Here is a 59,593-nt window from a genome sequence, read left to right on the forward strand (position 1 = left end):
TACTGTAATAATCCCAGGGGAAATTAAACACAATCAGAAATTGTGTTTTGGGCAGGCGTCTATTGTTTTTTTTCAGCAGGGATAGTTTATGAATTATTCTGCAATATTATTTAAAAATACTCACTGCGTGGCCATATTGCCAACGTAGGTGTAATATGATGAAAAGCCCTGAAAATGAACAATTGACTGAATGCAGGTTTTTCAACATGACTGTAGGAGTGTTTGTAGCAAAAGCTTTTTAAAATGTATCATTTCATAACATAATGGCTGAATTCAAATAACATCCTACCATACAACTCTTACTAGTAATACCATGTAAAATATGACCTAAATAGTAAGCATGCTGAGTTCAGGGCTCAAGCCCTACCGCATACTACTATTATTATTATAAAAGATGTATCTGCTAGATTTGAGGCCCAGAGGTTAAAGGCTGCTTCTTCTGGGAACAGAAATAGGTTTGAGAGAGATATGATTTCTGATGACCGACCAAATGTTTGATTTTGGACGCATGAAATCATAAAGTTTACCTGCAGATAGTGGACAGGTTTGATTGAACTGCTGGTTAAAATAATTAATAACTCTCGGTCAGTTTGAGTTGCGCCTCATTACTGAACTGTGATTACATGCGTGACACGTGTAATGTTTGGAATAGCACATGCTATTTATTTCAGTAGTTCTCTGTGTGAATAATAACAGTATTATACAGAGAACTACTACACTATACTAGTTCTCAGAGTAATAACAGGCTGAGATGACGCCGCAGTAACAGGAAGCAGAACGCTAGTGTTCCGTTCTGAACGGTGTCGTTGCTGTGGGCGGGCCCGTGTATCTTTCCGATCAGTGATTGGTCAGAATGCAGGGGCGTCTCCTAGCATTCCACCCTCATTGGTCATCCCGCTCTGAACCGGGATCTCTTATTGGCTACTGTATCTGTCACTCAGCGGATTCATGCGCAGTGCTGAAGGGAGGAGTAAACAGCAGTGAGTCACAGCTAACAGGCTAGTGTTCGCTATAGGTGAGTACACATATTATCGGCGATAAACTCACATTTCCAGCGGATTTTGTCCATAATATCTCCATGATCCGTTACATATTTAATGCTAGCTGTGATTGTGTTAACCTCACGGTTCGTGTGTGCGTCGAGTGTGTTTAGTCCTGCGCGTTGAGCTAGCTGAGGCCTGCTGCAGCTCGTGCCTGCGCGGGAAAGTCTCATATAAGTGCACGTGCACATGTGCGAATGCAGAAATAAACGCACAGCAGCTCATAAAAACTCACATCGCGGCAGAATAGCGATAGAGTTGAGTGCTTGTGTGAAGTTTTTAGCTGAAAATGCATGATGAGGCCCAGTGTTGAGGTTCTAAGGCTGTGGAGCATTTAACGTTACATGTGCCTGGCCTTCAGTCGTGTGTCATGTAACCCCTGTACCTCTCTAAACTCATGCTTTAATCAGGATATTCTCATATTCTGTTGCATACTGTGTTAGTGCATCCCTGGTGAGAGCCATTTCTCTTATGGCCTGCATGTCCATGGCCGATAATAAATGATCTGATGATGATCAGTAACTGTTACTGCTGTTAAACCAGCATGTAGCAGTTTGGGACTTCATGAAACCCGCTTTTAAATACAGTTATGAGTGTTTATAGTTGTTTCCAATGAGAACCCTGTTAATTTTGTTAGATTTGTTAGCCTTTAGCTGTAGCCTTGGTGCCATGTGCCATCAGCATTCCCATTTACAGAAGATCCCTTACATGAGATTGAAAAGTGTTTGGTTTTATGTTTCTTTGTAAAAACCTGATTATTTAAGTGGAAACAATTCATAGTTATCCTAGAAAGATGGTGTCTGACATGAGTTTTCACTGAAAGTGGAGTGAATTAAGACTTGTATGGTGTATGAATGCAGAGAAACCTTTAATTGTCATACAATATCACGATGAAAATAAACCTGAACATAGACTCCCTATGTAAAGTTATTTGGTAATGTTAGTCTTTGCACATTATCCCAGATTTGAACATTGTAACCATTGTTGGGGAGTAACATGTAACAAAGTTACATAAGTTACTAAATAAGTGAAGTGACATACTACCAAATATGGTGACCCATACTCGGAATTCGTGCTCTGCATTTAACCCATCCAACGTACACACACAGCAGTGAACACACACACACACAGCAGTGAACACACACACACACAGCAGTGAACACACACACACAGCAGTGAACACACACACAGCAGTGAACACACACACAGCAGTGAACACACACACACACACACACACACAGCAGTGAACACACACACACACACAGCAGTGAACACGCACACAGCAGTGAACACACACACACACACACACACACACAGCAGTGAACACACACACAGCAGTGAACACACACACACACACACACAGCAGTGAACACACACACGGAGCAGTGGGCAGCATTTATGCTGCAGCGTCCGGGGAGCAGTTGGGGGTTCGGTGTCTTGCTCAAGGGCACCTCAGTCGTGGTATTGAGGGTGGAGAGAGCGCTGGACATTCACTCCCCCCACCTACAATCCCTGCCGGCCCGAGACTCGAACCCGCAACCTTTGGATTACGAGTCCGACTCTCTAACCATTAGTTGTTTCAGGAGTTTAGGACACGAGCTTATTCGATAACTGTTTATTTCCTATTTGGGTTTGTGTAGATGCTTTATTTTTTAAGATGAACTTTAAGTTTTGATTTTAAAAACCATTTCATAGCTATTAAACAATTTCTTATGATTTTAAATGTGTATTTAAGCTCAGAACGAACTCAAAGTGAAAAGAGGTGCTAAAGTCTGATTTTGTGGAGGCTGTGCTTTAAAATGATTAACATCTTAATTCAAGTGATGGATTTTGAAAGCGTGACTGTTATCAGTGTTGAGCACTACTATAAGGTTACCCCGGCCTGCTTTACATGCTTGAAAATGATTAACAGTTGAAAACTTTTTAGAAATTTAGAAAAGTAAACGGTTGCATTACTTTATTAAAGTAAATGAAATACATTACTTAATTTTAAATAGAGTAATTTGTAATCTGTTGATTGATCTGTAACACTGATTGTAATGAAGGTAACGAGATCTTTCACGCCTGCAGTGAGCACTCTGTGGTTAGCATGACTCAGATCAGAGTTTGTGGCTTTATCTCCTCAGATAATGGACATGAGTACCAGCGAGTGCTTTGGATGTGGCCGCTCCGGACACTGGATCAAGAATTGTCCTAATGCTGGTCGAGGCCGGGGCCGGGGCCGGGGACGAGGAAAGGGTAGGGCTTCTGCAGTTATTTGAACAGCGCTGCTTCGAGACGGATGCAGTCTAACTGAGGCGGTCTTTCTCTCTGTAGATCTGTTCTGTTACAGGTGTGGAGAGCAGGGCCACATTGCCAGAGATTGCGAACAGACTGAGGATGGTAAGATGCTCTGCCTCATTGCACTTCGGTTAGTAAGAACTAGGGCTGTAACGATCAGTGTTGGGTAAGTTACTAATAAAAAAGTATTCCACTACTAATTACTAATTCTTTAAAATTGTAATTTGATTACTGATTACTGCATTTAAAAAGTAATCAGATTACTAATTACTTTACTTTCAAGTTTACTTTTCAAGTTATCAAGCCTAAAAAACACACCACAAAGAGAAACTCATAGTTCTTTCATTAATTTCATATTGACTGAAAAAATACATAATTAGGCCTATTATTTGTATACACTGATTCACTCCCAATATCAACAAACTTTTTTTTTTTTTTTTTTTTGGGTTTTGTAAAATAAAAATGCTTTCTGCATTCTTAGTCTCCGTGAATATCTCCCTGAAACGATTCACTAGAATGGACGAAAATGACATGAGAAATACAGTATATCTAAAGAAATCTTAAATCATGTCGAAAACAGATATTCTCTGATAAAATAATCCGTATGAAACCAATGCGAGGTCCAGTCTTTCCCGTCTGAGCTCAGCTATAATGTGATCATGCCCATGCACATCGTGCGCTATAAGATAATCATCCACCCGAAACCAAGCTTGAGACGCGTGAACATGCTCACGTCACCTCTATAGAAAGATTCAAGTTCATCCCGGCTACTTTTCGTTTTTGGAAGAAGACACGCTGTGAGGAATAAGCCTTGAATTGTGATGCCGACGCGGTTTAATCCAGCGGTTGATCTCATTCTGATGAGTCATTTATATTTTTTACTTTATTAGCGTTACTGTGACATAAACGTGTACACATTCACTCCTTGAACTTTTCCCAAACTAAGATATGTCGAGTGCAACATCTGAAACATTTGAAATCAACCTTTCATTGCATCTAAATGTTGTAGGACTTGTCTGCGTTTTAGCTTGTATTCTCCGGTGACTTATTAAAGGGCATACTGACGGGAAAAACGTGTTTTGGGCCATTATGCTTTGGCACAGTATCTGTCAAACAAACTAAAACTGAAAGCACAGTATGCTTAATCTCTTCAAGTCTGTTTTCGCTGCATGTTTCAAAGCGAAGTGCACACTTGGTTCAGACGATCAGCTCGTGATCCGGTGTTTTCCGCGTCTCGGAACAGCTCCGTTCACACTGAATGAATGCAGTCAACGCGTTTATTTCATGTGCTGTGAGTTTAGCGTGTGTTTGGGAACCCAAAAGCCATCAGTTATGCTTTATTTTCATGGCAGATGATTACAGCATTTCACTAGATTTGTAGCGAGACGTGTTTTTGAGAGCATGTTTTCACCGAAGCTGGAGTTTTCCTTCAAAATAAAAGCTTAAAGTGCTGCATGAATTACTGACAGCTAGCGGTTTAAATGCAGTCCAAATTCAAAATATCTTTCAATTGTAGAAATGTGGAAAAAAGTATAGTAATTTCCCTACTGTAGTGTAAAGCAAAAATAATATACTTATGAAATATTCATCTTCATTTATTTTGCAGTGCAGTTGTTTTACAATATGTCTATTATTGTCATAGGAATAATATAAAATTATGATTCTATTCTAATTGGTCTGGCTTCCTAAAGCACCAGTGTGAATATAATTTAGACAGACAGTATACAAATAAAAATAGAGTTGATACAAGTGACTTTTTTAAATACAAGTTTTCTTAGTTAAGCACATGGGTTGGAGCTCTTCATTTTGAATTGCATTAGACAGAATAATTTAACTTCAAAATGTACAAAATTTAAGTTTTTTTTCCCCAAATTTTTTTTTTAAATATCGTGATATTATTGTATCATGAGATTTTGGTATTTGTTACATTCCTAGTAAGAACTTGAAGATCTTTTGTGCAGTTGGTACTCTCTAAATTATTTTATTAATGTTTTTTTTTTTTCTGCTTCAAATATAGCATGCTACAATTGCCACAGGAGTGGCCATATTTCCAGAGACTGTAAAGAACCCAAAAAGGAGAGAGAGCAGTGTTGCTATAACTGCGGCAAAGCCGGTCACGTGGCACGTGATTGTGACCACGCTAACGAGCAGAAGTGCTACTCCTGCGGGGGGTTCGGACACATCCAGAAACTGTGTGACAAGGTCAAGTGTTACCGGTAAGTCCCATCGGAGCTTGATGCTTTAAAGAAATTGTTCACCCAAAAATAAAAATATTTAATAATAATGTCCAGATAGGCATGTGAGGTTCTTTTGTGTGTTGTATCCAGACTCAATGTGTGAGTGCTACAGATGTTATTATAGACTTGAACTTTTGTGTTTAACAGAAAAAAATTGAGTGATAGCTGCATCATTAAAAGATCGCGAGTCATTCACATTATCACAGAAATACTGTGATTAAAAGTTTATAGTTTGGATATAAACCTTAATGCTTATGGTAGCAGTCATAATAGAGCAAATTTATGATTGAGTCATTGAATCATTCATTCAAACCTATTTTTCATAATTTTAATATAAAAAATTGTTTTTTATATATTATATATACAGTGTTTATAAATTATACAAATACTAATAATGACACTGTAATTATACATTTAAGTACTGAGTAATATTAGTTAACTACATGCACTTACTATAGTGTTAGGGTTTGGCTTAGGGTCACTTGCATGCAGTTATGCATAATTAATTGTTATTATAATGGTAAGTACATGTAACGTGTAACAAAGGCACCTTAAAATAAAGTGTTATCTAAATGACTGCTACCATTACAGAGCAGAATGCTGGAGGAAGGCTTTGAATTCAGCCGGAAATTAAACTGCGTGTTGGTTTGCAGGTGTGGCGAGATCGGTCATGTGGCAGTGCAGTGCAGCAAGGCCACTGAGGTGAACTGCTACAACTGCGGCAAGACCGGCCACCTGGCCAGAGAATGCACCATTGAAGCGTCTGCGTAACTTCTTTCCTCTGTTGCCCCTCCTTTCCTGATTGATGGTTGTTTCTCTTCTCTGAATCCTCTTCATTGGCCAAAGGCTGGCAAACAGAGGCCTTTCCCAGGCCAGTGAGCAGCTTTGAGTTTTGTTTTTCCTTTATGAAGATAAGGGGTAAAAAAAAATCATATTGCGTTTAAAATGAAATGTTTATTTAGGTAGAGGTGTAATGTATGACGCTTTGTTAAGGGACCCCTTTCCATGCCACTGGTGAAAAGATCCATTACTGGGACATCCCGCGCCACAGGGAACCTCTGGGCTCACGGAAGTGAACCTTAGATCAAATGTAAGAGAGAAGTCAGGTGAAGGCTCAATTCTGGTGTTTTGTTTTCTTTTGTTTTGTGGTTAAATGGAGAAAAGTGAAAGCAGGCTTAAGAGACCATTTTCATCACAGGAAGTCCATTATGATCTGGTGCCCACTAGCAGCTCACAGCAAAGTGTGCATGTCTCCTAAGGAAATGTTATAATGGTATATTTGAATTAATTTGACTTTCAGAAATCATACAATTTTTTTTTTTTCTTTTTTTTCTGAAAAGTCATGTTTGTGGGTTCAGCAAACACTGTTTGTTAATGCTGAACATTACAGTCATTTTAGTCCTTTCTACCTTAAATTATCCAGTATAATAGAGAGACGTGAAATTAGCAACAATTTGCAAAAAAGAATGTTTTCACAGAAATCAGATATTTTTGTACAATATCACTTGGACTACTGTAAGAATATCATTGCTTGTACTCAGTTTTTAAGTCGGAAGGAAATTGCAACTTAAGTCCTAGAACATAGATATGTAATTTTAAGCTGTCAATAAAGTTGGAGGAGGATGAGGAATCTGCCTGCGTTCATGATTTTTATTACCTAGAAAAAATGAAATGGTTGACTTCCACTCCATGTGAGTATTTGGCATTAATTGGGGCTGAAATTTGGAAAGAAACTTTTTTTTTTATTTATATATATATATATATATAAAGCAACTGTTCATTATTCAGTGACACGAGCAGCTACATCAGACACAATTGGCCTGTTCAGTAGTTAACATGCACTGAAAAGTTTAGTACACATTTAAACAGGACGGAAGAAAAGAGACTTTTGCTTCTAAGTTCATCAGGTTAAAAATACTTTTAGCAGTTTAGGTGTTGTTGTAGACAAACCATCTATTCAAATTATGAGCAAAACATATCTAATTGCATAGCAAATTTATGCCATTTCATCTTCTGTCATTCAGCAATTAGAAATGAATTTCAGCTGTGTAATTTCCAGTCACTGCAGTTTTCCTTTGCAAAGAAAACGTTTTATGACAAATTAATGTTAAATGACTAGAATAAAAAAAATTATAATTACATTCATAAAATATTTAAAGTATTTTAAATATTAAATAATGAATGTTGTAATAAGTGAAAATGCAGGCAGGGCAAGGACTTCCAGCAGAAAATAAAATACTTCTGATCTGTGCTTTGGATTGTTTCTGTGCCATTATTGCAGAGCGATAGTAAGATAAAGAGGGTATGGGTGACTGCGTAAGCACTCCTGCGGGACAAGTTTTGAATCGCTAGATACTGGAGGAAGAAATGTATAGTACTAAGCATGAATACCTAAAAAAATAAGTTAAAATTTACTCGGATGTATGTAATGTCTTTAATATGCAGAGTCCTATTTGTGTTATTTATTGAGCAGATAGTAAATGTTTACAGGGCTGGAAATAGCCTTTGCCACTGCGAGACAATCTACGGGACAGGACAGGATCTGGACGAAATATAAAAACTTTTTTGTAGTAGTAAAACTACTGAATTAAAAAAGTTCTTGAGTGCAGAGATATTTAGCTACTAGATGCCAGAAGTACTCTGTAGAGTCAGGAGAGAGAAAAGCAGAAAGAAGGGGTCAAAACTACAGCAGTACCTAGGTTCCTCACAGGCACGTTCAGCTGCGTGTGAGTTCAGAGACACGGCAGAGCAAACGCTATGCAAGCAGCTGGTGGAAGTGAGTGGCCAGTTCACATTTTTGCTGGAACTGGACCTCAGCTCTAAATATGAGGTCTTGAAACTTCTGCATAAAATCCCGGTTTGGGCTGTACAGAGTCATCACAATGAAACACTCACTGCAGGACAAAAAGATAATGGCCTGTGGCAAACTTGTGACCGCAGCGTTTATGTTCATGTTACTGAGCCAACACAGCCACCTGGCAAATAAGCAAGCATGCCTGGTAGCTGCAGCAGTATGCCATTCCTGTGGGAAAACAGAACATTTAGCAAACGTCTAACATTCATCTTCACAGAAACCGGTGCATCAAACCAAATTCTTTGTTGCATGCAAATTAAAGCACATGATGGACATTTTAAAGCAGCAGTACGTTACAAGTCGTCTAGTGTTTATTATCAACTGCAAAGCATTGGCTTTGTGAACTGGCAGGTTTAATCTGGCCTCAAGGAAATATAAAACCTTGTATCGTCAGCGTAAAAAAGTGAAAACCAGCTCCATGTTTCTTAATGATATCTTTAAAACTGTAGCATGTACAAGGTGAACAGCAACAACCCTAGTGCTGAGCCTTGCGGCACTCCATGCTGATCTTGTGATTGATGACAGCTCTTTGTTTATTACTACAAAGTGATAACTACAATTATAAATACAGTCAGATAAATACAATGTTGTGGTCTATAGTATCAAAAGCAGTACTGAGCACATGGTAGCATTGAACACTTCCTCCAGGTGAAAGAATGTACTTCTCATTTCTTATTTGTGCATCCTCTTTTCCTTTCCTGGCTTCCTTCCCTGTGTCTCAGCTCCCCTCCCTCGGGATATGAGGAAAGGATGCAAGGAAACAAAACGAGGACAGAGGAATCGAAGGAAAGATGATTTGTACATTGCATTATTCTTGATCACTCAAGAATCACTTCAAAGCATCATCAGCTGCACTCAGGGGATCTAAGGGGGTGCTGTTAAAGGTTGGTTAAGACATTTGTAAAAAATAATAATAAAGCAAGATTACACGAAATGTATGGTTTATTGAAACTGCAAAGGTAAAACATAAATTCAGATTATTATGAGGAGAATGTATATGTGCATCAGGCAACCACATGAGTCCTCTGCACAGTCTGACTGTTGCACCCTAGAATTAAACTGCTGGTCTCATCTGGACAGAGGAGAACGCCACACTATGTCCCTTTTTTAATACTGTAAAGCTGCTTTGACACAATCTGCAAAAAAGCGCTATATAAATAACGGTGACATGACTTGTTTTGATAAGAAAGACTTCTGCATACACCAGTGCATCTTCGCTCATAGCTTCTCTGGAAGCTTCCTCACTCCTCGCCTCCTCGTGGTGCTACTAGAGATTTGAGGTGTCTTCAAGATGGCTAACTTTGATTGTTTCTGGGTCACAGGCTGGAGTACGGAGGAGTGAGGAAACAATGAGGCATCACTTTGATTCAGACTCTCGCTCCCGACTCCCTTTACCTGACTCCCTTACCCTTTAACAGACAAACCAGAAATTGTCGCCGTTTCTCACTTGTCTATCTCAGCTCATTGCTTCAGAGAAAGGTTGGTAAAGACAAAAAGGTGGTGCAAAGAACTAGAATCTAACTTTCACATCAGACATGAAATATCCATTGTGGGACTGTAAAATTGTGCAGGGTGACCACTGTCTAGTGGAATTATTGTCACTACATGCAAGATCTGTCAATTTAGCTCAAGAAAGGCACCAAGGGATTGAATGAACTAATCTTCAGGAGATAAGGCTATCCACACAATTGTCTTTTGCTAACTTTTGGTGATTTCCAATATGTGCTTTCCAATATAAAGGCAACATTATTGCCCAGAAGTTAATGGGGCAGTAGATTAATTTACAGTGTTGAAACAAAGTATCCAGTTTGCAGTTCGGGAATAGAAACCTTGGAAATCAAAATTTCTGGGCAACACCACATATTACCAGATGGCTACACCTTTTGAACTCCTGCATAGCTGTAAGATTCGTACTGTAATGTACTGCCTGTCAGCATAGACACAAAGACCTGTTCCAATGTCAAAGACAACGTGACATCTGTGAAAGGTGTTGGAAAAAAGCGAACCAAGCTTACAGCGTCAGGTTCGAGAGCATTAACAGCAAACAGGTCCTATTTGGAGCTTCTAAAAACAGCTTATTTAAAAGACTTTGTGTTCTAGATTAAAGAGTAAATTCTTGATTTGAAACAAGCTGATTGTTGTTCTTTTAGTTGTTTAAATACTAGTCTAAATCCTATGAACATACTCCTCAAGAAACATTCTTTAGTGCAAGAAGTGAACATAGGATGAACCATAGGCTACTTAATGTTTAGAATGTGTTAATGTATCAAAGCATTGTGTTATAGTGTTCTAAGAATGTGTTTCAATGTTTATTCTCTGAAGAAAAGGGGAAATGTATTATCTCTTAAGGGTTTATTTATCCACTAGATGGCAGAAATAGGAAAGTCTAAATGGAAAGAAGAGAGAAGAGATATGCCTGCTTCTTGAGTGTTTTCCAGATGAAATAGTGTGTGTGTGCCAGAGTGGACCTGTTTACACTTGGCTACTTTGTACATTTTCACTGATCGGATATTTATCCGATCATAAAATATCAGGGGCCGTATTTATCAAGCTTCTCAAATTGCCATTGTAGTCTTAAGTGCTGAGAATTCATGAAATTTACTCCTACTTCCAAATTTAAGTATAAAAGCAAGTTATCAAAGAATCCCTCTTACTCTCCCAGTTATTTAAGACAGGTCGAGAGGTCTCTCAAGAGATTAGGAGTTGCCAGCAGGGGCTTGTGATGGCGCTGAGGAGACAGAGACAACCGCAAGTCTTTCAGGAGAGGAAGAATGTTCTTGAGATGTTTGACGATGAGCAGTTAATCAAACGGTTACATTTCCTCAGTTATTCAAAATGAGCAAAGAACATTTACATTAACAAAGAACATAACTGACTTCAGTCTAGCGCGAGTATTTTATGATCTTTAAAAAACACTCCCGTTATAATCAGTGAAGCTACCTACACCGTATGATGATCATACCACGGCAAGTTTCTGAAGCAGCTCTCTGTGCTGCATCATTAAAGATAGGCGCCTATATTTTTGATGGATAATAATAATCATCATCATCTTGCTGTCATCAAAGGCATCAGCAACAGGCGTTATCTCTAACTATCGTCGATACACTATACTATCATCTATCAGCACAACCCTAAACTGAGTTGAACTTCAGAAACCCTCCACCTCCAGGTGATTCATGTATGCTATGGGGGTTATTCATGTTATATGTGCAGCAGCAATGAAATAGTCCCACAACAAAATAGGTAACAAATTTCTATCTGGATACTTTAGATCAGCCGTGGGCCCTGTGCCTCACCTGGTTGCCTGTTAATGGCAACATTAACTTAAGTTGCCCCGTGTCTCATCAGCCTAAGAATCTTTTTAAGATCTGCCGATCCTACAACCTGACATTACTTCATTTGAAAAACTTAGGTGATTTTCATTGTATTGGGCATTTAATGTGAACAGGATGGCAACAGGATTGGATTCAATAGTTTGATGGGGTTCTGCCAGTCTCTCATCTTCACTCATCTTCAAGTTAACCTATGTGTGAATGTTTGCATGTCTCTAGTTCTCATGACCAGGTGTGGTTTAACCCATTTGGGGTGCTGTACTAGGTTTGCTGGAGCTCAAAGCTGGGGGTGATTGCCTTTATTGTCTTTAGATGTTTGGTTAAGTGGTCACTTCTGAGGCTGTGTGTAAGGACTGCCCAATAACTGAGTACAAAATACAATGTATGCCTGCCTTAGTCAGACTTTTGATGACTGCAGCGCCACACTGCGTGTTCTCGATAAAGAACCCTGTTGAAGATACCCAAGAGTCTCCTGCTCTTCGCTTCAGAGTTTCCAACAAACAATTAAGACTTAAGAAGCAAGTATCACTATGTTGTAATTCATGTGAAATCTTCCAGTAGCCAGTGTACAATGCTAAAATTTAGGATGATATTATAGTTTGTACTGGTTCAAAATGCAACTGTTTTCTTAACGGTAGCATTTTGAACCAGCTGAAGCTTGTTTAAGGTGGATGTAGGACCATAACTCCACTGGTGGAGATCTGACATCCTCAGCTCCTCCATATCATGAACATCAAGCTGATGGGGTCATTTTTAGAGCAAAACATTTTTTTTTTAATTTACACTAAGTGCAAATAGCCTGCCTTGTTGACAAAGGCTATTTACACTAACTCCACCCACCAATGCGTGATTGGGTTAGTCAAGACTAAAAAAAGACATTCATTTTGCATCAATTTCATTGGTTTAGATGGTAAGGTGCATGCTTTTTGACGCGATCGACCCGAATTCAATCCTGCCTTTTGCCAAACTTTTTTTCTTCCTTTTTAAATCTCATATCGCATCGGAAAGGCATTTATTTACAATAAAAATTAAGGAAATAATCAAAAAGTTGAAAATAAAAGTATCGGGTTGGGTAAGGGTAGGTGTAGGGAGGGCTTTATTGTCCCAATAAGATGGCATTCATTTAATAATTTTAATTAAAACTATAATTTACACTCAGTATGTTATTATTGTGTACTGTTTTATAATGTACTACAATACTGAGGTGCAGATAGTTGCCACTATTTGCAATATGTAGTATAAATAGCAGAAAACATTGCTATTTTAACATACTGTAAATAGAATCAGTAATCACTTGGTGTAAATAGCATCTGTTGCAATTTACACTTAGCGCAAATAGCCGCTGCCTAATCATTATAGCCAGAAATATAAGAAGAAAAATTGTACTGGATACTGATGTAGAACATGTAAAACATTTCTATCTGCCATTTTCTGATTGGGCCCCTGGTGTTCAGCTCCTGCTGTAGGCCATCGAACTTTACATTAGACTTGCACTGGAGGCACTCAAGGGCCCAAGTCTATGCACTAAGTGTCCCTATTTTGGTAAGATAATTAACATTTTGCAGATTCTGAAAGGTGTATGTAAAGTTTTGACTTCAACTATATATATATAGTGCCCTCCACTAATATTGGCACCCTTGGTAAGTATGAGCAAAGGCGGCTGTGAAAATAAATCTGCATTGTTTATCCTTTTTATCTATCATTCAAAAACTTCACAAAATTCCAACCTATCACTGAAGTAAAACAATCGAAAGTCTCATTGTGAATATAATGCTTTCTCCAGTTCATGTTGGCCACAATTATTGGCACCCAAATTATTGCAATGTCCTTTTCCCAGGATAACAGTGCTGAGTTTTCTCCTATAATGCCTAAAGAGTTCAGAGAACACCTGATAAGATATCAAAGACCATTCCTTCATACAGAGTCTCTCCAGATCCTTCAGATTCACAGCTCCATGTTGGGGCTTCTCTTCAGTTCACCTCACTCATTTTCTGTAGGGTTCAGGTCAGAGGGCAGGGACAGCCATGGTAAAAGATTAATTTTGTGCTCAGTGACCCATTTTTGTGTTTATTTTGAAAGTGAAAGAAAGTGAAAGTGAAGTGACATACTGCCAAGTATGGTGACCCATACTCGGAATTCGTGCTCTGCATTTAACCCATCCAACGTGCACACACACACACACACACACAGCAGTGAACACACACACACCGTGAACACACACCCGGAGCAGTGGGCAGCCGTTTATGCTGCAGCGCCCGGGGAGCAGTTGGGGGTTCGGTGCCTTGCTCAAGGGCACCTCAGTCGTGGTATTGAGGGTGGAGAGAGCGCTGGACATTCACTCCCCCCACCTACAATCCCTGCCGGCCGGAGACTCGAACCCGCAACCTTTGGATTACGAGTCCGACTCTCTAACCATTAGGCCACGACTTCCCTTGATGTGATGTGATTGTTGATGTGATGCGACTTGATGTGATTTGATTGTTGTCCTGGTGGAAGATCCAAACACGGTCCATTATAAGATTTCTAACAGAGGCAGTCAGGTTTTGATTTTTTATCTGCTGGCATTTGATAGAATCCATGATGCCATGCATCTGAACAAGATGTTCAGGACCTCTGGCTGAAAAACAGTCCCACTACATTAAAGATCCAGCAGTATATTTAACCTTGGACATGGGGTACTTTTTATCCCTGTTTTGCTGCCAAAAAGCTCCTTTTCAGTTTCATCTTCATCTGCACATCAGAACAAGATATTCTTAGGTTTTCCTCCTTGTGATGGATTATTAAGGGAATTTGGCCTTTGTGTTCCTCATATTTATAATCCTGTGGAACAGGAAACCATGGCTGGATAATTTCATGCTCCTAGTCACCCCGGTGTGCTAAAAAAATGTAAATATAAATGGGAATATACTTCAGAGATATTTTACTCGTGAGAATTTCTAGGGGTGCCAGTAAATGTGGCCAACATTCATTGGAGAAAAACATTTATTTCATCATGAGATTTTCTCCCCACTTCCAATGTTTTACTTCAATGATAGGTTAAAATTTTGTGAATTGTTTGAGTGAAAGATCAAAAGGATAATGCAGATTTATTTTCACAGCCACCTTTGCGCATATTTATCAAGGGTGCCAGTATTAGTGGAGGGCAATGTATATATGTATGATTTAATTCAAAGGGTCCAGTCCAATGTTGCTTTGGATAAACTGGTGCAAAATTAATATGGATTACCTGATCCAATATAGCAAAACTGGGATTTCCAAATCCAGATCATTCTTATCCAGATTTAACTTTTTTTAATAACTGGGCCCTGGTGAGGAGCACCATGTCCCAAAGACAGCCTCACTAGCCTTGAGTTTGAAATTAATAATAATTATTCACTTGAAACCTTTTGTCTGGCTTAGAGGTTGTTTTCATTTTTTTTTAACACAATATAATAAATATAATCCACTTTACAGAGCAAAATATATACTAAACTGGCAAGATTTACAATTTCCCAATATCGCAGTCCAAGTTACATACTATATCAAATGAAAGCGTATTATATACTAGAAGGGATCAGTACACGTTGAGTTTTTCATGGTACTTTAATCTTAATGTTGTGTTGCTTGTTCAGGACGTCCAGTATCTGAGGGAGGATGTCCATGTTGAGTAAAGGCTTGTCCATGTCATCGGTTCCTGCGCTCAGTGACCCGATACTGCACCTCATCCTCGCTCTGTGTTTGGGTTTGAGTGATTGAAGAGATTCTGCTTCAAATCCTGTGTGTCTCTCATCAATTCCCAGAATAAACATAGAGTTTCTTGCCAGTTGCATGCACCACAGCAGCAAACCAATGAGAAAGCAAAGCATGACGCATAAAATGGCATTATAAATCCACCCAAAGCAGTGATCAGAGATGCAGGACGTGAAATCAGCATCAGTGAGCTCATGGATGGACCTTTGGGCTAGTTCTGCAGGACTGGCACACACCGGCATCACAGAGATGGCTTTATTCCTCTGTAGCCATAGTCTTAAGTACTGGATGCTGCAGTCACAGTGGAAGGGGTTCCCAGATAAATTGACCAGCTGCAGGTGGTGGAGCCGGTCTAAATGCCCAGGAGTCACAGTGGTCAGGAGGTTATTCTGTAGCAGGAGGTCGGTGATTTCTACAGGAAGATGAGGGACGGTTCTCAGGCCCTGCGAGCTGCAGTTCACCCTCAGACCTCGGGACGTTAAAGCCTTGCACTTACAGGACTGGGAACTGACGTGTGCAAAGATCGAGCACAAGAGAAGGGTCAGTCCTGAACCGAAGAGCATCCTGTGTGTGAAGAAACCACAAATACTTTAGCACATATCTTCAGAAGCAGGGAGTTATTGACATCATAACATGCAATACCGTCAGTCAATTGTCTTGGAGTACATACTCTGATAGCACACGTACAGTGCCCTCCATAAGTATTGGAACAATAAAGACAAAATTGCTCTGTTGGCTGTGGAGTCAAGACATTTGCAAATATGATTAAAATATGAATATGAGACAAAACAGAATGTCACATTTTATTATTAGCCGTTTCAACACATACATGTTTTACCAAATAAAAAGAACAGCACTTTTAGAGTTCATCCCACTCATTGATGTGAGCATAAGTATTGGGACAGTTGAACATAAGGCAGATATAAAAGATTAAAAGCTATTATTTAGTTGCAGATCCCTTGCACACAATCACAGCAGTGAGTCTGTGACCCATAGACATCACCAGACTCTTGCTCTCATCCTTTGAAATACTTTTCCCAGCCTTTAATGCAGCCAATCCCAATTGTTGCTTGTTTTGGGGAGTTTCTGCCTTTACTCTCCTCTCCAGCTGGTGAAATTCATGTTCAATCAGATTTAAATCTGGAGATTGACTTGGGCAATCTAAGACTTTCCATTTCTTTGCCCTTATAAATTCCTTGACTGAACTGGCAGGGTGTTTTGGGTCATTGTCCTGATGCAATATGAAGCACTTCCCAATGAATCTGGTGGCATTTTCTTGAATATTGGTAGGCAAGATGGTTTTATACCCTTCCAAATTCATTCTGCTACTGTCATCAGTAAAGATGAGAGGGCCTGTTCCAGAGACAGCCATGCATGCCCATGCCATGACACCACCTCCACCATACTTTACAGATGAGGCTGTATGCTGCTTTACAGATGAGGCTGTATGCTTGGGATCATTTGCAGTTCTCTTTTTTCTCCACATTTTTGCTTTCCCATCACTTAGGTTCATCTTTGTCTCATCGGTCCATAAACACAGTTCCAAAACTCTTCTGGCTCACCTTTGTGCTTTTTTGCAAACTCTAATCTTGCCTTTCTATTTTTGGTGCTGGTCAGAGGTTTGCATCTTGCTGTGTAGCATCTGTAATTCTGTGTCAAAGTCTCCTGAGGACAGTAGATTGTCAGAGCATCACCCCAGCTTTCTGGAAGTTGTTGGTGATTTTACAGACACGAGCACAATGAACACTTTTAGGGTTAATTTTCACAGCTTTTAGGATTTGTCTGTCATCAACTACTGTTGTTTTCTCAGTCGATCAGGTAGTTGTTGGTTGCTGGTGTCGCTGGTGGTTTCCAAACTCTTGATTTCTCCATGCCCTTTGTTTTTGCTAGAGCTCTAATTGCCTTCCTCTTTTCTTTTAGCATCCAAATTGCTTGCTTTTCTCTTAAAGTCAGCTCCCTCATTTTCATCCTTTGTGTGTGTCATCATCAAATGCAAGATTCAGAATACAGAAGTAATGGATATAACTGATACAACACATTCCCTGCTTTTAATATCTGAAGAATGAATGCAACAGGACACAGCTGATCACTTAGAAAGACCTGTGAGGCAACTGCTCCAATACTTATGCTCACATCAGATAGAGGGATGAAACTCTAAAAGTGCTGAACTTCTTAGCTGGTAAAACGTCTATGTGTTGAATCACCCAATAATAAAATGTGACATTCTGTAGTTTTGTCTCATATTCATCTTTTAATCATTGTCAATGTCTTGACTCCACAGCCAACAGAGCAATTTTGTCTTTACTGTTCCAATACTTTTAGAGGGCACTGTACACCACGTCTATTTGACATCTGCATTTAAAGCTGCAAGACATATTTTTTAGAGCAGTGGTCACTAACCTTTTTAAGCCCAAAATCCCTGACCTCGGCCTTTATGAAAGACAAGATCTACACTGTAAAAAGTGACCGTGAATTTAACAGTAAAAAACTGTAAAAATGCTACAGTAAACGGCAAGTTTCCCTACTATACGTATATGGTAAAAAACTGTATTGGACATTTACATTTCAAATTTGATGTTTTTTTGTTGTTGTTGTTGAAATCACTATGTTTCTTAGTTTTTTCTTATCAGTTTTGTACATTAGGGTTGTATGTGACATCTAATGTTGTTAAATTAATGTTTATTGCATTATTTCAGTTTCATGTGTGTTACCATGATGGTGTTTAGTGTTTGTGTGAATGACACTGTGCACCTTCTATATATGTTAATATTTAAAAGCTGCTTCTGATTGGCATTGGTTCATTATGTGACTTTCTCATCACCACCTGCTTTTGGTGGTTTTCAGTGTATTGCAAAGGTACAAAACACTTCCCTTTCGATATTCCATTCGTACTGCATCTGTAAGACGCTTGTATGGGAAAAACTCCTTTTTTCCTCTTCAACTGAAGCCTTTTCAATCACGCAGTGAAACTGCACGTCCATTGGTTCGTGCAGTGCTATAAAATTGAACCAATGGCTCGGTGGCGGCGCTGAGCGAGCCTATGGCTATGCAGCCAGCCATAGCCCGGCAAAATGAGCGGGGCCTCTGGCTATATGAGTGGCCGCTTCGCCGCAGCAGCTCAGATTTCTTCTCTTCAGCAACGAAGATTCTTCCTCGCTGACTCTTCGCTCACGCTGAGATTCGCTGTTGAAACGCCTCAGCTGCTGGATTGGACCTCTTTTCAGCACGCAGCTCGCAGTTCCCGGTCTATCCCCTGCCGCCATCTGACGACTATCTAAAAGAGCCTCATAAAAGAGCAAATACTAAAAGAGCCGTGGCGTTATTTCAAATGCCGCGCCGTCATTGTAAGACGTGCAGGATTTCCGTGCATGCTGATGATGGTCACGCTGAGTGTGTGTCATGCTTGGGGAAATCCCACGCTGACGCTGCACTCAGTGGGACTGACTGCTCTCATTGCGAGAGTTTCAGTCTCGCCTCTCTGCGCTCGCGGATAGCTTTCTTTTCAGAAAGTGTCTCCAGCCCTCCCGTCCTCTTCCTCCCAGGGACCTGCGAGGAAGAAACAGTGGGGCAGACTAAATCGTGGCGCGCCCCCTACTCGTCTCGCATCCGACCTTCTGCTTCCTCCGCCCTCACCTCCGTTGATGACGCTGAAGAGAAGGGATACGAGCACCTGCCCCCTCTGGATGAGTCCGTGGCCGCGCATCTCTACCTGCCCACGGCTATCGGATGGAAGGAAAGGACGAATCATCCGTCCAAGCCGTGCAGAGCCACGTCTGCACTCGCTGGACGTGCCTACTCAGCGGCTGGACAAGCGGCTTCGGCGCTGCTCTCCATGGCTGTGCTCCAGGTCTTCCAGGCCAAGATGCTCGCCAGCGAGGAGGTCAGTCTCGATGCGGCTTCACTCAGGGACCTGAGACGCGCGACGGACCTGGCCCTGCGCGCCACCAAAGCCACTGCCCAGGCCATCGGGCGGTCGATGTCCAGCCTGGTAGTGTTGGAGCCTGCTCGAGTAGACACCTTTGGCTCACGTTGACCGCTGTGATAGCGGACAAAATAAAACACATACATTTTCAAAAAGAGAGCAAATATCCTCTTCTGCCTACCATAAGCGTCCTGGCCAGTCTTTAGAGCCTATTCAACCTCTTGCTACGCGGGTATGATAAGACGAGGTTATTCACTCCAATTTGCTCGAAGACCACCACGCTTCAGGCTGTGGTCGCCACCAGGACGCAAGGTGCGCAGCGGTCCCGCTCAAGTCCTGCACGCCGAGGTGATGAATCTGCTGGTAAAGGCAGCCATAGAAATTTTTCCTCCAGTCTAGAGCGAGTCAGGCTTCTACAAACGCTACTTCCTTGTTCCCAAAAAAGACGGTGGCCTGCGACCTCGTCGCCTCCGAAGACCACTCTCACTGCCCAATCTATTTCACAAAGAGCATGGATGCCCTGGCCCACGAGTGGCTAAGCCTCCCACTCTATGCATTCCCTGAAATCGCTCTGCTACCGCAGGTACTCAGACGAGTCAGGGAACAGCGGCACAGGCTTCTTCTAATTGCCCCCCTCTGGAGGAACCAGCTGTGGGTGTCGAAGTTATTCCAGCTGCTCGAAGAAGCCCCGTGGCCCATTCCCTTGAGACAGCACATTCTCTCTCAAGCGAACGGCATGCTGTGGCATCCACAGCCCGAGTTATGGGCCCTGCCTGTGAGCCTGCTCTACCAGACGCCTCTATGCTCTGAAATGGTCTATTTTCTCGGCTTGGTGTCAAGACCGTGACTTAGATCCGGTTACCTCTGATGTATCAGTGGTTCTTTCGTTTCTGCAGGAGATGCTGGATAAACAGTGTTCCTCATCCACCATCAAAGTTTACGCAGCAGCCATAGCGGCTTTCCATGCCCCTATTGCTGGCCGATCGGTGGGCAGGAATAGTGCGGTGGTCCAGTTTATACGAGGCGCCAGGAGAATTAACCCCCCGCGTCCTCATACAGTTCCACCTTGGGACTTACCAACCGTACTAAGGGCCTTGAAAGGACCCCCGTTTGAACCATTGCAATCCACCAGCCTCAGATCACTCTCGTTTAAAACCGTCCTGCTCATAGCGCTGGTGTCAGTTAAGCGAGTAGGAGACCTACAGTCCCTTTCCATCAACCCTGCTTGCCTGGAATTCGGGCCTAACGACTCCAAGGTCGTCCTGAAACCAAGGATGGGCTATGTACCTAAGGTGCTCTCCACTCCGTTCAGAGCCCAGGTCATAGTGCTTTCCGCGCTTTCCCCTTCGACGGATGACCAGGAATTGTCCCCGCTCTGCCCCGTCAGGGTCCTGAGGGTATACATCCAGTGTTCTGCCTCATACAGGAGATCAGAACAGCTTTTTGTCAGCTTCGGTAACCGCGTTAAAGGTCGCCCTGTTACGAAGCAAAGAATTCCCAGGTGGTTAGTGGATGCTATCACCCTAGCATACTCCTCCTTGGGCTTGCAGTGCCCCATTGGATTCAGAGCCCATTTCACCAGAGGCATTGCCTCTTCCTGGGCATGGTCCAGCGGGGTGTTCATTTCGGAAATTTGTGAGGCAGCCGGCTGGTCCTCGCCATCCACATTTGTAAGGTTTTACAACCTGGACGTCCCTGCTTTGCAGGCCAGAGTCCTTTCTGCTTACTTCACCGCCTCCGGCTAGTTAAGCAGTCTTATGGGTTCACTTGACCATCATTGTTCAAGTCCCTCCTTCACTTGGACGGTCCATATTATATAGACACCAAGTATCAACTATATGGGACGACACCCAGGCCACAGATGACGCTGATGGCTCAGCCTGTGCTTGGTGTATTTTATTACCTCCCCTGGGTCTTACTCCCACATGAGTCATGGTTTTGAGTCGTTCCCTGTCTTACGACGCAGTACGAGTGGAATATCGAAAGGGAACGTACTCGGTAACTATCGTAACCTCGGTTCCCTAGGATATGGGAACGAGTACTGCGTTCCTGGACGTACTATGAGCTGCACGCCTCAGTCGCTTCATTCGAAGAAATCTGAGATGCGGCGGCATAGCCAGAGGCCGACCCATTTTGGCTGCATAGCCATAGGCTCGCTCAGCGCTGCCGCCGAGCCATTGGTTCGATTTTACTGGCTAAACCGACTGTCTGCTAGCCGCCTCACGTCACAGAAGTCAGTTAATTCTCAGTCTCTATAATGTGATATCTAGGTGAAGGAGTATCTATGTGCTGTGTCTGTTCCCCGAACTAGAAAATACAGAAAACATCCAAACCAAATTAAGAGTAACAATTTAATTGATGTTCAACAAATAAAAAAATGTTTACAATACAGAGAAACAATTGATAAAGCTTGGCTTACTGAATATCAGGTCCCTTTCTACAAAAGCACTTTTTGTAAACGATTTGATCATAACAATCATAACCTAGATTTGCTCTGTTTGACAGAAACATGGCTAAAACCAGATGAATACATTACTTTAAATGAGTCCACCCCCCAAGATTACTGCTATAAAAATGAGCCACATCCAAAGGTAAAGGGGAAGGTGTTGCTACAATTTATAGCAATATTCTCAGTATTTCTCGGAGGGCAGGCTTTAAGTATAACTTGTTTGAAGTTATGGTGCTGCGTATAACATTATCTAGAGAAACACGTGTTAGTGATAAATCCCCTGTGATGTTTGTACTGGCTACTGTATACAGGCCACCAGGGCACCACACAGACTTTATTAAAGAATTTGCTGATTTTCTATCTGAGTTAGTACTGGCTGCAGATAAAGTCTTAATTGTTGGCGATTTTAATATCCATGTCGATAATAAAAAGCTGCATTAGGATCAGCATTCATAGACATTCTGAGCTCTATTGGGGTTAGACAACACGTTTCAGGACCTACTCATTGTCTAAATCATACTCTAGATTTAATACTGTCACATGGAACTGATGTTAGTGGTGTTGAAATTCTGCAGCAAAGCGATGATATCTCAGATCATTATCTAATCTTGTGTAAACTCCATATAGCTAAAACTGTAAATTCTACTCCTTGTTACAAGTATGGTAGAACCATCACATCACAAAAGACTGCTTTGCAAGTAATCTTCCTGATTTATCTCAATTCCTCACCATATCCAACAGAGCAGAAAAACTTGATGATGTAACAGAAACTATGGACTCTCTCTTTTCTAGCACTTTAGATACAGTTGCTCCTTTACGCTTAAGGAAGATCAAAGAAAACAGTCTGATTCCGTGGTATAATGAGCACACTCGCACCTTAAAGAGAGCAGCCCGGAAAATGGACAGCAGATGGAGGAAAACAAAACCTATATGAGGTATTTCGTATAGCCTGGCGGGAAAATACCCTATCCTACAGAAAAGCATTAAAAACTGCTAGATCTGATTACTTTTCATCTCTTCTAGAAGAAAACAAACATAACCCCCGGTATTTATTCAATATAGTCACTAAATTAAGGGAAAATAAAGCATCAACAGGTGTTGGCATTTCCCAAGAGCACAGCAGTAATGACTTTATGAACTACTTTACTTCCAAGATCGATTCTATCAGAGATAAAATTGTAATCATGCAGCCGTCAGCTACAGTATTGCATCAGATAGTGCACTATATATCCCCTGAGGAACAATTCCACTCATTCTCTACTATAGGAGAGGAAGAATTGTATAAACTTGTTAAATCATCTAAACCAACAACATGTATGTTAGACCCTATTCCATCTAAACTACTAAAAGAGCTGCTTCCAGAAGTCATAGATCCTCTTTTGGCTATTATTAATTCATCACTGTCATTAGGATATGTCCCCAAAACCTTCAAATTGACACACTCTGTCAGTTTAAATCTAGATTAAAGACACATTTCTTTAATCTTTCTTACCCATAACACACTAATACACTTCTATTATTCAAATCCATTAAAGGATTGTTAGGCTGCATTAATTAGATCAACCGGAACCGGGAACACTCCCCATAACACATGATGTACTCGTTACATCGTAAGAAGAATGGCATCTACGCTAATATTAGTCTGTTTCTTTCTTATTCTGTTTCTCAGTCCGTGTCCGGATCAGATGGTGGATCGGCACCAGGAGATGATGTCTGCGGAGGCCGGACACCTGGATGAGCCCCGGGGACATAACCCCAGTGAAGACCTTGACTAAAAATAAAACAAAATAACTAAAAATAAAATAAAATACCTAACTACATAATACTATTATTGTTAGAAATTGCAACAATATAAAAATAGAAATATAATACATTTAAAATTTTAATTAAACAATAATTAAACAATAATATCCTGGCCAGAGGAGAACTGCCCCCCGACTGAGCCTGGTTTCTCCCAAGGGTTTTTTCTCCATTCTGTCTCAGAGGGAGTTTTGGTTCCTTGCCGCTGTCGCCTCTGGCTTGCTCAGTTGGGGACACTTCATTTCTAGTGATTATCGTTAATTTGATTTCACATATACTATTTAAACTAAACTGAGCTAGACAATGACATCTCTGAATTCAATAATGAAATGCCTTTAACTGAAAATTTAGTGTTTAATCTTATTTTTATACATAAGTATCAAATTGGAGGACAGTGTGTCAGTAAAGTGCTTTGATACAATCTGTATTGTTAAAAGCACTATATAAATAAAGGTGACTTGACTTGACTATTGGCTTTATGCCAAATATTGCGCAAACTAACCTGGAAACCCGGAAAACAAACGCGAGGATGTCTCATCACATCCTCTTATTAGATAAAGTGTTAACAGCAGTGTGAACTGATGGCAATATATGGACCTTTAAAGTAATCAGTGAACCTATCTAGTATTCATTTTATTTGATGTTAGTGAGAAGAAGAAAAATAAACTCTTAGATATCAATGTGCATATGCGATGATATCTGTTATGCACATCTTTGGTAGCTCCTTATCTTTAGTAAAACAGCTCTATATTTAAGAGCACATACTACAGACCTGAAGGTGAAGCGATGTGATCTGTTTTACAGAATACACAAGTTTGTTATGCATTAGGTCAGGGGTGTCCAATCCTGCTTCTGGAAGGCCTCTGTCCAGCAGAGTTTAGCTCTAGCCCTAATTAAACACACCTGGACCAAGTGCAAGGAATAGTGAAGGAGGTAGGAGGTGATTTCAAGCACATCACTAGAAACTTCCAGGCAGGTGTGTTGGAGCTAAACTCCAGGAAAGTGGCCCTTGAGGAGCAGGATTGGACAGCCCTGTGTGAGGAGATTAAAACTTGTACCAAACTAATGCAAATTTAAACTCTTTTGATCTAATCAGTCAAACAGGTTTGCAAAAAGTCTGAAATTGTTTATGATTCAGTTTGACACTTTCAGTCAGTTCACTCATGCACTGAATCCTTTACAGAGTTTTTTCACACAGTAGCGGATATAAGACAAAACAAAAGAGCTGGATGAGGTGGAAATATTATTTACCCACAATCCATTGTAGGAAACAACACTTATATTCTTTGTCAAGGACAGCTCTTTGAACAGCTTGTGAATAACTTTACATTAAAATAAAATGATTAAAATAGCATGTCTGTGCAAAGTTATTTCCACTATTATATTTACAGAACTCCTGATATAAACATGAAATGACAATGCTGTAACTTTATCACGATGTGAACAAGATTACCAGAAGGTCAACTATTTATATTAAATCATAACCAGAAGTTCATCCAGCTAGAACAGTAGTCCCACACCTAAAAGGGCAACTAATAACAGAACTATAGCAGTACTTTATCCTTCATAACAGTTCATTAATGTGAACAGTTCTTTTTTTGCTATCCAGAGCTTAACTGGTATTGACCTCAATTTCTTAATTGAAAAATAAAGAACAACAATAAAACTATACACTGATGTCATATTTGTTTGTGTTTAATTAACTGTCCAACAGGGACATGAAAGAGGTCAAACATCTCTAAAGGATAAATTATAAACAGCTCTGAAGAGCACTGTGGCTGCCATAATAATAATAATAATAAAACATATTTGCTGCTTTATATAAAGGAATGAGCTTTTTGATATGTCTGTACATATGTGACCCCAAAATTGGATATTTAAGTCTCTCTTAAAATGTTTGAATAAGACTTGTGTGTGTGTAATGGATGTAAGACTTACCTTTTAGTATGTGATTGACAGCAGCTGAAGAAATGTAATAATCATGCTGGCTTTAAGCCGAGACGTACATCCACTGTAGTTTTTTCTTGCAAATGTTTCTGTACATCAAAACATTCATTGCTGGAGCTTTAAACTGTGAACGTCTGGAACTGTTTTTCCTGTATTTTTGACAGGTTGTATTGAGCAGTGAGAGCTCTAGGAGCATCGTGGGTCATGTGATCATCACAGGGCTGGCCTGTGTGAGCAGAGGATAAGACTATCTGCCAACAGCACATTACAAAAGCCCTGCTTACAGACAGAGCTGCGTGCTTATATCTGCAGTTGAGACGAGTCTGAAAATATTGAAAACAAAATAACTTGCTATACATGAATAAGCAATGTTTATCCTGCAGTACATGCCACCAAAACAAAAGACTCACATTTGAAACCCTGGAGCACAAAAGCAGTCATCAGTAGCACAGGTTTATTTGTAGCAGTAGGCAAAAATACATTGGCATAAAAGAACAATTTATTATTTTGACCCATACAATTTCATTTGGATATTAGCTAAAGATTATGTTCCACAAAGATATTTAGTAAATTTCCTACTGTAAATATATCAAAACTTCATTTCTGATTAGTAATATGCATTGCTAAGAACTTCATTTGAACAACTTTAAAGGAGATTTTCTCAATTTTTAGATTTTTTTGCACCCTCAGATTCCAGATTTTCAAATAGTTGTATCTCAGACAAATATTGTCCTATCCTAACAAACCATACATCAATTTGACCCGTCTGACTGGTTTTGTGGTCCAGGGTCACATATTTAATTAAAAGCTGCAATTCCTCTTTAAATGTCAATATATCGAAATCCAAAATAATTTAAATGATAGACTGCTGAATGCTTTGGAAAGCTGGGGCTTTAATTAGCTTGGACTGTCTAATTAAAAACAAACGAACCGATCAGTCAACTATACGTATCATATAATTGTTTTATTTTATGTTCTGAATGTCGTCACAGTTTGAGTTTTACATTGACTGTACACTGACATAGATAACCATCACATAAAATTAAATCTCAAAAGACAAGCATTCTCAGTTCTACAACAAAATAAACCAATGGCCTTCATCATGACCTATTTCTGAGAGTGGTGGATTGGGACAGTGTGATAGCAGCCTGTGAGGAGAGAAACGTCCAGACAGAGGATCTCACCAGTCTGTTTCAGTAATGCACAGTAAAACAGACGGGAACACACTTCTCATTTAAAGATAGACCTCATATTATGCAGTCAGGATACTGTACACGCTATATACACAATGGTGCCTAACTTGGTCCCCTAATATAGTTATTACTGCTCAAATGTGTCTTTACAAGCCCTCTTTACATGGGCTAATAGTGGATCGTTTATGCCATCTTTTACATGGATGAGATGCAATATCTGCAGTTACACACAACACAGTACAGGTCGAGCACATGAAATGATGAAAAACATAAAACGAGAATAAGAAATATACAGAATAATAAGAAATAAAAGAGTTAAGGCTGAGTGTTGATCAGCTCACGGTGGACAAAAAAAGAACGATGCATTTGAACCTTCAGTCCTTCATCTGTCAATCAAAATATCAGAATATCTCCTCGTGCTATTCATATTTTATGCAGAACAAAAATCTTTGGAAACGGTTACTTTGTAAGTAATATAAATGCAAGATCTTTTTACATTTTTGTCTTCTTAAAGTCAACATGAAACACAACAAATCCATTTTACATCATTGTGAGCAAAACGGGATATTAAACATGAAAAAAAAAGTAAGGGAGGATTTTTTTTATCCATCAAGAAATGATCAGATTGTAAAAATGGCAGGTGATTGAAGGAGCGGGGTTGAGAAATAAAAGGGTGCAATGATTTCACGCAAATGTTTCAAATAGAAAGAATACGAAGACGACTCTTTTTTCTTTGAATTTAACACGAGGAACGTAAACAGGGTTATTTTAGTCTTTAGTCTGTTCGTGTTGACTTCAGTACATCAGAATGAATATTGCACTCAATATATATGTCATATGTTGAAAAGAAAACCTAATGCTTTGGTTTGGGGTCATGAAAATGTGCTCAGAAGCAAACGTTACAAAATTGTGATCCTGAAAAACAAATCGAAAAATATCAGCTTATATATCTGATCAGATTGCATCTTTACAACAATCACTTTCTTTTGCCTCACTTCACAGACTAAAAGTTCATTTCTAGAGATCCATTTCTCTAAACATACAGATGCTTGCATAATATAGCAGAATATTCCCCTGAAACAATCTCCTGGTTGTCTAAAAGTAAAAAAAGAAGAGTACTTTTTACATGATTGCACTTCATTGCCATGGTAACACTGGTTTATTTTCAATAATAAATAAACACCCAAGAACAACATCAATAATAAATCACAGTTAAAGCCTAGCTGATCACTTTGACATCTCAGTCAACGTAAAAACACTTGTTTGATGAGAATCTCTACGCCGCTATGATGAAGTAATAGTAAAGATGCTTTAGCCATGACCTCGTCATCATGACACACATATTGCACTTAAAAACAAACAAGAACAATCCAGAAAATATAGAAAAATTATTCCATCACTGGCCCTCAGAAGTCCTCCAATGAAAACAAAATCAGAAAAAGTTCTTTAAAAAAAATGACTCCAGCATGCAAACATATTTGAGCATCTGCTCAAAACCCTTAACTGTAAGTCTGTGAGATTCATATGATGCTGTATATGAGCAGTTCAAAGTGCCACGAGACTGCATTTGTGCTTCAAAATCACTTTATAATAGATCACAATGGAAGGTTTCTATGAGCATACTTCTTTAAATATGACTTCCACTCAAACTGACCAAAGTGGTGAATGCATCTTTTACAGTATTCTATAACATCGCTTTTTGCCTACAATGGTTTCAGTTACACTACTGTACTACTGTACTACACACGAAACATGGGTGCAATGGTCATTGGCACGTTCATTAATGATCGTTAAGACAACGCAGAGCTGTCATCTACAACAAATACAGCGTTAGAACATCTACTCAGTCATTCTGCTAGTTTGAATGAATGCCAGTCTCAAAAACACAATGTTTGAATACAAGAATACCCACTATTTTGTTTGTTTTTATAACCTCTGCAAGGAAAATCTAACAAACCCGTCAAAGAAATCAAGAAACCTGTCAGGAAAATAAATATCATATTTTGCATAAAGGCAAGAAAAACCCATATTTAGGACCATTAAGATTTTTGCTGATATTAAGCACAATTAAACACAATTCTCAATAAATAAATAAATAAATACAAAACTGTGATTTCTATTATAACCATACTACTGTAATGTGAAAAAAACTATGCATTATTAAAATGTAAAAATATTTGTGCAGCATGGTAACTGGCTTTAATGTATGCTAATATTAACTGAAATATTGTTTTATGTTTTCCAAGAACAGACTAAAACTATTTGATAATAATAACTAAAAGTAATAGTAATTTTATTATTATTATAATAACTTTAAAATGCATTACAGAAAAAAATATGTAACAATGCAATATATCTTAATGGTCCTTGGTATTCTTTATGCAAAATATAAATTCTTATTCTAATCTTGTGACATTCGCCCGTAGGCAGAATGCAATAAGTGTGGAGGAATAAAAACACAATAAAACACAGATGCTGTTTCTGCACTGTCGGGGTTGGCTGGTGTCTGTTTGAAGCTCACACCAGCGTGCCGATAGCGCAGGGTCTGTGTTTGCTGATCATGTGCTGTTCTCTGAAAGCTGCTATAGGGGTGTGGTGATAGGGCGGATGGTCTGCCCAAGACGAAGCGCTTGACCCGAATGCTTTGAAAGAGTGACCCAAGGACGGAGTCTGGAGCGCTGTGTCTGTCAGGAAACAGATGCTCCTGGAAGAAAGGGTCTCTCTGGAGCAGAGGAGGACTGCTAAAGATGGAGCCCTGCGAGGAGAGACGTGGACCACACATTAATGAACTAATAAAGCGTCCAAACACTTTAAGTGAACTAGATTTGAAGTGAAACTGTGCAGTAGTGAAGTAACTATAGACATGTATTTTGATAATCAGTTCCTCCATAGACATTATATCAATCACTTCAATGCCCTTTTAGCAGCTGACTGTACCAAAACCAAGGCACTTCTGGTCCAAAAACAGTTAAAAAGCCTTTATTCACATTCTGGCCATCTCAATAAACATTAAAACTATTTATTATATGGTTTAACACAAGGCTGAAGGCCGACATCAGCATGCAGTTTTAGGCATTTTTAATAAAAATATGGTGCCCGGTTGCACATCCCTTTAGCATGTTTACAATGAACAGCAGCACAGACGGACTGTTTTGGCATAAAAGGTATCATACATGCACTTCTGTGGTGCAGTTTTAATGAATGAAAAAACACTCCGGATAATTATGTGAGTGCGTGGATCCAATTCAGTGAAAAGACCTCAAGACTCAAATCTGGCTCTTTTCAGCAGGAATGGCTTCCCTGTTTGGGAAATCATGTCTCATGATATAAAATCTGCAAATAAACCACAGAAGCACATCCCATTGCTTAACAAACCTCTTAAGGCAGGTCTATTTGAAAAGTTTAGGTCTATCCGTTGCTACTTGCATTCTGCTTCCAAATATTTGGACAGGAATTTTTACTTTCATAACCCTTACCCTTGCACTATCTTCAGATATTTCTAATTCAAAAGGGCTGCAAAGACAACTCATACTAAAATGGGCAGACACAAATGTTAAACTTTGGACAGGTATCTGTATTTCACACATTTCACACATGCACACAGTTAAGAAGAACAAATCTATAACATGCAAAGCTTGATCAAACACATTGCTCTTTGGAGTGAGCAGTAAAAGTGGCACATCTTCAGCTGTTTTGTCTCTTTATTTTTGACAGACAATCATCAAAAAAATGTGTTTGACTCCCAATGTTAGATATTTTAACGGACAAGGTCTAAGCAGCAATCCACTCTGAATGAATACTCAAATCTTCCATCAAAATGAATATAAAAAAGCATGAAATGTAATGCGTGCACAAAAACCAGACTGAAATCCACATTTGACTCAGGACACCAGGCATTTGATTAAAGAAGAGCAACTTGGTTAAAGTAAAAAAAAAAAAGTTTCACTCTGCCTGTATGTGTGTGTTTCATCACAGATACAACTGAAAGCTACTTTAAAAAAGAACCGAAATAACAGACTTGCATGAACATTAAGAAGCTATCATCATTGAAAAAAACATGCATGCTTAAAAACTGGCTCCAGGTCTTTCTGAGCACCAGCACAGTTTCAGTAGGCGAGCAGTTCATGCAAGTGAGCAGGCAGGCAGGGTAGGCATCGATAAATATGTTACAAGAAAAACAACAACAATGGACCGTTTTAACCCAGGAAGCACAGAAGGTCAAATCAAATAATTACCACCCACTGCCTACTTACTTCCATACTGCTGTCTAGAGATCCTTGCCTATGCTTGCCTGCCCAAGACATGCACTGGCCAACACATTCAGTGGCATAGATCACACCTGTAACATCCCTCTACTCTAATCTGATGAAAACACAAAGCAAGCTGAGACTATCTGAACTTTCTGGGTCATTATCAACAGTAAGTGACGGCCAGTTTGCTGTGTATACTCCATCTGTGCACACTGCTGCCTGTCATGAGCCATTTTAGCAAATACACATAAGCCAAGACACACAACGCTCACAAACACTTGGCTAAATTAAATATAAGACTAAAAGAGCAGTTTCAATACAATGTAAATACAGCAGCCTGAGTAGAGTTTCTGTGCTTTTGCTGTATTGCAACTGACCTGGAAAAAATAACATGGGAGCTTTTTCTCAAAAGTTGCCTTTATCTGTCTTCCAAAGCAGAGCCTGGTGGTTACTAGAATCCTCATTTCTCTGTTAACACACCTTATCTAGTGTGATCATCACAAATTTCAAGAAATATCACTTCTAAGTCACACCACTTACATGCACAGTCTCTGTCTGTTTAGCTCCTCTGCTTTATTTTTTGAAGATTTGGCATCTTTGCCTTTATTAGGAACGGTCCAGGAGCCAGGACTCAAACTGGATGCCAACAGCTCCTCTGCATTTTAGTTTTCTTTGCGTTTGCCTGCTTTCCCTTAGTTTCCTTGTTTAGTAATTAGCTCCTTCTCACCTGTGCTGTTTTACCCTGATTATGTTCCTGTTATATAAGCCCTATGTTCCTTTTGTGGGTTCTCCTCTATATTTTCATTGGTCATGTTTCCCAGTGATTCTCCAGAGTGTTCCGTGTTGGATTTAAACTATGCTGTATTCACCATAATAAATTCAGTTTGTCTTGTATTTTGTCCATGGGTGCTCTTGCATGTACATTTTTTGATTATTGCTGTTGCCTATAGTAATTCTGTGTGTGATTTTTAATTTCCAGCCCATTTTAAGCCATTAATATAATAATTTTTAAACAATAGATGACTTAAATAAAACAACCCAACCAGCTGGGTCAAAATAACTGATCTGTCAAAAATTGACCCAGCGCTGGGTTGCCAAATAACCCAAGTTATTTTTTAGAGTCTAAGCTTGAAATGGGAGACAAGTGAGTGTCTCCTCAAAGAAACACCATTAACAGGCACATACAGCATAACCCTAACAGCAGCAATAGTCTCTACACACATCTTGTACAAGTATAGCTGAGGCCGGACACGCAGAAAAAACACTTCCTAAGGAACCAACAGTGAAAGGCCCAAATGGAGCTACTTGGACTGCTGGAAGCAGGTGTATTAGCAGGAAAGCATACAAAGGGCCACAGCAATGGAGGAGACAGAGAAAACCAAAGGGAGCAATGGGATATTTGGCTGAAAGCAAACAAATCCAACTCTGCCGTTTGAAACCTCGTGCTATGTATTAATTAATGATATATTAACAGGTTTTTTGTGTTTTAAAATACTAACCATTTGCCTATTACACAATTTTACAACTCATAAACCCTATTAAACCTTAAAACAACAGTAGAAAAGTGATGATTTAAACAATGTTACAACTCAAATAATGTTTCTAACCGAAGAAAAAGAGCTTATCTCTGCTTTTAAAATCTCCTAACGCTGAACAGATTTATTTGAATCAATATTATTGTTCAACAGAATTGAACCCTGAATATTGTTTTAATAACACATCAGTTAAGCAGGATCTTTGCTTCAGTGACACAACACTGCCAAGATCAAATACTGCTTGTGAAAAAGATTCAGAATATAAACAGTGGACCTATTCATAAGACAGATGATCATTTGTGTACCAAATATTATTTCTTCATTCTGTGAATGCAAACCGCAAACAGGACCCATGTTGCAGTCATCTAATGCTATCAGTGAAAAAATCATTTGTAACATATGTGGAAAGATTAGGTTTAAGAAATGTTTCAACTTCAGGAAAATCCTTCTACACAGGGAATCAAACAACCATAAAAACATAACACACGTTCTGGTTTTACTGAGTAGAAAGGCAATCAGCTGATCAGTAAATCAGACACACTGAACTCACCTGCTTCAGAGAGGTCACGCAGGGAGCTACTGAGCGCGCTCCGCTTTAGCCCCTCCCCCATGGCGTACGTGTCATCCAGACTAGTGCGGCCCATGGTGCCGTTTCCGCTCTCTTTCTTTAGGCCCGACATGCTCTGAGACATACTGGGTCTGACCACTCCTTTCTGTTTCTCCAGCTCAGCTACAAACATTCAAACACACACATACAGTCAACAATCATTTCATTCGTATCGCATACATGGACAACAAGCAAGAGCTAAGCATGGTTGCCAGGTTTTCACAACAAAACCACTCAATTGCGACTCAAAACTAGCCCATAACTAGCCCAATCTCGTTTCGAGGGGGTCCCCTGTTAAAAATCGTATTCCGGGGGGTAAAATACACTTTTTTTTTTTGGTGGGATTCCCTGGTAAAATTCGCATTTCAGGGGCTAAATATTGCGTTATTGGGGTCGCTTCAACCCGCGGACATGAAAAACAACCCAGTGTTAAAGTAGCGGGAAAACCGCAGACTTGGCAACACTGGAGCTAAGTGATTTAGTGGATAGTCATTACGCATACTTCTCTACATTAAAGCTGATGTCAGTTTGATGTGCTTTATTTATCATAACATGCTAAAGAATATTTAGCATAAAATCAGATGGCCGTCCATCAGAAAAGGAGGCAACGGTAACAAACGTACTCACTTTTCACATAAAAAAAAAAAAGAGAAATTATAAGTCAAATGAGAAATTAAACATTGTAAAAAAGGTCGAAGAATGTTGAGTTCGATGTAAAAATGATGTGAATTCTGATCTGACGTTCATGTAGCAGCTGCAATGCAAAAAAAAATAATATTTTGACATTAGAAGGTGGCCCAGATCGGAAATGAAAATGTCCTTTTATACATTCCCAAATCAGAATCCCAATGTGGCTCAAATCCGATTTTTTGGATGACTGAGTCTGACCCTTACAATCAAAAATGTAAATTACGTTATAATATGATTGGATGACCTTGTCGCATATGAAATGAGTACAGCATTCCTGTAAAGCTGAATACACATTAATATGTAAACAGAGACAGTCAAATCCTAATGAGACCATGGTTGTGAAATGACAGATTTCATGAAGATCATGAGATTTCTGTTTCTTGCTCTTTATTCCTAACAACTGTAACTCTGAACTGAAAACGACATTAACATGGGCAGCTCACAAAACCTGCTCTGGTAACGGTGAGGATGAGGAAGAATAAAGGTCTGTTTACACTCTATCCGGTACTTTTCCATTTCCTGGACCTCAGCGATGGACTCTCGCAGGTCGCTGATGAATCTCTTACGGTCCTGAGGGTTGGGAGCATTGAAATTGATCAGGACTTTGAAGTCTGCACCAGGAATGGCTGAAGTCAGCCGGATACCATTTGGATAGACTGAGAAAATAAGAAAACATCATTTTACTCCATAAAAATTAATATGAAGGAAAATAAATAAATGATATATTTATTTGGATTCTTTAGCATATTCACACCGCACTGATAAACGCTGACAGACACTTGGTCAGATTTTGTCTGATCAGTGTTTTACCCCGTCTGTGTCTGTCGGATCACATTTTTTTGATGATTGAGCATGCTGGATCAGCTCTTGTTCCAGGGTCGTGCAACATCAGAGAAGCGATGCACTGTAGTCTGGTGATTGTCTGCATTAGTCTGTGTCTGTCAGTGCAGTGTGCAGTGGCCTTTAGCATTATGCAGGACTAAGAGTGCCATAAAACGAAGGAATTCCATATTTGGGCACACTTTATTACCATATTTGGTCACAATTCTCGCTATTAGCAAACAATTAACTAAAGTGTTACCAAATATTTTTGTATAAGTCAAAAACTAAAATGTCAATATATCACTGAATTAAACTACATAAATATATCATTTACAGCATCCCACAACTTTAGGTATGTCTGGTTATTGTCTATCTATCTGAGAAATCATTTGTTAATGTACATTACAGTTGTCGTATACATAAAAATGATTGAATAATCACATCCAAAATTAAAGATTTTCGTTTACATAATATATGTGTGTGTATTGTGGATATTTATTATGTATATACAAAAACACACATACAATATATATTTTGAAAATATTTACATGTATATATTTATATTCATATAATTTATATTACATATAAATATATTCAATATATAAACATAACATATTTTTCTTAAATATACATGCATGTGTGTGTATTTATATATATATTTCATAGGATCTAATTTGTAAAAATTCATTCTTGTTCAGTACGGCCGCTGTTGTCACCGGAAAAACCCTGCAAGCGCCAATCCGGAAGCCAGAAACGCGGAAGTGTGAAAAAGGCTAATCAGGGTATTGATTCAGCAATATTGATTGTGTTCATATTTCTTACACTGGTTCTCAAAGAGCATCACTTGCATCCCGTACAGAGAGAAAGACTGCCTGAAGCTATACGTCACTGAGTTTTTCTTCTTCTGGAAGATCTTGGTAACCTGTCGCAAAGTTGCAGAAATCACAGTGATCAACACATGCTGATATTTGTCCATTAATGAAAGTATTTAGCTTTAGTAGACGATTTAGCATGCTCATGTGTGTCTTTGTGATCTCTCACCACCAGCAGGTCATTAAACAGGAAGATCTCCCGCTGGTGCTGCCCCAGTTTTTGCAGTCTGTTTGGATCTGGGACCTCGAACAGTCTGCAGTAGCACACCAGCCTGCGATGAGCCTGAGACAGCACCTGTAACACACACACACACACACACACACACACGTGTTTGTTTCTCTATCAGGGTGGGGACTTTCCACCGACTGACGCCTGTTTTTATACTGAGCTATGATATTTTTTTCTCCCCTATTGTTTTTATATAGAGCTAGCTATAAAACTATAACACAAGCACACTATAAACTATAACCTAACACACCCTAACCCTTTATTTACCTTTTAATTATTGTTTTCACCAATGAGAATTTCCCCAAAATGAGGAAGTTTTGTCAGATTTAGCTCGCTTATGAGGGCAAATTTGCATTCAAAATATAACTAAAGGGATAGTTCACCCAAATATATACATACTGTATCAGTATTTAAATTATGTAGAGTTTTGAAAGGATAAAGAAAATGTTTTACATGCAGTGCAAAATATTCAGTTATTGATTTGAGGTTCAGTTATGACATTTGGAAAGAAAATGACAGAAGGAAAGTGACTGTAGTAGTGAAGTGTGGAAAGAAATAATGATTTGTCACACACAGATGGACAGCTGCTGTATTTATACATCATAAAAAATACTTACACATCCAAGGCCATGGTGAAGTGATCCCATCTGTAATGCAAGAGGAAAAGTCAAGATATATGTGTGTGTGTGTGTGTGTGTGTGTGTGTGTGTGTGTGTGTGTGTGTACTAATGCAATTCTCTTTACCAAATTCAAAATTGTCTGAAATATCTGAATTGTTGAAGGATGACCAGACCTCTTATACTACAACTGACAGACTCTCATTATCTTCATTAATTACACCGTGTTTAAGAAGAAGATCACTGACTGGGGATTCAAATTAAAAGTCTGCATCTTTTAGCAAATTTAGTAAAGTTTCATAAAGCAGGATTATGATGAACCTACTTGCTTCTTGCCCACAATGAGTTTCTCCACCTTCTGCACCTGAGACACATGGTCATCATTTGTTTTGAGCTCCTTCTTCTGGATCCGCTCGTAAATCCCAACCAGCATCTCCCGAGGGATGTCCTCGCCATCATCGACCCCTTCCAACACAAACACAAGACTGGCATTACAGCAGGAATATTGCATTACAGCTGTATCTGCTGTGTTTTCCTGTATATCCAGTGTTCAGCTGAGCTGCGGTCACAGATGGGAATGTCAGCTCATTTATAAAACAACCAATCAAAACCTCGCAGATTCTTGACGAAGTCCTCAAGTTTCATCTTGCGTTCCAGCTTGACGTTGGGGCTGTACATGTCTGTGTTGAGGAGGATGATGGCGAAAGCCAAGATGAAGATGGTGTCAGGGTTTCTGAACTGACGCACCACATCAGGGTTACAGATGCAGTAGCGCTGGCTAAACAAACACACACCAAACATTAAAACATTACAATACGAAGCACTGCAAATGATCTTTTTAGAATTAGTGCTGCTTGTTTATTGTTTTACCTTGTATGTTTGTCATTTCTAAGTTATAACACTTCATAATGATTTAAATTCAGATGTATGTACTGTATGTAGATGTATGCTGCTTGATCACACACCTGAAAGCCTCGATCAGGCGCTCCACCTTCTGTGCCTCGCCCTGAACCCGGATCTGTGCCTGGAATTTCCGCAAAGCTTCATCCAGCTCCATCACTGAGAAATCCAGCTCATCCACCACACAGCTGCAACAGACACACATGCACTCAAACGTCAGCACATTCTTGCTGCGTGCCACAGTTGCCAGTTTGCACTAACAGGGAACAGAAAAAGGTTTTGTTCTGTTTTTAAACACAGTTGTCTGTTTTCCACAAGTTGATATGATTCTTTAGGGTCTTAATGAAAAGTCTATAACATACTTTGGTTAAAATATCTCAATGGTAGTATAAAACAACACCCTTTTTACCCTGTCAAAAACAGCTCTTTTTACAGCAAGCCGTTTTGTTGCATGTTCCTTTAAATGCAAATGTGCCCTCTCTTCCAAGCCCTTCTCTGAGTGAAAACGTCATTGTGAAACTTGCTAACTAGCACATTATTAGGAAAGGTGATGTGCAAAGATTCATAAAAACCCCTTATACCAAGGGTGGGGAATTCATTTTCCCAAGGGGCCACATGAGAAATTTGGGCGGTTGCAGAGAGCCGGACCAATACACTTCTACACAGCTCTACACAGTATATTTTATATCTCTCTATAAATGGCACATTACAATCATACAATGAAAATGTGGAGCACACAATTATAATAGTAAAATATTTTTGAAAATGTGTTTCAAAAACTACAATCACAATTTTGAACAAAAAATCAAGTATTTGAAAGATCATGGACGTCACATTCGCAGTCAAAACCTGAAACACACTTTCTCATAGAATGTTGTACCAATAGCTATATTGGACCATCTTTATATTTTTCTAAACCACTGAAAATAGAGTCCAGACATCAGTAAAGTATCAGTCTATAAACGATGAGGAAAATAGGATACACATGCGTTACACGTGACAAAAAAAAGAGTTTTTGGGAGACAACGGCCCATTTGTAGACATTCTGTGCTTTACAATGCACAGCCCAGAAGCAACATTGTCTGCCGGATGGAAAGGGTTGGCTATTCACAACATAAATATAGCCTACATAGGCTATATTTGTGTATAAGATGTATACACACACTGCCAACACACATTTCAGTTCAAATGTCAAGTAAAAGTGAATTTTGCATCTGATGACCCCTTTAAATACATTATTAGTCGAAGGGGTTTGCAAGTAGCTAGGTTACAAATTTCACTTTAGTTACAGGGACGAATAGTTGATCTTGACAAACACAGTCAGAGATACTGTTTGTGTAAAATTGAACTTCAAATTATGTCACTTTGTTTGAATTAGATGTGTTTAAAATGAGCTACTGTATGCTAGGTTCATTTTATTTTAGCTAGCTTTTCTAGCATATCTAAATTTGTTCTACAAAACATGAGATTTACGTCTGTAATTTGTACCTGTGTTTATTCTTTTTGTGGAAGATGGCGATTATAAACTATAAAAACTGATATCATGTAGATGAAAATACTTACTCTAAAACATCCCTGTTGAACTGTTTCTGTCTGTTCCCGAGAAATTCTCCAATCATTTGTCTACTCAAGCCTTTCCTCTGCAGCAGGAAGTGGGCCACACCCACGGGCGTGTCAGGAACAAAGCCCCTCTCCGTCAGGTACTGGATGCCCTTCTCCGGCTTTCTGAAATAGATCAGCAGGTGAGGTTAACGTCTCATCCTACTGAACACTCACTCGTCATAGGACATGCAAATTAAAACATCAACTCAATCCAAAACATTATTTGAAAAAAAAGCTTGAAAAGGTATTGGAAGAATAATTTTGAATAATAGGAAGAGTAATATTGCTCCAACTGACAAGAGTTATGATTATTCTACAGCTAAGCAAAGACAATCCCACTGAAATTCCCAAAAAGCTCAACAGCATATACACACCGTTTTGATTCATATGATGTACTCTCTCTCCAGTGTGGAATACATGCAATCCTCATTATTTATATTTACTGTGGCAAAAACTTTCTATAATATATTTTGATCTTCCTATATTTTTTGAAATTATTATTTTTTATTTCATATTGTTTTTCTGACAATTATGATTGCCATTACATTTAATTGGTTTATATAGATTAAAACTAAATGTGCTTTTAGTGACATTGAAATATCATGCTTACACTGTTTAGTTTGGTCTAAAATGCCTTTTTTGTGGCAAATACAGATTTTCACTTTCTGTTACACCTTGTGCTGTGACATATTATAGTTAAAAATGCTTTGATATTTCAGAAATCTGGGGCAACATTTATAAAGTGTGCATACGCTCAGATGTGATCTTATATTAACGCTTAAATCCACGCCAGCGCTCATATTTGTAAAAACTGTCTTTGACGTGGAAAAGTGCTTAGTGTCAAGTCAGGGTCTGAGTAGATGTTCACACTTTTTCTTGTTCGAGTACTGCAGGTTTTTGGAAACGTAAGCTGTTCTTGCAGCTCGCTGTTCTGAATTAAAGAATTTAGACAACTGGTAATTAGCAGTCATTTACAAGGCAGAGAGCTGAAACCATTCAGTTGCACACAAGTTCAAGATCATTTTCACTATTAACTAACTATTAACTATGACTTTTGCTTTAAACTCATAATGTGCTGCTTATTAATAGTTAGTAACGTAGCAAAGTAGTAATAGATAAGTTTAGGTATGTGTAAGATTAAGGGATCTAAAGTATGATCATGCAGAACAAGGCATTAATGGGTGCTTTATAAGTACTAATAAACAGCCAATATGCGAGTGATATGCATGCCAATAAGCAGCTAGTTAATAGTGAGAATTGATCCTTAAATTATCCCTTCATACCCAGTGTTAAAATATGTGACCCTGGAGCACAAAAGCAGTCATGAGTAGCACAGGAATATTTGTAGCAATAGCCAACAATACATTGTATGGATCAAAATTATACATTTTTCTTTTATGACAAAAATCATTAGGATATTAAGTAAAGATCATGTTACATGAAGATATTTTCTGAATTTCCTACTGTAAATATATCAAAATGTAATTTTTGATTAGTAATATGCATTGCTAAGAACTTCATTTGAACAACTTTAAAGGAGATTTTCTCAATATTTAGATTTTTTTGCACCCTCAGATTCCAGATTTTCAAATAATTGTATCTCAGCCAAATATTGTCCTATCATAACAAACCATACAGCAATGGAAAGATGATTTATTCAGCTTTCAGATGTGGTATAAATGCCAATTTTGATAATTGTAATACATACTTATTGAAGAGGTTGAGGCCGATGCGGTATTGCCTCTTGCGCATGATATCGCTGCTGAAGGCCGGAGAGTCCCAGCTGTTGCGAGTGTCTTTGTGGTACGTCTGCTTGCTGAGACTCTGTTCGTCTCTGGATGACAATTCTGAGTTTATGGTGTCAATGGAGTTTGAATTGCTGTTGATGCTGTCATTATCTCCATCTGAGAAATCTGACTCGGACTTGCTCTGCCGCTTGCCGTTGGTGGCCAGGTGGCTCTCCAGCTGCCGGTGTCGAAGCGGCTCTTCGTCTCCAGAGAGCGAGGAGAGTCTGGGAGGAAGCCCTTGTTTGGGACAGGGTCCGGCTGCGGTGCGCTGGTGAATGTTTAGCGGCTGGACCAGACCTTCCTCAGAGCGGTGGCTTGTATCTGCTGTGCTGTCGCTGGGAGGCTCGATGGTCAGCAGGGGTACGTCTGGCCCCTGGCGCTCAAGGGAAGGAGTGTCCGTGTCCAGCTTCTCATCCCTGGCATCCGTGGACGGCTGGACCAGCGGCGAGAGCTCTTCTTCATCGATGAAGAGAGTTACGTCGCAGATCTCATCCTCCTGATGCTTGCTCTCCTGACAAACCGCTTGCTCGGGCTGCGTCTCCTCTTTGTGCAGACTACGACAGTTCAGTGCATCGTCGATTGACTCCGCCAGTGACTTCACTTGCCTGGAGAAAGTGTCCTCTAGCTCTGTGATTGTGTCTGTCAAGTCGTTTTGAGTTTCTGGGGCTTCCAAAATGACAGGGACCATCTCTGCAGCGTGCACCATGCCTCCTACTTGGCTGACATCGTCCAGGAGAGACATCTGCCTCCCCTCCAAAACAGAGCCGTGGGCTTTCTCAGGCCCCTCGAAGGAGAACTGCATCCTCATGTTGGACAGAAGGATCCTGCGGGTCATGCGGTTCTCCGACATCGAGCTCCTGAGCCGCTCAAAGTTCTTGTTCATCTGGTATTGGCGGAAAGCTGTCTGGATGGTGCGCGCTGCATGGCGGGTTATGAAACGGCCTCCGTATTTCCGCTCAAGCATTTCCACCTTAGAAAAACAAGAAACATATGATTAAGACAATATCATACAATTAGGGTTAATTAGAAGGTACAACACATTGTGTATAAACAATAGTGTTTAACATTAAAAATTTTTTGGTTCCACTTTATTTCAATAATCCGCTTTATACATTCTACTAACTATAAGTAACTTTGTAACAACATGTCAACTAATTCTCGTTAATTTATAACAACATGTCAACTAATTCTCGTTAATTTATAACTACATGTCAACTAATTCTCGTTAATTTGCCACTACATATCTACTAACTCTCAGAGTAGACTGTTAGATTAGGTTTAGGGTTAGTAGAATAAGTTTCTGATACTCAGTATGTTGTATGTTGTGGATCCATCAAAATAAAGTGTTAGCAGATATTAAGCAGACAGTCTACTAATACTCTAATGACTGCTAGTTACTTACTGTTAGTAGAATGTCTGTTGGTGGAGCATCAAAATAAAGTGTTAGCAGATATTAAGCAGACAGTTTATACTGTAAAAAAATTTATAAATAAATTGATAAAATAAATTTATTAAATATATGTATGCTAAAAAAATAAAAAAATACTGGCAGCTGAGGTTGCCAGAATTTTACCGTCAGAAATACAGTAGCATCATTTTAGGTTTTCCAGATTTAAAAACATAATACCATATTTCATGAACTGATATTAAAGCAACCTATTAAAGTACTGAAATCTGTTTAGTACTTTTGTAATACACTGATAACCACCAAAAGCATGAGGTGATGAGAAAGTCACATGATGAACCAAAGCCCATCACAAACAGTTTTTCCACTGTTCCAATGGTGCACAGTGCCATTCACACAAACACTAAACACCATCATGGTAACAGACACCATACTGAAATAATACAATAAACATTCATTGAACAACATTAGATGTAACATACAACCCTAATGAACATAACCATTAAAGAAAAACTAAAGAAACAGTTATTTCAACGAAAAAACTTCAAATGTGAAATGTAACGCAGGGAATTCTGGGAATGTCAATTTATGGTTTTTCACTGTCAATTATATGTTCTTTTTAACTTCCAAAATCTGTATTTTACCATAAAATTACATGAAATGTGCATTGCAGTTTTTCACCGTGTACAGGAGGGGAATTTACCATTAACCAATTAATAGGTTTTTTAGGTCTTTTACCATTAAATTCACAATCATTTTTACAATGTACTAATACTGTAATGACTGCTAGTTGACATGTAGGTGCAAAGTTACTTAGCAGAATTACTGATTATCAACAACGTTATGTGTGTGTGTGTTTCAAAATCCAATTTTTGAAACACACACACAACGTTGTTGATAATCATGATTGTGCGAACTACAAAATGCAGCATAGGTTCGTTCAAAGCTCTGGTCCAATATGAATTTATCAGGACACTGTACCTTCTTGTCCTGCAGGTCTGTGGAGAGCTCATAGCTCTCAGAGAGGGAGCGCGAGCGCTTGATGGCCTCCTCCTCGGCCTGCTTGCGGAGGATGGACTGAGAGTGCTGTAGTTTGGGCCGCTGCGGGCGCTGTGGGCCTGGCTGGACGCTGTGGCCGTACACTGGGCTTTCAAACTGGTCCGGACTCAAGGAAGAACTGTGTGTGACAGGACCTTGGCCATGGCCATATCCTATGCTGGTGTCCAAGGAAGGGCCGGGCTCACTGTTTTGAACATTCCCCTCCACACTAGACAAGACAAGAAAGCAAATGAATGAATGCAAAAATACACACCTCTACAGCCCTGAACGTCAGCGGAGACCAGGACACCGAGATGAGCGCCAGAGACTGATCCCCAGTGAGGACCCCGCCACTTAGACTGCCATCGGGAAAGACCACTGGAACCAGTTGAGCCCTTACAATCTGACTTTGCTGCAGTTGGAATTGAACTACTGGTTTGTTTGTCCAGAGGAGAACTGCCCCCCGACTGAGCCTGGTTTCTCCCAAGGTTTTTTTCTCCAGTCTGTCTCTGATGGAGTTTTGTTTCCTTGCCTCTGTCGCCTCTGGCTTGCTTAGTTGGGGACACTTGATTTCCAGCGATATCATCGACCTGATTGCAAAGACACTATTTAAACTGAACTGAGCTGGATGATGACATCACTGAATTCAATAATGAAATGCCTTTAACTGAAAATCTTTTTTTAATCATTTCATTTTACATTATTGACACACTATTTTCTGTGCAGTTGCTTTGACACAATTTACATTGTTAAAAGCGCTATATAAATAAAGGTGACTTGACTTGACATTTGCATGGTACAGTGGGTCATATTCACAAACAATTTCACATACATTGCATGTGCAGACAAAATTCTCATGCAAACGTTCTGCTGTGCTTATGCACAAAACATTTTTCATGTTGACAAATCCATCTAGATTGTTATAAATGGGCAAGTACATGCCCATAATTATTATTAAGCATCTAAGCTTTCTGCACGACCCCTCCTGTACAGGTATTAACAGTCTCTATGCTCTCTAAAGATGCACTCTAGCCTAGGATTTTCATGTAAATCCAAGTGTACCATTCCCACCATGCAGCTGAGATATAAAAAGCTTTTATACGCTTCTGTGAAAGCCTGCATTTTCATGCCTGACCTATCCCAGATTGACCTTTCATTGTTGTTACTCTGAAATAAGTACGATTTAGTGGCCATTCACTCACATTCACATTCAGTTTGTTAATTTAAATTAAGTTTTGTGTTACACTTCTTTTAACTGAAGCTGCTTTCCCGAACACCATGTCATGAGAGATGCTGCAAAAGATGCATGATATAAAATAAAATGATAAGACTTTTTGCCATTTCAAATGTGATTCCTGGTCATGTGACCTGCATCTGAATGCAGTATCATACAAGGTGTGCTTCAATACCTGTGCTCACACTCAGATTCATGATAGCCATTGGAGCACCTGTGAAGTTACCTGTTACATCAATCTGTGGTGCAATGTAACAATTCCATAATCATTAGAGGGTAGTTACATAAATCCTGCTGTTTAGGACTTCACTGATCACTGCATAGACAAAATATAACATTTTCCTCCTCCTCCTCTGCAGAATCATGCGCACAATATTGTGATGTTTTGCCAGCCACTACAGCAAGGATAGGCTATAAAGCATAACATTTGGTTGTGCTCATATTCAACACTTGTGAGAACTGCTCCAAGTATTGTTGTCATTTTGGCAGTCAGGTGAGACTTAAGTAAACAGGCGGCACAAACACATGGATATGTGTCAAAAGATTGGATCTATGCAAATGCTGCCTTCATTGTTCAATTTAAAAAGATAAGAAACATTTAGGGGTGAACACATGCATGTTTCTAGAAGCACCAGGGGTACGGTCATTTATGCACTTGATTCTAAGTTCCAAACTAAATTTAGAACAAATTTAATTGTGAACTTATTAATAATTACGACTTTGCCTTTAAGCTATTATGCATACAGTTACACAAATAGGCAAAAATATATGCATGTCAATATTTGAACAACTCGTAAAACCTGATTTTCAAGATTAAGCAAACAAAAAAACATTGCAACACTTTAATTTAGGGACCAATTCTCACTATTAACTTGTAGTTATGCCTATTATTTATTAGTGTTTATAAAGCACATATTCTACATGACCTTATTCTACATCCCTAATCCTACCCAACACCTAAACTTAACAACTACTGCGCGAACTATTGATAAGCAGCACAATCAAAATCCAACCACTGAAAATCCAACCATAGCAGACTTGGTTAAAATCTTCAACAGCTGACACAAACATTATGGTAAACTTAAAGGAAAACACAGTGGCATTACACATTACAACTAATTATTATCTCAGCTGTTTAGAGGCATAATCAGAATGAATTCAAACTAATTCTACCAAATACATTCAAGTGATCAAGTAAAGACTGCACATCTATCTAGCACACGCTTAGCACACAAACTCAGTAACAGATCTTTTCATTTAGTAAGTGAGCAATGTGTTCATGAGCTATGCTTTCTTCAGTCAGAGCATGTATCGTCCATATATACATGAACATTACTCACTAACTCTTACTCTTTGCAGAATTCCGACGTGAATGTTGTCCAAAGAAAGACCTCCTGCCAAAGAAGTTCAGCTTCTTCTGCTTATCTGCCATTTTTAGCCACAAGTTCAAAGGGCAGTTCAGTTTCCTCCAGAGAGCCAAAGTCTGCTCTGATGAAACCAATCATTTACAAATCAGCACATCACGCTCGGCGTAGAGTCATGAACTCGCCTGCATGTACAGGATTCTGCTCAAATAATGTAGAACAGAAACTTCCTTCAACAACTTCCTCCTCCGAGTTTGCAGTCGTCATGCCTCCAGTCACATGCATCACTGTACAACCAAGTTAAACAAGACTTTACAATGCAGCAGGAGAGGCTGGACGCAAACGTCAACCAAGCTCACCTTTTTATGAAATGAAGTGAAATACAGTTAACTTATGCACAACTAATGTGAAGTACTGCACATTAGGCTCTTATAACTAATCAAACGTCAAACTAGTGATACTCAATCCTTAAATAGGATGTACTTTATTTTACAGTACGTGCACTTATGTGTATTTTCAGCGTACTTACCTAAGAAAGTACTGGGTAGTATAAGGTAACTACATGGGTTAAAGTTAGGTTTAGGGGTAGGTTCAGGGTTATTACCTAGTTATTACATGCAGAACAGGACTGTAAAATAAAACGCTACCCTTAAATATAATATATAATTTACAGTTTTTTCAACTGCTTTACACACAATTTCAAAACTTTGCCTCTTTTTTTTCAAAACTTTACACACAAATCCAAGAATTGCACACAAAATGCAAAATGCATCACATCTCTTGCAAAATGAAGCACTACATTCAAAATATCACAAACATATCTCAAAAGCAAACATTTGTCTTAGGTTGCAAACACCTTTGCCATAATATTATATTTTTGGATATATCACATACACACAGCTCTTCAAAACCTAAAGCTCTTCTTTCATGAGCTCCTGTGTGCATTTCTGTTCAAGATTGAAGGTAATTGGCAGAGAGATGCTGAACAATTCAAGATTGAAACCAAACATTTTTTACTGTAAGCATTTGTGGTTGTGAATACAGTATTACACATAAAAGAAAATAAATGCATCAAGCATGTGTAGTTGTGTAGATGTGTGTTTATTGATTGGTTGGTGTTCAGTGAAGCACATGTGAGGCGTTAGTGTTAAGCACTGATGAATTAGTGTTTGATTGGTTGTCTTTTAAAAAGCAAATCAAGATACTTCCTGATTTTGTGTGTTACACAGAGAACTGTGTGTTGTGTTTTGTTTCATGAGATTGAAAACTGAGTCAAAGGCAGAGAATTAGTGTCTGGTTTTGCAGATTTGGTGTGTGCTTCTGCTGTTTCAGTGTCAGCTTTCAGAAATGATTTTGTGTCTAAGCTTTTAAATAAAATGGTTAGTCTTACTTTTAAATTAGAATAATCCAGATTACATGTTATTTACTCATCCTGAATGTATTATTCTGTTGATCAGATTTACAGAATCATACCAAACATAATAATAAAGTGCTTCTCTAAACATGCTATAGGCAAGTCATAGCATTAGTAAGTAGTGGTAAAAATAACATTGGTATTGAAGTATAAATGCTTGCTATCAAACCCTACTTTTCAACAAGTACAATACAGAATTGTTTATGACTAATTGTGATGCATTAAACTACAGGTGAAGATCTCAGTGAGCAGATGAGTGCCGTGTCCACACAGAGTACATGCAGTCATGGAGATGTGCTGTAGACACATTGAAATTCACACTCCTTGCATAATATCTCTGGAGACGAATCTCATGCACCATCTGTCGTGGCAAACACTGACACATTCCTCTCTCGCGGGTGGCCAGCCTACCGAGTGCTCAAACACAAATGCCAGCACACAGTTTAGAAGACATGCTGCTCACGTATATTGAGATGGAGAATCATTTCAGTGTGCAGTTACTGCTAAATTGCAGTAAATTAACAGAGAACATCCATCCTTTGGTAAGAGTAGTAGTCACAATTTTAAAATGTAGCCGACTTATTTGGGGGATATAATTTTCATAAATCAGTTTCCACAAAGAACTAATTTGTTCACTTTTAAGACATTACTGTTGTGATTACTAATTAATTGGTTATTCTTTATTAATTGGTCATAGTTCGCAAATGAGGATTTTTTTTATTTATAATTATCACATATCTAATAAGGAACTACCTTTGTCCTAAAATTGTTACTACTTACTGCTTAGTTAATCTTGCTTCTCTATTAGTTAATAGTATTAAGTTAAGTGTTAATGTAGTACTACCTATATACTTGTTAACAATGGACCATTATTCTAAAGTGTTACCAGATTATTATGCAGCATCATTCATTCACTGAACAACTTTTGTCACTTACAGTACGTCACTTATGTCAACAGTTGCAAAGCAGAGATCAAGTTTGCACAAATGAGCAATGGAAGTGTGTATAGTGTGATACAGACAGGAACGTCTACTAGCAACCAAAAGCACAATCCCTCTGATGTCCAGTGATTGCATTGCTGTCAGTGTGACTGCTGCATGAATGAATTCAGTCCTCACATACATTGGAATTTGCGGATATATAATGTACTGTAACAACTTCAAGGATGTTATGCATTCTTATCCTCTATCCTCTACACTGTAAAAAAATAATTGTGAATTTAACGGTAAAAAACTGTAAAAATGCTACAGGTAAAACCTGTTAAATGGTTAACGTTAAATTCCCCTATTATATATACGGTAAATCTGTAATAGACATTTCTGTAATTTTACGGTAAAATACCGTTTTGGAAGTGAAAAAGAATGTATAATTTACAGTGAAAAACCGTAAATTGACGTTCCCAGAATTCCCTGCATTGCATTTCAAATTTGATGTTGTTTCTTTTAAAAAATTATGTTTCTTCTTAGATTTTCTTGTCAGTTATGTTTATTGGGGTTGTATGTTACATCTAATGTTTAATGTTTATTGCATATTTCAGTTTCATGTGTCTTACTGTCACGAATCCTGGCCATGCACTTCCACTCATTCACCACTAGAGGTCACCCGTTCACCACATGGACTTTTCACTACACTGCACATTGGACTCCATTTCCCATAATCCATTGCACTGACGACACACACAGCTGTTCTCAATTATCTCGCCCACACCTGATTACCATCTCACAATCACCATCACCCAATCATTCACTATTTAAGCCTGGGACTTGCTCTTGCTCACGGCCTTGCCTTGCCTTGCCTTGCCTTGCCTTGCCTTGCCTTGCCTTGCCTTGCCTTGCCTTGCCTTGCCTTGCCTTGCCTTGCCTTGCCTTGCCTTGCCTTGCCTTGCCTTGCCTTGCCTTGCCTTGCCTTGCCTTCCTTTCCGTGTCTGACCCTGCCCGTGTTTTCTGGTTTTACCCTTCGCCTCTGCCGTTTGGACTCTGTTCGCTCCCCGTTTGGACTATTGCTTTCGTTTCTGGATTATCTCTCTGCCTTGCTCCTTTGGATACTGTTCGCTGATCGTCGACCCACGCTTGCTCTACGGATTGCTCTGTGTCTTGCCCTTGCCATACCTGTTTGCTGTTCATAGACCCTGCCTGTCTTGACCATGTTGTTTAATAAAGCTTTGCAAATGGATCCGCACGTCTCACGTCTCGTCAGCCCCGTAACACTTACCATGATGGTCTTTAGTAATGACATTGTGCACCTTATATATATATATATTAGCATTAGCCTTCTCAGCTTGTGGTGAGCTTTGGTTCATCATGACTTTCTCATCACCACCTGATTTTGGTGGTTATCAAGTGTATTACAAAGGTACAAAACAGACTTCAGAACTTCAATAGGTTGGTATTTTAACATTATATCAGTTAATGAAATACAGTTTTTAATTGTAAATTTAAGTTAAATCCATAAACTCTAAAAGGTTGCTACTGTATTTTTTTTTGTAAAATTCTGGCCACCACATCTGCCAGTTTTTTACAGTAAATTTTTACAAACTATTGGCCAGATTTACTGAACAGGGCAAAATCTCATAAAAACACAGATGGCAGTGTTTGATGGCAATGTTCAAATTAAAGAATGCAGACACAACCAGTGCATTTCCATACTAACCAGTGCAACCAACCAAAAGCAGTGCAAACGTGTGTGTGTAATCTACTAACAACACAGGCACAAAATGACTTAAGACATGCTATTTGGGGTGTTAAATGATGGCACAAATACCAGAAAATTTACTAAATTAGCTGGAGAAATTCTAACGACTATATTGTGTTTATCATATTTGAACAAGTTCTCAAACAACAAGTTTATAAACAACAGTTTCAATTTAGATACTTTACCAGGAAAGCCTCTGTAAATGAGGTTTATACGAGTGATTTGGCAAAACTCTGTGTAAGTGTGTGACTCAGATGAAGTCATTTCCCATCATAGATCACGTTAAAAAGGAACAGCTGCTGTATGATTGAGAGGAAAATGAAGAAAAGTCTAAAAGGACATTTCCTCTTACAGTCTCCCAGACTCAGAGCCCTAGAGCCTCGACTGTGTTTCTAACAGTAAATCAACAGCGGCCACCATAACCACAGAAGATTTCCACAAGAAAACTAAAAAGAAAGCAAACACACACACACACACACACACACATGAATGTGTTCTCTCACGTTGCATTGCCATTCTGGAGCCTTGTCTATTATTAAAACAAACTAGTACCTCAGTCCAAAATTCCCCCCAAAACCCTGATGGGATTAAAATTATTAAGTTTCATTTGAAATTTGGCATTTTTTGTTGTGTGTGTGAGGGAGTGTGTGTGTGTGTGAGGGTGTGTGTGCAGCTTTATATCCTGGTGGGGGCTTAAACCTGAATACACACAGACTCATGGGGACTCGTGTCACGGTGGGGATCTAAATTGAGGTCCCCATGGGTACAAAAGCTTAGAAATCATACAGAGTGAGTTTTTTTGAGAAAGTAAAAATGCAGAAAGTTTCCTGTAAGAGGTAGGTTTAGGTGTAGGGCGATAGAAAATACGGTTTGTACAGTAAAATACCATTACGCCTATGGAGAGTCCCTACAAGGATATCTGACCAGACGTGTGTGTGTGTTGTGTGTTGTGTGTGGACACTTAATTTCTAGTGATTATCATCAATTTGATTTCACAGATACTATTTAAACTAAACTGAGCTAGACAATGACATCTCTGAATTCAATAATGAAATGCCTTTAACTGAAAATTGAGTGTTTAATCTTATTATTATACATTACTGACACTCTATCCTCCAATCTGATACTGTTAAGTGCTTTGACACAATCTGTATTGTTAAAAGCGCTATATAAATAAAGCTGACTTGACTTGACTTGTGTGTGTGTGTGTGTGTGTGTGTGTGTGTGTGTCCACCGGGTGTTTGACAAATAGCATTCCAAGTGAATAAAGGTGGATGAGAAAGAGGGCAGGAAAAATCTTTGGGAGTCCATCACGTTAATGAAGAGCAGACTTCAGCCCGGCGTGTGTGTGTGTGTGTGTGTGTGTGTGTGTGCGTGCGTGTGTGTGTGTCTGAGCATGCTGGTTGTCTCAAGTGGATTTCCATATGTGCCTGAAACACACTGCAGACCACATGGCCCACTTACTGTAGATGACAGAGTCAAACACAACATCACATATTAAACATACACTGATCTCAAAAAGTGTTTGGACACATAAACCACAAACCACACTTAAAAGTCATCACATTTGATAACTAAAATAAACGCCACTTGGTTTGATATTTAAAGAGGGACAGCCAAGCACAACGTTTCACAAAATATGACAATGTGTTGTAGGTTTGAGGTAAAAACAACTACAACAAACGAGATATACAGCTCAAAATGACTGATAGACTATTGGGAGAGTTTTTTGCTTTGTCAAACATTAATGGAGCTCTTCATAGCTGTGATGTAATGAACTACATATGAACTACACCTGCTGTGGTCACTTGAGGAGAACTGACTTGACTCCAGTAACTTTAAAGTCAATGCAAAAGTGCAATGTAACTGAGAAAAGCTCTAGCAGAAATAGTTTACTGATGTCACTGGCTTTGATATTTTGTTATCTAATGCAATAACATTCAGGCATTTAAAGTGTGACGTAAATGCTTGTTTAATACTTCTTGAAGCTGCTACATTTCCTACATCCTCTTGCAGACCTTTCGCAGTTAGTCACCGAATTATTGGATGATACAATCACTGGCAACCAGAGAATCACACAGGCATCCCATAACCAACATTGCTACAATAAAAATAATGTGTCCCGAGTCAAACTGTCTGCTGATCAGTAGTTTTGCTGTAAGGCTGTTGGCACAGGATATGAGGTGGCTGTTATGTGTCCTCCAGCAAAGGAAGCAGCCGTTCCCTACTGATCTATCTGCTGTTATCTAGCTCAGCACTACAGACATGTGACATAGACAAAAACACAACACACAAGTGTTGAACTGAAAGGCCTTTATGTCCATCACCACAGGAAAAACAATACGATTCCACGAAAGGTAATAAAAAAATACAAACAGCTACTTTCATTTGAAAATTGGGTAACCCTTTATTTTAAGGTGTCCTTGTTACATGTTACATGTGCTTACTATTATAATAAAAAATTAGCCATAATTACATGCAAGTAACCCTAAATTAAACCCTAATCCTAACCCTAACCATATAGTAAGTGCATGTAGTTTACTTAATATTTAATATTACTCAAGGACACCTTAAAATAAAGTGCAACCGAAAATCCGTCCAGAATGACAAATGCCTCATGGCCTTCCAATAGCTAACAGAGAAACACAGCCCCTCCACAACAACACTGGACATTATAAATAAACCATAACATGAAGCTTTTAAAGTGCTCCTCTGCATGAAAGCCTTGACTAAGATGTCTAACCTCAGCCGAGGACACCTCTGACAAGCAAACACATTCAGTTTCATACGGTCTAAGAACTCTGTGTTTGGGACCTGAAACATCTGGACTGTCTCTCAGCCGGACAGGCTAAAAAAACACCTTTATTAATGTGATCAGCGCATAGATATAGAGCAATGCTTCTGTCAGGGCACATGACCATTGACCAAAGAATGAATGAAACCGGTGCTATATTTGCATAAACCAGGTCATATGACAAGCTTCTATACACACAGGCTTTTCAATACAAACATTATATTCCACTATTTTACAGCACTTTACTAAACCTTTATTGGCTTAATTCAGATGTACTGTAACTGGACAAAGGCCACTTCCAGTAACATCCCTGAATACATCAATACAAACTAGTGCTGTCAAACGATTAATCTCATCCAAAATAAACGTTTTTGTTACATAATATATGTGTGTGTACTGTGTATATTTATTATGCATATATAAATACACACAAATACAGTATATATTTTGAAAATATTTACTTGTATATATTTATATTTATAAATTATATCATGAATACATTTATTTAATATATAGACATAGCATATTTTTCTTAAACATATACATGTATGAGTGTGTATTTATATATACTTAATAAATATACACAGTACACACACATATATTATGTAACAAAAACTTTTATTTTGGATGTGATAAATCATTTGACAGCACTAATATAAACAAATATTCTTTAATGGCATTAATTTTATAGTCATTATACTCAAAATGCATTGTTTAAACGTTAGTTCAGACCTAAACTTTCCCACAAACACTAGTTATAGTCCAGTCTTACCAGCTGTCCAGCTCCAGTTCAAGCAGAGACTGTGTTTTCTCTGAGTTGCACTGCAAACACCACATATCTGCAGAAGAACACACGTGCACAACGCAGCCAACTCAACCATCACTGGATCCAAGCGCTCCACGGCTATGAGCGCAGCACAAGACTCTCTCTATCTGTCACATCCACCGAGAGGAATCCCACGACAGACCTGATGAAACGCAAACCCTGCTTCAGATCTACAGTGAGAGGTTGTGCTTCTGAAAGAAGGCGGGAGCGAGGGAAGGAACCAATGAATGAGTGAACACTCACAGGGTGACTTCTGCACGGGGCGGCGGAGGAATGCAAGTGGGAAAAAGAGGAAGCACCTCTATTAATAGAGCCTTTCAGAGAGAGAGAGAGAGATTTTCCTGTTCAAACTCTCCAGCTTCTGCTGCTCTGCTCTGACGATCATGAGTTTGTGCTTCACGTCTACATGCTTCATGTGTTTAGACTCTGAAACACAAATGCACACTCTTTCTCAGCATTACAAAAACATGCTGCATGTTATTTAAAGAGAAAAAACATTGAGTATTCTTTGACCTTGATTCAATGACCTTCCTTTGAATTGATATGTGCTTATAAAGCTTTTATATAGAGGCTGTCTTGATTCTTTCTCTTATATTCTGTACTTATGGTTACACTTGTAAAGAGTATACAGCATTATACAGCACAAAAACCAATTCACTCAATCATTGCGGATGGATTTTATACAAAACATCTACATCCTATATTGATTAAACTATATTTTCACATTACAAACATCAATGATTAAGATAAATATAAAATGTTGCCCCATATTCTGTAAACTTCTGTCATTTCTGTCATCTGTATTAGTTGGGCCCTAAATATTTGTGAAAACATAAAAGCAATTCTACACATAAAAAGCATAATTGGAAGATTTATGTATTTTAATTATATATAAAACGCATAATTTACACAAATAATGCAGCTTTAACATGAACAAACAAACTTAATATAACTAATAAACTATATAATTAAACTGCATATTTAAATAATAAAGTTAAATAAACTGCATATTTTTCAGTTAAACATAAAAGATTATATCATAAAATCATGGCATATTTTGTTATGACTGGTTTGCATCTATTTGATTTCATATAAATATTAATATAATCAAATTATATCATTATAATTATAAATATTGGTATATACTGATATAATTAAGTGTATTGAGTTAAAAAGTATGAACCTGGCTAAAACATGTCTCGCTGTGGAACAAGCAATATTCAGTTTAAAAGGAATGAGACGGAAATAAATAGGATTTATTGATGAATAAAAATAACCAGGTTTATATATATATATATATATATATATATATATAAACCTGGTTATTTTGTATTTAAATCTCATTCAGTTTATTAGTACTATTAGTACTATACAGAACTTTTACCTGTTCATTAATGTTTCATTAACAAATATGCACCACATTAAGTTTATTACTTTATGTTACAATATATATAGTTTTAACATGAACAAAGTAATAGTAATCTTAGTGTGGTATATTGGGCCCTAAATATTTCATTAAGGCATTATGTCAATAGTCAAGTATATATAGAGGTCAAGTACAAAAATGTATGATGTGACAAGCAGCTGTAGACCTGGACTGAAGGGCTCTAGATGACGGTGTGAGGAGGTTCACTGGCCCTCTCTGAATAATGGCATGTGAGGTGACAGGAAAAAGAGAAAATAAGTACCAGATGGCCAACTGTTTCCTTTACAAGGACACCAATCACTGCGGCTGCATTACTGCATGAAGGTGACCACGTCCTCTAATTAGAAGCAGGACATTTTCTCTCCCTGTGGAGGAGACTGCTTCTTTGGTTTGCTGCAACTAAAACTTCAAACGGTGCATTGCTAAAGGAGCCATTCACAAGTTCAGAGAAGCAGCGCAAACATCCGTAAGTCACAGAAAGAATGACACTTGAAGTCTGTGAGCATGTGACATTATGGGCTATTTTACACACTGAAGTTGTGAAGCAGTGAAGTGCAGCTGTTCCTCCTCCAGACCTCACAGTTCACTTACGCGTGTGTCACCTGTCACATCACACTTCCCAATCCCACATATCCTCTTTAGCTCACCAGTGCAGAAAACAGACATGCATGCAGCAAACCTGGAGCAATAGATGTGATCTTAATTATGTTTACTTCATATCACACTAAAATGTGCTGTACATTGTGGCTTTAGGGGAGGGTTTGCAGTGCTATTGACAGAAAGAGCCAGGTTGATGTCAGATCCGGGAAACCCAACTGGCCTCTCAGAAAACATCTGCTTCAACTCAAAGCATATGACTGCAGTGGCTAACTGCCACCAGACCCACAATCACAGCCTTATTATTGCGCCTGCCAGTCATTATTATATTCTCATTGTCCAGTCTTAAGTCATCACAAAGTTATATGGTTTAACAAGAACTGACCAGAAAATATGAAAAGGGGCCTCCACCCTCAAGGTTGTTAAAAAGCAACACCACCCCTGAAAAATGTCACACAGTACCAGCGGAAGGTAGCTATGTTTACATCCGAAGATACGAATTAAACGTATGCGCAAAATTGGAATATTGCATAAAACATTTGAGAATAAAGCACCGTTTCCATCCAGGGAGATGAAGAGAAGAAAATAATTAGTGTACACAATAAATTAGGAGCTTCAGAGCACGCTGATAAAACGCGGTCATGTTATATTATTTTCTGAGTCTGCTGTTTGCAGTTCTTGGAGTTAATTATAACGAAGCACTTTGACGAGGTTTTCAAATCTAGCATTTCAGATGCAGTGCAATGAGATCGGTCCATTGGTTGGTCCAGTGTTATGCCCAATCCCATCGCAAAGTCACGTCTTTTTTGATGCGCATTAAATAAAAATGTTTCCATTGTAGTTTATGCGCTTGTTTATATCCAGCGTTTTTTTAATGCGATATCCCAAAATGTGCATAAAAATAGGTGGATGGAAACATAGCTTCTGATGTCATTCCATGTTTCTGATTCTGACGTGCTTTCTCTGAAAGCAGGCGTGTTATGTGGTCATATCTGCTGAGTTTAACTAGGATCTGTAGGACTGCAGAAAGAAGATCTGGTTGAATTCCAATGGCGTTTTCAGGAAGAGGACGCCTTTTGAAGTGACATTCCCAGAGAAAGTAAACAACTAAATCCCTTCCCTTCCACAAGTCAGTTAGTGATAGTCACTTCAAGGAAGTCATTTTACCCTTCATGGTCATGTGACCCAGGGTGGCGAGTCCTCACAATTCATTTTAAAGCTAGATGGCTGGAGAATTTGAGTTAACATAGGCCTATACAAATAATAATTTACGTTGTTTTTTTGTGATTTACTGTAGTACATGAGATTTTAGCCTTTTTGTCATGAATTTCATAGGAAGTTTAAATAAGTAGGTAAGAAATGTGTAGTAATAGTAAATGCATTAAATAAATGTGACTACCTGCAGGGTCCAAAGAAGAGATAGAAGTTTAGGTTACACTTTATTTTAAGGTGTTCTTGTTACAGTGTAATTACACATTTAGGTACTGAGTAATATTAATTAACTACATGCACTTACTATAGGGTTAGGATTAGGGTTTGGTTTAGGGTTACTTGCATGTAATTATGCATAATTTATTGTTATTATAATAGTAAGTACATGCAACATGTGTAACAAGGACACCTTAAAATAAAGTTTTTTTAAGCAATAATAAGAAATTACTGTTGTAACAAGCTAATGGTGAGATGGAGACTGTGCTGCATTGTCATGAGCTGCGTCTCAACTCAAAGGTTGCATTTAAAGAAGTTGCCAAATTACACTTTTAAATGTAAGTATTGGGTAATAATTAGTCAAATAATCTTTTTTATCTAATGATACAAATGTCAAAATAAAAAATATATAAAGATAATGTGGTAAAAATGTTCACATATGTCTTACCAAGATATGATTTTATATAGTTATAAATTTTATTGTGTAAACATATTTAGACAATTTTGAACCCTGTTTTGTTTTTAAAACTTAAAGACAAAACACATCCAGCACAAACATGACTGCCGCTCGTCACCGCCGTCAGAGGCCACAAAAACAGTCCTCTTAAAAATAAAGGTGCTTCACGATGCCACAGAAGAACCTTTTTGTCTGAATGGTTCCATAAAGAACCTTTAACATCTGAAGAACCTTTCTGTTTCACAAAAGCTTCTTTGTGGCGAAAGAAGGTTCTTCAGATTATAAAAAGGTAATGAAGAGATGGTTCTTTAAAGAACCTTGGACTGAATGGTTCTTTGTGGAACCAAAAATGGTTCTTCTGTGAAGAAAGCACCTTTATTTTTAAGAGTGTTGGTAGGCTTGACCGTCCCATTTAACAACCCTCGGTCCAACCCGCAAAGGTATGGCCTTTGAAGTCTGAGTCCTTCAAGGGATGCAGCCTTGAATTGGGACACAGTATCCTTCCAGGTGAAGATAATCAGGAAATGAAGTGGTCTTTCAGTGCTCTCTTCATCAAGTGCATTCTTATTGGCAGCATTATGAGTCACAGCTGCTCTGCTCTCTACAAAGTCCCCAATTCAAGGCCTTTGCCCTTCAGAGTGAGCAGGGCTTGGGAAGCTCACTTCCAACTGGGATTTGCCCCTGGTGTCATCTAGGAAAGAGGAAAAAAATCCTAGTAAAATAATGATTTACATAGGGATGCACACCCTGGCAAAATAGCGAAGAGATGGCATCATCAGAGTCTTATAAGCATGTGTTAGTGTTGTCTCCTTCAGATTTCTGTGAAACCAATGCTCAGATAATTGTCTCTCGTGCCCAGAAGCTCGCATAAATCCCTGCTGGAGAATGTGTGGCTCTTGCTCTGGAATGAGAGAGAGACTCGTTCTCTGTTTACTCAGGCCCCAGACCGGGTCCCCAGGCTCTAAACTTCAGCAGCGGACGGACTGCGAATTGCCTTTCTCTCATGAGAATGCATGGAGACAAATACTCATGAAAAAACATCCTGCGGCAAAACTCAAAAGGAAGAAAACTCTTGCTTAAATGTGTTCTTGATGATGATGCAGAAAAAGAAACTTGATCATTTGTTTTAACTGACGGTTAACTAAAACAATACCAAAGTTGTGCTGAAAAAGCATAAGCTTTGATAGCTTTGTATTCTAGTAATCAGCTGGAATAGCAAAACACATGAATCCAAGGAAACACCGACAGTGGCATAAAAGTGAACCGAGAAAGGGAACTGGAATAAAGTGGATCTGTCATAGGATCTGAAAAACATTAGCTTAACAGCTCCATTGCCATTGTGTACGTCTGGTCAAATGGGAGGCCCACTGACTTTAAAAATCCCACGATAATGAAAGAAACTTTATGCTATAATCAATCCAAACATAAACTGGGATTGATGCAAATTGTACCGTATCTTCTGCAAATGTGAAAACATTAGTTTTACATTTCTTAAAGCAGATGTCTGCTGTCAGATCTGCACTTTAGTGAGTCTGTCTAGAGTTAGAAACAATCTCTTCCTGTCTGGACTCTGCTTTACTTGAAATCATTTTGAAATAAGACCTGCTTCCATGACTTGCTTCTACATGCCTTTTGTCATCTGATTGATTGTTTATACTTTTTTTTAGCAAGTAAAAGGCATTTTAGCCCCCCCTTCATGTCATAGATGATTTTCATAAAGCAAACGTAAGAATATCTTTTATATGGTTAGTAATATTTCAAGATGAACACTTGGACTGAAGCAGCTTGGGTTTACTTGATTATCCATACATGATTTTAGAACAATCATGTTAAAATGTATCAAATAAGATGCATTAGCTTTTTGTGAACATCTGTTTGTTCATCTCTCATCCATCACTGTATTGCATGCATGAAAATGCACTCTATGAACACTCATAGACAAACAATAATCACAGATAGACAAGAGACAGACGTCAGGATGCTGTTCCATTCACACACACTTTATACTGGGACAACCATTTCCAAACATGAACTTAAAGGTAAAATGCAGTCAAATTCTGCATGATTAGAAAAGGCCACTCTTAATGTATGTTAGTTATCCAGTCCAGGTAAGATTGTGCAATGCCTTGCTATGGTGTGTTAGAGGATGTTTAAGGCTGAAAGAGAAACTACCACCATACTGTTCAAGATACTTTGCTCCAGGAGGTCTAAACATATAATAGGTG

General features: G+C 38.9%; 3 protein-coding genes across 3 annotated transcripts; 1 reads left to right on the plus strand and 2 right to left on the minus strand.

Annotated features, from left to right (window-relative positions):
- Nucleotides 1–759: 759 nt before the first annotated feature.
- Nucleotides 760–7,193, plus strand: LOC306860048 (CCHC-type zinc finger nucleic acid binding protein-like). The gene is made up of 5 exons (XM_079401582.1): nt 760–1,015; nt 3,167–3,278; nt 3,357–3,422; nt 5,338–5,536; nt 6,211–7,193. The coding sequence occupies exons 2-5, from the start codon at nt 3,170–3,172 to the stop codon at nt 6,326–6,328; spliced, it is 492 nt and encodes a 163-aa protein (XP_079257708.1). The 5' UTR covers nt 760–1,015; nt 3,167–3,169; the 3' UTR covers nt 6,329–7,193.
- A 2,150-nt stretch (nt 7,194–9,343) lies between these two features.
- LOC306859785 (uncharacterized protein) lies at nt 9,344–25,720 on the minus strand. The gene is made up of 2 exons (XM_079401041.1): nt 25,582–25,720; nt 9,344–16,036 (listed from the first exon to the last, which is right to left on the minus strand). Exon 2 carries the CDS (start codon nt 16,033–16,035, stop codon nt 15,316–15,318), a length of 720 nt encoding a protein of 239 aa, XP_079257167.1. The 5' UTR covers nt 16,036; nt 25,582–25,720; the 3' UTR covers nt 9,344–15,315.
- A 2,196-nt stretch (nt 25,721–27,916) lies between these two features.
- LOC306859786 (IQ motif and SEC7 domain-containing protein 1-like) lies at nt 27,917–53,631 on the minus strand. The gene is made up of 13 exons (XM_079401042.1): nt 53,407–53,631; nt 43,081–43,366; nt 40,616–41,664; nt 38,869–39,030; nt 37,371–37,493; nt 37,017–37,183; nt 36,731–36,870; nt 36,406–36,435; nt 35,729–35,854; nt 35,510–35,609; nt 34,360–34,521; nt 33,119–33,298; nt 27,917–29,538 (listed from the first exon to the last, which is right to left on the minus strand). Exons 1-13 carry the CDS (start codon nt 53,469–53,471, stop codon nt 29,525–29,527), a joined length of 2,604 nt encoding a protein of 867 aa, XP_079257168.1. The 5' UTR covers nt 53,472–53,631; the 3' UTR covers nt 27,917–29,524.
- Between the last annotated feature and the right edge of the window lie 5,962 nt (nt 53,632–59,593).

This window comes from Barbus barbus (genome assembly GCF_936440315.1).
Source record: "Barbus barbus genome assembly, chromosome: 40".
Lineage (NCBI taxonomy): Eukaryota > Metazoa > Chordata > Actinopteri > Cypriniformes > Cyprinidae > Barbus > Barbus barbus.

Bases quoted from the DNA above. Each gene is read 5' to 3' on its own strand.
- LOC306860048 (XM_079401582.1), top strand. From the start codon at position 3,170: ATGGACATGAGTACCAGCGAGTGCTTTGGATGTGGCCGCTCCGGACAC. The intron at 3,279-3,356 runs GTAGGGCTTCTG...TTCTCTCTGTAG, and splicing joins GGGCCGGGGACGAGGAAAGG to ATCTGTTCTGTTACAGGTGT. The intron at 5,537-6,210 runs GTAAGTCCCATC...GTTGGTTTGCAG, and splicing joins GACAAGGTCAAGTGTTACCG to GTGTGGCGAGATCGGTCATG.
- LOC306859785 (XM_079401041.1), bottom strand. From the start codon at position 16,035: ATGCTCTTCGGTTCAGGACTGACCCTTCTCTTGTGCTCGATCTTTGCA.
- LOC306859786 (XM_079401042.1), bottom strand. From the start codon at position 53,471: ATGTGGTGTTTGCAGTGCAACTCAGAGAAAACACAGTCTCTGCTTGAA. The intron at 41,665-43,080 runs GTACAGTGTCCT...TGTTTTTCTAAG, and splicing joins CAGACCTGCAGGACAAGAAG to GTGGAAATGCTTGAGCGGAA. The intron at 33,299-34,359 runs GTAAACAGACCT...GAATGTTTGTAG, and splicing joins GGAAAAGTACCGGATAGAGT to CTGAGCTGGAGAAACAGAAA.